Below are 72,089 nucleotides of genomic sequence, written 5' to 3'. Positions count from 1 at the left end.
GACAACATCAACAATAGTGACTGCCAACCCTTTGTTATAGATGACGGGTGGGGCAGTCAACGTATGTAGTGAGAACAACAGGTCTGAAAATAACAGTGAGAATATAACAGATATAAACACAGACAACGGTATAGATAATGTGTTACACACCACAGAATGAAACGATGGTAACGATGTGATTGCATCAGTTGAAGAGAGGGTACAAACCCTTCCCTCCGCTCCTCCCCTCCCCCGTCTCCATCATTAAAACCTCCCACTGAGACTATATATCACATATACGCAAATGTGACCATTTCCAACCAACCTACATTTGCTGAAGTTGCAAACTAGTAAGCCAACACCGCCACCCCCACCCCCACCTCTGGCCACTGCACCTTCTATTGTTACAACGCACGATACGTTTTTGTCGCCAGTTCGCATAGGTGAATCACCCAGTATTTTACCGCTGGACTCAGTTTCAAACTCACAGTCATCAGTTGTTACACTAGATATTTACATCACCCCAAATGACCCAGAAAACAAAACCCGAGACATAGAAGACGATGAGATCAGTGAAGATGTAAGTTGTTTCTGTCGTTTCTAGTCTCGGAGATATCAAATGAGACAATTAGACAGTTTTTGGCAGCTTCACCACATTCCAGAAAATTCATTGTAATGTGCTTCGATTTTTGCCCAAATCTCAAAACACCGGAAACTTTTACAAAAACTTGTATAACCCCCTGATGAAAATTATCAAGACACCATCCTTGATGACTTACCACAGCTTAGCAAAAGTGACCGTGATGAACTAGATGACGTCATTACTTGAGGAAATTAAGAAAACGGTAAAACTTCTCGGCTGATCTGCACTGGCTCGGAAGATGAATTCTGATTGGCTAAAAAAACAAAAAAACTTGTGGCGTTGAATGCACGTTCATTGTCAGTATTGTTATGCAAATTCAAACTAGCTAATCATTTACAACCTTCCGAGCCAGTGCAGATTAGCCCAAACTCCTCGCTGCTGGGCGTACCCCTGGTATTGATGGAATACCATATAAACTCTATCAGAAATTGTGGAATGTCATTGATCAAGGTCTGTTTGATGTTATGTTCGCTTCTGTTCGGGACAGTATTTTGCCCCTATCATGCACGAAGGCGGCTGTTACTTCACTTCCCAAGAAAGGAGACAATACATTACTAACAAATGGCGCCTAGTGCTCTGTAGTAACTACATACTACTCACTAAACATTGTCATTACGTCTTTGCTCTCTGTTATTGGTTCAATTATACATACTCATCAAAGTTGCAGCATTCCAAACCGTCCCATTCATGACAATAACAACTTACTCCGTGATTGCATTGATTATTCCAACATAAATAACTCTCCCCTAGGTATGTATTGTCGCCATAGACCAGGAACAAAACTTTTGATAGGATTCATCATGAATACATTTTCAACACTTTAAAAGCTTTTGGGTTTGCTTCTTGTTTCATCACTTATATCCGTCTCATATATTATATTGCACAATCATTAATCAGAATAAACAGCGCCCTCACAACCCCTGATTCACTTTCTCGGGGCATAAGTCAGGGCTGTTCATTATCATTACTTTTTTGTGTCATTTCTATCGAGCCATTACTTGATGAAATCAGAAAATAAAAAGTCATCAAAGGTATCAAAATCCCAAATAGTAATGGTCGTCACTGCAAATTGACAGCTTATGCAGACGACGTTGATTTGTCATCACTCGCCGCCGAGATTTTGAGAAATTAGAAAAATGGCTCCATATATATGAATGTTCCTTAAATGCTAAAATCAACTGTGTAAAATCAGAAGGGTTATGGGTTGGATCTTGGCGAAATAACACCTCGTCACTGGGCATTAAATGGAACAGCACTGGATTGAAAATTTTGCGGGTGTACTTGGGTAACATCAAGCTTTTCACTGACAGGAACTGGACAGAGCTTGTACAAAAGCTCAAAAATAAAATCGAGTTTTGGTCGCATTTTGCACCCAGCATTTCCCGCTCGCTGGTCATTAACAATGTGTTATCTTCACAGCTACTATACAAAATGCACAGCTTATCCCCTCCACGTGACATCATTACTTCCCTCCAAAAAAACATTTGTTAAATTTGTGTGGCAAGGGCGCCATTGGATCCCGGCCGAAACATTTACTTTTAGAAAAAGGTGGGCAGAATGTTACTAACCTACCTACACGCATTCACACCATGCCTATTGAATACATTCAAATATATCTTTATTCAGATAACTACCAATCTTAATATGTCATTTCTTCATCTCCCACCATTTTATTCAGATTTACTACATTGTTGGAACTCATTAGACAAAAGACTTAATATTGATCTTAATGCGACTAGTTTACTGGCTGAACCACTTTTTCATAACCCGTTTACACGTAATCCCGTGCGAAACGAACCTTTTCTTTTAAAGCATTTTGTTGATGCGGAAGTTTTAAGAGAAAATGTCTGTAAGGATCAAACAATGGTGGCAGGAGTCAAACAATAGATTTGGCTCATATTTTGCACAGTATAGTACTTGGTCCACAACCCCTCAAAATAGCTTTCTTTTAGATCAAAACTCTTGTTGCCATGTTGACGGGGAACACATTTTCTTGTCATTTTCCCCAATTTTTGCATCTCAAAAACACGGAAATTAGCATATTTTACGGCACTGTCTCGATAACACCTTTAAACCTATCATAAAAACAAAACAAGATCTGAATAGACCAACATTTTGGATTTTTAAAAACTGTTGTGAAATTTCCAATCTTTCGATGTTTCACGCTTCAAAAAAAAAATAATTTTGAGCCCAACTTTGTAACGCTATAAGTGCCGCTCTGGTATTTTTGTTGACTTGAAACTTGTACCATATATGGATCATCAGAATATCTATCAAATGCATTGTTGCAACATTTGGTACCTTATTTGGTTGTCACGTGACTGTCCCTTAAATTAGGCCACTTTTTGTGTTTGGCGAAAATTTTTCAAAGTAGCTACATGATGAAGTAAAATTTCTAATTCAACTTATTATCAAAGGTGAATCTATGTATTGCCTATCAAATGAATGCTTGCAGAGTTTCGGGTCGTGACGTTCGGTCACTTAGTTGTCCCTGAAAATAGTCCATTTTTTGCATTTGACAAAAATTGTAAATTTTAGCTTTGTTCAACGTACGCAACGTGACAAAGTGAACAATAATTCTAATTCAACTTCCGGTCAAATGCACATCTATGTATTCTCTATCAAATAAATGCTTGCAGAGTTTCGGGTCATGACGTTCGTTCACGTGGTTGTCCATGAAAGTAGGTAATTTTTTGCATTTGACGAAACTTGTGAATTTTAGCTTTATTCAACGTACGCAACGTGACGAAGTGAACAATAGTTCTAATTCAACTTCCGGTCAAATGTACATATATGTATTCTCCATCAAATGAATGCTTGCAGAGTTTCGGATCATGACGTTCGTTCACGTGGTTGTCCATGAAAGTAGGTCATTTTTTGCATTTGACGAAACTTGTGAATTTTAGCTTTGTTCAACGTACGCTATATGACGAAGTAAACAATAATTCTAATTCAACTTCCGGTCAAATATACATCTATGTATTGTGTATCAAATAAATGCTTGTAGAGTTTCGGGTCATGACGTTCAGTTACTTGGTTGTCCCTGAAAATAGGCCATTTTTTGCATTTGACGAAAATTGTGAATTTTAGCTTTGTTCATCGTACGCTACGTGACGAAGCGAATAATAATTCTCATTCAACTTCCGGTCCAATGTACATCTATGTATTGTCTATCAAATAAATGCTTGTAGAGTTTAGGGTCATTACATTCAGTCACTTGGTTGTCCCTGAAAATCGTCCAGTTTTTGCATTTGACGAAAATTGTGAATTTTAATTTTGTTCAACGTCCGCAACGTGACGAATACAAATAGGTAACAAGTCAAAAGGTCCCTATTTTGGATATTCTAGATGTTACAAAAATTCTAAAAATATATTTGAAATTCGATGAACTAAAATTTAGTATATTGGCAAATCCAATTTTACGAAATTCGGCGACAGTAATCCCACAAAAATAATGAATGCGCGATTTGAAGTATGAACACTTTTCTATTACTACGTGATTGAACGAAATCCAATACTGCTTTTCCTAAAATAACAAGTTATCATCTGTATTTTCTCACAAATAACTTCTGAATATCAATATTGTCTCATCGGTTTTGCTGCAATAAAACGATGACACATTAGTAAATTACACAATTAACAAATAAATATCAACAGCTAATTTACCTTTATCAGATTGGCCAAGGAAATTGACAATAGAAACAACGTCTTATTAATGTTGACTTGAAGCACATAGCTAATTTAGGTTAACTGGTTGACAACGTATGTGAACAGACATGGATGCCTTAAATCTAAGCATTTATAAACATTGAGTGATAAGCATATAGAAAAACAGTGACCCCCACAAGGTCTGCTTATTGCTATTGAGAGAGGCACCCACAGAACTCACTGGGCTCATTCAATGTTAGAATGGGGTAGACAAGAAAACTTTTGGCTTTAATACATCTCAAAATAATTACAAGAAACAAAGCACAGAATACAATGACTAAATTCACTAAAATATGGGATTGCCTAGGGAAGTGTGCATTGGTGATGAATGTGAAAATTGATGACAGTCAATGGCTTCTGCTACACAATGTCAAAGATGTCAATGTCTTGCATGCAGAGAAATGCTATTATTCCGCAGGACACTGCTGATAGCAGGAGATCACAGAGCAGTTCATACAAATCTCACAGAACGATGATTGAAACAAGTATCATTTGTCTCACAGTATCGCAGCAGCAACACCTAGGGTACTCAGCTGAAATGATGGACCACAACTGTCCCCAGTCTAGCCTATTCATAGACATAAATGGCCCAGATTCAGGTACACCACCTGGGTTTCCACGTGAGTCAATCAGAATGTGATCTTGCTAGCAGATATCTCGCATAGGCAAGTCAGTTGATCGTACACATTCTTTGTTATTTAAATCACACGCACACCTGGTAGATTCCAATTGTTCTTCCAGAGTTGTAAACACCCCTTGTTATGTAAATCACAAACACAACTGGTTGATTCCAATTGTCCTTCCAGAGTTGTGAACAAGTAAGACCTGTCAATCACCTTCATGACAGTTATCACATGGCAATGGACACAGTGTCTTCCCATGATTCCATGCACACTTCTATTTGCAGGGTTAGACATAATATGACAAAAACATAGAGGTGCTAACAAGGACATCAAGCGCTGTTATATTGGCTTAGGGGACATCAACCCTTGTCACATACGCTTAGGGGAAATCAACCCGTCAGTTTTGTCAATTGGCTTAGGGACATCAACCCTTGACATAATGGCTTAGAGGACATCAACCCTTGTCACATTAGCTTAGAGAGCGTCAACGCTTGTCACATTGGCTTAGAGAATCTAAGCCCTTTCTATATTGGTTTAGATGACCCGAGAACATCCCACATTGGCTTAGTTATAATTTCATTGCATATTAATGACCTCCACAACAGCTCTCAATTCCAAAGTGGCCAGGCTGACGGTTATAATGTTGATAATTACGCTATTGTCACAAGCTTCGTGATGGTATACCTGTGGGTTAAATTTAGGGTTTGGCCAAAAGGTATATTTTAATACAGCCAGAGGTAGGATTATTTCAGAGCCGAGCTAGTAGACTTTGAAACACTTACACACCCCAAAAAACATTCATAAAGAGACGCGTGCCATACATGTGCCGGCTATTGTTCAGTTGCCATAACAATGATTCCAGGTGGGGGACGTTATAAAAGGTCAAGGTAGACGCAGCCGCGGGAGAGAACATTAAGAACTGAGGCAGCGACAGCAACCAGAGCCAGCCTTGTGTTGTGAGTGAACGGGGAGAGTTAGTTCATCCCCACGTGGTGTGCAAGCTACTCGCCTAGTCGACGGACGTTGTGTAGATACAGTGGAAGACTGGACTCCTTTTCTACGTGCTGTTCCATGGAACTTTTGTGTTCGACACGAATCCTACAAGGTATCCTACGAGAAACCAGGCCTGAGTATCGAACTGAATCTACATGTAGCAACGTTTCTACTATAACCCGACAGAAGCCGGTAATTATCACGCTCATTACACGCACATTAGGCTAGGGACCATTGGCTGTGTTTTGAATGTATTTTGGTAACTATTTGGCTAATTTAGTGGTTAAATTATTGTATTCTTATTTGAAATTGTAACAGTATTAGTTTAATTGTATTTTGTGACAGCCCGTTTCCTGCTTCAACGTTTCGCGCGCCCGTCGGCGCAGTTAAGTAGCGGCGTCGTTCCATACGTAAAAGGTGCATTGCCTATTGTGAATCAACCCGGTTTCGGGTTGAGTAAACTGGTTATTCACGGGACGCCACTGCTTTATCCTGCCCTGACATGCGTGTTAATTTTTCCTATTGTACAGCTACTTATATCTTTGTTACGTTGATTCATATCAGCGAATTCTGTGTATCATAACCGGTTGTACAATTAAACCATCCTTTACGATATTACTGAGCATTTCATTGTGTGCGAGTGGGACTGGTATAATAAGTTGTACAGGGGACAATCCAGGCATCAGCTGGCTTATTTTCGATATTTCAATCAGTAGGGTATCAAAGAACCCACAACACGAGGTGAAGGCGTGCCTCTTATCACTTTGTGGTCGGATGCTAGCCTACCCCGTGACAGCTGTCAATGATAATTATATCAATGATTACGATGTCAATGATAATGATAACAATGATTTCAATATCGATGATAATTATGTCGATTATTCCAATGTTGATGATTATGATGTTAATGAAAATGTCAATGATAACGATGTCGATAATGATGTGAATGATTACGATGTTATAACACCGAGGATTATGATGTCGATGATTAGGATATCGATGATGATGAAGTCAATGATTACGTATTGATGATGATTACAATGTCGATTACTACGATGTCAAGGATTACCATGTCGATGACACACGTTATGGATTACCCGAATAAAAAAGTTAAAAATAAAACATAAAAAAACAGCTCAGTGCATTTGATGTTTACAATATTAGTGTTTCTATGTTATCGTTGTTTACCATTTACATTGTTGTCTACATCATTGCGAACTTGTGCCATTACATTCTGAAATCAGTGCCTATCTGATAAAAAATGTCCACTGTCTGTATTTTAATGCATGTCTTCTTTGAATAGTTATTGAAGTATTCAAAAGTTGAAAACGATCTTATGTGGAGGATGTTCAGATCTTCGGGCGTTTGCCATCAGATAATTACCAATAAGATAAAATCACTCACCACAAAAAGGAATAAGTGAAATAAAAAAAGTGAAAATGCATGGTACATACTAAGCATATAATGAAAAGACTTATATTTAAGGAATTAATCTACTGATATGAACATTTTTTCACAAAGTAATCACAATTCCTTGTCTTTTGGCTGATGCATATAATGCCAATATAGTAGAAACAACTTGATGACTGTGCTCCAATGGAACGGGTGTTGGTTTCCCGTCTAATATCGAAGATTCAAATGCTGCAATTTCTGCCAGGAATGCATCAATTTTTGGCACAGTGATAGTTTTCATTGGCTGGCCTTCAATGCAAAGATCAAACAAGTTGTCAACGCCGTAAGCATCAGGGTGATAAGCCGAATTTGTATGAATTCGTATTCTGCCCTTGCTACCATTAATTTCAAAATGGCTATCACTCGACGACGTAATACTAGATGTAATACATCCATGGATACCATTGTTGAACTGCAGAATTCCGTACAATGAACCATCCACACCCCTGAAAGATACATGTTTTTAAAGTGAATAGATATGTATAAATTGGTGGGCGTTACACAGAATAGTACTTGTTCAAGCATTATTATTGTTATATTTATGTTTGGTTTGTGTTGTTTGAAATTCAGCTTGTCAAGTTTACATCTAGTCATTGGAGACGTGTTCACCAAGCAATGTCGATCTGACATTTTTTGGTTCGATAGTATGGTTGACACAAATTAAAACCATGTTGATAGCTATGAATTATTTCTTAAACATTACAATTATTATATCTATATATGTTTGTTTCTTATTTTAACAACACCAACCTTTCCGTTTTGCACTCCATGGCTGTTACTCTGCGTGGTTTTTCGTTCAGGAGGCCTATCATCATACTGACAGGGTAACAACCCAGTAGCCACAACGACCCATCTGTTCTTTTAGAAACTCCTCCGACATATGAACCAGTCATAAACTGAACATCACCAATAACCCCTAATGGTTAATGGTTACAATAAACATACGATTACAGTAGATTGCAATTGACTTGCATAGTGATTACCAAAAAAAACACAAAGAATCCTCTGAATAAAACTACTGAGGAATTTTACCTGTGATGACGTAATATGTTACAAATGATCTGAGTCAATAACATTAAAATATCTAAAACCTAAAAAACGAATGAATAAACATAAATGAATAAAATACCTGATTTTATTGTCTCTTGAATAGCTTTAAACTGTGGATGACATAAATGTACAAAACCTTCAACAATCAAAACCTTGTTTTCCATGGCAACTCTCTGCATTCTCTCAACATCAGATATCTATGAAAAAATTATATTTAATAGAATAAAACCAGTTATTAATATTGTGTCATTTTGAACAGGCCAAAACATGCCGCTAGAAATCTTTTATTTAAAAACAAATATGTAATTTTATTCCAGGATGTTATTTTCATTTACACAATACCTTTGTTGCTATAGGTTTCTCCACCATACAGTGTTTTCCACTCTCTGCCGCCCTAACTGCCCACTCAGCATGTAATGCATGTGGTAGGGGAACATACACAACATTTATTTCACTATCAGTCAACAATTCTTCATAACTACCATATGCTTTTGGTATGCCCCACTCTTTGGCCACGCTTTCAGCCTTCTCGATGCTTCGACTTGCTATTGCGGTGACTTGACTTCTCGGCGATTTTAACAGTCTAGGTATAAATCTTTTAGTGATATTGGCTGATGATAAAATTCCCCACTTCAACATTTTGCTGAATGTTATTTTTCCTAAAAAAGCAATGTTGATATATTTGAATATATTATCTATGTGCTTGTAAATTTATGACAGACGTAATTTTGGAAGATTTAGAACCTTAACATTTGCCAAAAATAGCCTAAATAACTAACAGAAAGTAAAATCACATGAAACAACATATTTGCCGTTTTATTTCTACCACCCCTTATTCATAGCTTTACGTAATCTAGTCTCATTATCAACAATTTATTTGCCGTTTTATTTCTACCACCCCTTATTACATAGCATTACGTAATCTAGTCTCATTATCAACAATTTATTTGCCGTTTTATTTCTACCACCCCTTATTACATAGCTTTACGTAATCTAGTCTCATTATCAACAATTTATTTGCCGTTTTATTTCTACCACCCCTTATTACATAGCATTACGTAATCTAGTCTCATTATCAACAATTAATTTGCCGTTTTATTTCTACCACCCCTTATTACATAGCTTTACGTAATCTAGTCTCATTATCAACAATTTATTTGCCGTTTTATTTCTACCACCCCTTATTACATAGCTTTACGTAATCTAGTCTCATTATCAACAATTTATTTGCCGTTTTATTTCTACCACCCCTTATTACATAGCTTTACGTAATCTAGTCTCATTATCAACAATTTATTTGCCGTTTTATTTCTACCACCCCTTATTACATAGCATTACGTAATCTAGTCTCATTATCAACAATTTATTTGCCGTTTTATTTCTACCACCCCTTATTACATAGCTTTACGTAATCTAGTCTCATTATCAACAATTTATTTGCCGTTTTATTTCTACCACCACTTATTACATAGCTTTACGTAATCTAGTCTCATTATCAACAATTTATTTGCCGTTTTATTTCTACCACCCCTTATTACATAGCTTTATGTAATCTAGTCTCATTATCAACAATTAATTTGCCGTTTTATTTCTACCACCCCTTATTACATAGCTTTACGTAATCTAGTCTCATTATCAACAATTCATTTGCCGTTTTATTTCTACCACCCCTTATTCATAGCTTTACGTAATCTAGTCTCATTATCAACAACTTATTTGCCGTTTTATTTCTATCACCCCTTATTCATAGTTTTATGTAATCTAGTCTCATTATCAACAATTTATTTACCGTTTTATTTCTACCACCCCTTATTACATAGCTTTACGTAATCTAGTCTCATTATCAACAATTTATTTGCCGTTTTATTTCTACCACCCCTTATTACATAGCTTTACGTAATCTAGTCTCATTATCAACAATTTATTTGCCGTTTTATTTCTACCACCCCTTATTACATAGCTTTACGTAATCTAGTCTCATTATCAACAATTTATTTGCCGTTTTATTTCTACCACCCCTTATTACATAGCTTTACGTAATCTAGTCTCATTATCAACAATTAATTTGCCGTTTTATTTCTACCACCCCTTATTACATAGCTTTACGTAATCTAGTCTCATTATCAACAATTAATTTGCCGTTTTATTTCTACCACCCCTTATTACATAGCTTTACGTAATCTAGTCTCATTATCAACAATTTATTTGCCGTTTTATTTCTACCACCCCTTATTACATAGCTTTACGTAATCTAGTCTCATTATCAACAATTAATTTGCCGTTTTATTTCTACCACCCCTTATTACATAGCTTTATGTAATCTAGTCTCATTATCAACAATTAATTTGCCGTTTTATTTCTACCACCCCTTATTACATAGCTTTACGTAATCTAGTCTCATTATCAACAATTAATTTGCCGTTTTATTTCTACCACCCCTTATTACATAGCTTTACGTAATCTAGTCTCATTATCAACAATTAATTTGCCGTTTTATTTCTACCACCCCTTATTACATAGCTTTACGTAATCTAGTCTCATTATCAACAATTAATTTGCCGTTTTAATTCTACCACCCCTTATTACATAGCTTTATGTAATCTAGTCTCATTATCAACAATTAATTTGCCGTTTTATTTCTGCCACCCCTTATTACATAGCTTTACGTAATCTAGTCTCATTATCAACAATTAATTTGCCGTTTTATTTCTACCACCCCTTATTACATAGCTTTACGTAATCTAGTCTCATTATCAACAATTAATTTGCCGTTTTATTTCTACCACCCCTTATTACATAGCTTTACGTAATCTAGTCTCATTATCAACAATTTATTTGCCATTTTATTTCTACCACCCCTTATTACATAGCTTTACGTAATCTAGTCTCATTATCAACAATTTATTTGCCGTTTTATTTCTACCACCCCTTATTACATAGCTTTACGTAATCTAGTCTCATTATCAACAATTAATTTGCCGTTTTATTTCTACCACCCCTTATTACATAGCTTTACGTAATCTAGTCTCATTATCAACAATTAATTTGCCGTTTTATTTCTACCACCCCTTATTACATAGCTTTACGTAATCTAGTCTCATTATCAACAATTTATTTGCCATTTTATTTCTACCACCCCTTATTACATAGCTTTACGTAATCTAGTCTCATTATCAACAATTTATTTGCCGTTTTATTTCTACCACCCCTTATTACATAGCTTTACGTAATCTAGTCTCATTATCAACAATTTATTTGCCGTTTTATTTCTACCACCCCTTATTACATAGCTTTACGTAATCTAGTCTCATTATCAACAATTTATTTGCCGTTTTATTTCTACCACCCCTTATTACATAGCTTTACGTAATCTAGTCTCATTATCAACAATTAATTTGCCGTTTTATTTCTACCACCCCTTATTACATAGCTTTACGTAATCTAGTCTCATTGTCAACAATTTATTTGCCGTTTTATTTCTACCACCCCTTATTACATAGCTTTACGTAATCTAGACTCATTATCAACAACTTATTTGCCGTTTTATTTCTACCACCCCTTATTACATAGATTTACGTAATCTAGTCTCATTATCAACAACTTATTTGCCGTTTATAATTTGTAATCTTTGATCGTTAATGACACAAGGGTTTAAACTTCCACTATCTTCTTACTAACTTGGCCCATTCAAAGACAGAAATAGAATCACGCATATTTGCAATTTTAGACCAACAGAAAAAGCAGGAAGTAGGTACTAGGCTCTAGGGAGTATCACATTCAAATGCGTGTACATCAACATACAATAGCCATAAAACATACAAAAGTCATAAAGAGCAACATTGCTGTACAAGTATATGCATTTTATTGCAAAATGATCTCTGGCACTGAAAGATATTTTAGATAAATCTACTTGGGCTTAATACAGAATAAATAATTGTGTACATACAATCATACCTCATCATACTAGCCAAGTAAGATCACCTACGGTGATTTGCTTGAACATTATAAAAACAAGCACAAGTAGTACTCAATATGTATTTATACCACAACCATGTAACAGGCAATTCAAAAATCATCGTACATTTTTTTCTCCCATTTTTTTCTTGGATGATTAATAAATTGTTTATGTATAGGACACTTTTTATGCAGTCTACTTTTACAGTATGCATGCCATAATGCTTATTACGGACTGTATACAACGTATTTATTAGAAAAAATTCTCGAACATTTTACACGATGAATATGTTGATTTTAGTATTTTCAATATTAAACATGCACGATGCTCAAGTTAGTAAATTGAATGACGCAGCACTGGACAGACATTATTTCTTTCTGATCTAATCGTTTTTTTCTTATTTGTATAAAGTTATACTATAATTATTGATATTGAAAAATTATTTAAAACAGCAAATCGCATGCCAGTGATGTCATCACCGTAATTACTAATTGATGATTATACACACACCTACACACACACACACACTAGGACAGAAACAGAGATAGGGACCTGGACAGAGGCAGACATGGACATAGTCAAGGTCAAAACGTTATTTGTGATAATAAAAAAAGGAAAGAATTAACAATTTATAGTGTTTCAAAATATTTATTCCCCATTTAAAAAAAAAATTTATTGTTTAGTGATTGTTCAACAATATTATTTTCTCTTTCAATGAATAAATAAAATATAGTTATTTATAGGTGGTTCTATTTTCGTCGTATTTAACACAGTTTAAATTAAATTCGATCAATACAAAATGAGTAAGATTGATAGCATGCCACGCAGACCAAAAAGTAAAATAGATATACCAATACTATTCTACACTTTTTTCAGTATTGGTTCATTTTAGGAAAATTGCTAGTTTCCTTTAAATAAGTAACAATTAAGTATTCTTATTGTGGATATTTCAGAATCAGAAATATATATGTAACAATCGATAGTTTGAAAATTTAATAACTTAGCAAACCAGATATATCAGTGTATATCTATGGCAATAATGAGTGCGCGCTCTGAAGTACAAGGGCTTTTCTCAATAACACACATTATCGCCGATGTTAATCACGGATACCCTCTAAAATATTCATATGATCTCATCGTATGTTGGCGGGAATAAAATTATGACACAATAATGAATGACAGAACCAATAAATAATTGTAATTGTGAAATAATTAGTGAAATAATAAGTAATTAGTGCTAATTACCTGTATACGATGTGCTGGGGAAATGGATACTAGGAATAAACGGCGTCTCATTAATGATAAAACACTGCTGGTTGACAACGTTTGTGAACACATATGGCTGCTTTAAATCCAAGCATGTATAACCAATCAGTGATCAGTATATATAAACAGCAGTGACCCGACAATAAAGAGCCAATCAAATGAAAAATGTGTGTTGTATGTTTCAGTGGCTAACGTCAATAGCCTACACTGTAAAATAGTTATGTTTCGCAAATTCAACTCGATGCGTCAATGAAAGAAACTAAATGCAACATTTCATTGTGTGAATAATTATTGACTGAAAGTACGTATGACATAGTTGACCAAAAACGAATAAACATTCAATAATATTTTAGTTAACTTACTTGTATAATACTTGATGTAATCAAAATCAACTCTATAGAATAACAGAATAAATAAAAAGATAACAAATAATTTGAAATTCAAACAGTAAACCAGAATAAGCAGAATATAGCTATTTCAGTAAATCTCTGAACATTGAATGGTTCTATGTTTGTACAGCACTTCAGATTATAACCGATTACCATGTTCCCAGATATAGGTCTATTGAATATAGTAGTACCCGTTGAATCATTGTCGGCAAAAAAGGCATATGCAGCTGAATGGTTAAACTTGGCTTACCATATGAGCAATTGTATCATCTGTTTCTCATTTTTTAAATCTAGGTCAGTATTATAATGCGGTATACATTCCACGCCACGCTATACATGTGATGAAGGTGGTTAGTTTTAAATAGATTTCATGAACTCGTTGTCTACAAAAAACCAACTCTTTTTTTGTGCCAGGCGACAGTTCTGGACATTGAATGTCACCGTTGTCTCTCCTGACTTTTTTTGTATGTGCAAATTGCAAGTGCTAGTGCTGACACATAGTGCATTTTGCCACAGAAGTCATATTCATGTTTGGGACTACATGACAGGGTTGTATGGCCATCTCTCTGACAAATGGCAATTTTAATGCGCTATCCTGGCGTCAACCAGGCTCGGTCGAACACAAGCACCTGCGGACCTTAACAAGGTTCCCCCAAAGTCGCATTCGTTAGTAAATGAATCTCGGCCAGTGGAATTGGCCTTCCCATTTAGTCTGTGGCACACTCACCCAGGGTAGGGGTTGACCCTTTGATGTTCAGCCTAAGGTAGGATTTGAACTTGGGTCTACCGATCATGAGTCTGGAGCGACAACCACTATGCTACCAGTGACCAACTCAAGGCATCAAACTTTATAACGGGCCAGTCAGACTGACTTCCATTGAGCGCTGACCTGGGCTACATGGGCATTCCGTAGTGACAAGCAATGTGGAACTAGTTACAAAGTAATGTGACATTGTCAATTTCTTTATTTTAACAATAGCGTTTGTCTGAAATGCATAATTGTCGTATCATATCCACTTGCCACCCTCGTATCGTTGAACTTCGATGCCACGGCGATGACCACGATGGGCGTATGCTTAGGACGCTGTCCAGCTCGCTACGGTCACCAATAAACAAAATATTCACTGCACGGCGTTCACATTTTCACCCGCATGAATGCTGCTACTGTACGTAGCAATAGTAAAGATAATAAATTTGAGACGATGCATCACTGCGTGCCAACCAGTGTACATTTCGGTTAGAAAGGAGGCCGGTTAGACAGGAAAATAATTTTAGAGAAAACAGAAATTGTCACTATTTAGCTACGAATCAGTGCGTGGGCACGCAGTTACGGCATTAATTTGCCATTTTTTTAAACAACTGTAAAAAAATCCACGAGGAAGTCAGTCATTTAACATTGTTGGTCCGTCATCCGAATATCTCAGTAGAGATAGTCTAGTCCGAACCTCATTCTTGTTCCATGTGCCGTTATAAGCTGCGCTATTTCCGGAATACTCTCTTTATCAACAGTAACAGTAAAAAATACTAACCACAATATGCATTTAATTAAAACACGGCTAGGGCTCGTACTTTCTGTGGCAACTAATTAAATTGGCGAACACGATTTTCATTGTTTTCGTTGAATCCGCTATGCGATGATTAGAAATTCATTAGGAACTGTGTAAATGTTTTTGGAGATTCAATGACGCAACCTGTTTCAGCGGACCAACGTCGCGTGTTAATTATTCAAGCTTAGTAGCAGAACGCCTTTTCTGGGTCGTGTTTTTGACGTTTATCCGACAAAACGCAACTCTTACACTATGTATTATCATAAATACTATATGCCACGAGGTTGATTCAAATATTTTGATAAATTATACAAATGCCTAAATGTCTGGTTCCAAATATCACTCGTGTTGCGGGGTTCTTTTACCCGTACCAAATGAATTATTTATACCTCTAAATGTATAGAGTGGTTGTGACCAGTTCAGCAATATGTTTGGGAATACGAACATATCAACACAGCATACTAGAGAAGAGAACTAATCAGTAACAAGTAAAGGAATTTAATTAATCACGGAAAACAAATGCATTACAAATAACATTAACCGCTCCCTAAACAAGGTAGGGAAATAAATATATACGGTTCGCTCCTTAAACAAGGGAAATAAATATATACAGCTCGCTCGGGGTTATGCGCACCAGCGCATGTGATGGAATAATGCCCCAGAGCTGACAAACACGAACGAGTAACTTATGATAGAATACATGATAGATTAAAAATAAATAGACTTATTGATGTAGCTACACAACTTTCAAACTAAATACGGCATTCCCCGTTTCCATTGTTGCCTAAATTATTTGGTTCGTGCACGTAGAATAGAATAGTCATAAAACATACAAAATACGTTTTACAAAAATTAAATTAATAATTAAACACTTGACAGCTAGTGTCCCAGACTAATGGAAGGTGTGGGTGTGGGACGCATGCGACTCTCATTTATGTCCGTACGACTTGCAGTTATGCTCGTGATGGAAGTCGGCGCTCGTTGTACGAAGAACGGATAGCAGAATTGGAACGATAATACACGTTGAGACCATTCGCTCGCAGAAACCCAGCGCTGGTTAGTCTTCAGGAAATGTTCAAACAGCCATGTGCGTCACCACAACTTTTAGAATCTGGGACCAAATTTGTCAAAGGTCAAAGGAAGTTGAAATGATTGCAACATTAATGTTCCGTATGTAAATAATGAAAATCTATCTATCTCCTACCTCGCTGTCATATAGGGGTCTTATCCTTAACTGATGACCACAGTGAATATATTTTAATACAGACCTTGTGACACTATATATAATCACCGCTGTGATATTCATAGTCACATACATTCACTTTGGCACGACATAATTGACCTGTAAGTTCGAGAAAACCCGTTTTTACCGGAGCTTGGCTGGAGCTGTTTACTACATCGTGACTTTCAAGGAAATAATCCCTGGGCCTTTAAGATAGAGAGTTTGTAACCTTTGTTTGTAAGAGAGATGGAGAGAAATGGGTGAATAAAGCTGGATTATATGTAATGAATTAATGTATTTTCCTTTCGGTCAAATCTGGTATCTCCACGTGTAATCGCCAACAGTCAAGTGAGACTGTGGACTAAACTTGTTGCCATGCCCTTGCTGAGGTTACACAAGCAAACTACAAGTTTGGGGAAAATTATGCAAACATCAACCAATATAGGTATTCTGACACAAAGATCCAGGTGCATTTAGTTTACAGATAACTTATGCAAATAAGAGCATATGACTTTAATAAATTTACTCATTAAGAATGTGACCAATCAACTCGCCACGTCCAAATTTGAATCGTATAGCAAATGTTCTAGAGTCCATTTTTTAGCAACGTGGATAACACAGGCAGAGGTAGCTGGAATATAAATGTAATTAATAACAAATATCCACTAGAAGTGTTTGATTGTTTTAGCTTTTTAAAGCGGGAGTGCTGGTATAATTAGGGCTAAACAATTCAGCAAAATAAGGAAGGATGTGTAGTCACGATTTCTAGTATTTAACTAATCTTATCGATTTGATTAGGACAATTTGTTGTAGTTTATGATAAACAAGTTAACAATAACGTCTTGGAAAAAAAATCTTAATTTAAATTTGGTTATTGCCAAGTTTCTTCTAGTATATCGTTGTGCAGCACATAGTAGTGCAACTGGTAGAATTCCGGGGAATTCTTTTCACAGAGACATGTAGTGCAAAATTAATGTCATCAGAAACGACACCATGGTTAACGTGTAAAATTCAGAAAATTTGATGTGATTGAATTTGTTTTTGTGAGAAATTTTCGAAAAGTGTATGAATGGATATATAATAATTCTACATATTAAACAAATAATAGTGGCAAACCAAATTACTTTAAAATTTAAAATTAATTTGAAATTGAAAAGAAAAAAATATTATATGTATAGTTTGCTACAGAGGAATGTGAAGTATACTTATTTATGTTGGGCTAGGTAGTATTGTATTGAAGCATTTAGGGGATTCTCAATTGTGTGGCAGGGCAGTTTTGAAAATAAAATAGGCTTGACTACATGGCATGTGTAAAAATTTAAACCACATACAACTATACAATGCCATAAAGTCACCCAAGATAGATAAATCAATGTATGTTCTGGGATTTATAGCTGAAACAAATGAAAACTGTGAAATCTACGAGATCGGACATCCACATCATTTGGTCACATATGAACGTTCAGATAAGGCTCTATGAAAGTCCATCTTTGACAAGAATGAAATCGACACTGTATGTTTATCATTTACTTACAGCCAAACACAGCATTGCATATGTATTGCCATAAACCCGGAACTCAAAACACCGCCCTTTGACATGCAACACAAACATGATTTAATGATTAATGTTTGTGACCAGGAACATTAATAATCAGAATCAAATATATGCATTGTGATCACAATGAAAGCAACTCAAAGACGTTGCAAAATGTAAAAGAACACCTCCTTCGAAAGAACAAATTCAAAAATGAATTGTACTTTTGAAGTGTATGGAGATACAAGCGAAAACTCTTCACTGGCATCACAGAGAAATATTATTACCCTGTCAACCGTTATACTAAATTAAGATTCCAATTGCCTTGTCAATGGTTCAGCGCACATGCGCACATGTTAATTGTATAGATAACATGTGATGCCACAGTGAGCAAGGTCGCTTGTCTGACTCTTGTTAAATAAAGAAGCCTGAGCGATCCTGAAAGATCTTGTTGATTGAGGTGAGAAGTGATCAACACATTCACAAGTTTTCCCAGGTAACGCCGTGTACGGCATCTACGTTCAATCCAAAATAATGTCACAGCCTGAAGATATACTTATTTGTTGTTGATTCAGACCCAAATACAAACACTGGGCTGCAATGTTTACACGGAAATTGTACTTATTCATCGTGTATGCTACCTACCTTCAATCTAAAATTAGCTCACAGCCTGAGGACATAAGAATTTGCTGATGATTCAAACATTGGGCTACAATGTTAACACAGACAATGTAGTTATTCATCGAGTGTGTCAGCTACGTTCAAATAAAAAATGTGTCACAGTCATATTTATTTTGCTGTTGATTTTTGTTGAGCCGACAGTATTTGCTCACTAATCACCTAGTGTTAATAAAAATGTGCATACTAATTATCTAATTAGCAAAATAATTAGTATTTTTTTGGCTTTTTCACTTTTATCTCAAGACTCATAATCATATTTCAATGAAAATTTGATTTTCTAGGACACTGCAGAAGCCTTATTATTTTACATTAAAATATTCGTATATTAATTACCCGATTTGCATAATAATAACTCAGTTTTCAGCTTGTCCATCAATATCTCACGTACTTATCTTATTTAAATGAGTCTTTGTTCATAAATACAAATTGCAACAATATCATGTAATATAACGTTTTGGGTTTATAGTTAATTTCTTAAATTGCATAATTATTAGCCAAATTTAAGCATTTTCACTTATTTTTGTATGTACTATTCATCAGAATTCAATAATGAAACGTTTGGAGCCTACTTTTGAACACAGACAACCGTGGTATATCGAGTATTTTAGACCGACTTGCATAAATTGAAAATAACTTTCATCTAATCATAATTCTGCACATTGGTGAAATATTTGTTTTGAATTATTAAATGGCCCATTTATATAAGATTTTCTTTTATCAATCACGCCACGGCTGTCCACTCATCTTTGCAAATAGAAGACTTAATCTGCATCTACACTCACAGTGTAGTTGTCGTAAAACATTACCTCATGATGACTGATATTACCTGTACGATTAATTAGCTAAAGATAATGTCTGAATACGAGAATGAATCTGGCAAACCAATGTATTATGACATGAAATTTATGTATTATCGCTGGAAAATGTTGTACGATTTCACCAAAAATATTAATATATGTTCATGTACATAGATGGTAGGTGATGAATCTTCATCAGGAAGATAAACGTAACCCTAATAAGTACATATAAATATACATTTTTGGCACTATTCATTATTGCACACTGAAAGTACAAGTGAAATGTATACAGTGGGTGCAAAAGGAAAACGTGCTGCTTTGTTATCTGTTGTGTCTAGTTGTTATGTCATTACTTGAGCGCACATGTTAATTGTATTATCAACTGTGCAACCCCAGCCTGGCCGTTGTCAAAGACAGAAGTCAGAACGAAAGTTAAGAAGTGATAATGAACACATCAACCGAACATGTTTTTCCCAATTATCAGGTCGTGGTGCTGTGTTTTCTATTGTTGGTGCAATATTGCGTGTTTACTATATTGTACGCATCTTTACAATATGCCATGAGCCAATGGGGTTGGGCGGTACCATCCGAGGGGAATAATGCTCATAGTGTTTTTTGGTAAGCTATCCATCTGTACAGTTAGAAAAAATGTGATAGCACTGCATCAGTGGCAGCTTTATGTGTGTTATCACCCTTTATATATCCTAACTTAAAACAGGCGTTTTTGGAAAATAAAGTGAAAATCGTTTTGTTTTCTTATACGCAAACGCTTATATTTTATGAAGAGTTATTACAAATTTAGGAATATATTTGAACACAATAATGTGTTGCCCCTTTATTGGGGAATTGAGATGAATATTTTATGTAACTTGTATATTTAAAATATCATTGTTGTATGTATTACCCCTCCTCCGGTTTCAAATCAACAAAAGAAATGCTATATTTTATATTTTCTCAAGTTTAATTTACTCAGTGTACTGTTATTTCCTTTCTTTCAAATCAATAATATCTGTGTACAAGCTAAACACCTGTTAACCAATATTTCTTTTTAATATTATTTCTAAAATTGTTATTGTTACTTGGAAAACATGATTTACAGTCTACAAATAGTATTTTGTCCTGAAATGTACTTTGAGTTTTAGTAATGTGAGTAATGTTATGTTTCAGTACAGTAGAGTAATGGATTTCATAAATATTTATCAAAGCTAATTGTTTCATTAATAACATATATTACAGTTTCTATTTAAGGTATATTCTGGTGGTGGTGATAGTATTAAGTATAACGTACTTGTCTGACTAAAATCAGATCTAATTGGCTTGTTTAAATTTCTTTATTTTTATATTAATTTTTTTTTAAATTTCTTTATTTTCGTATTTTTAGTATTCTTTTTAATTCTTTTTGTTTAATTTTTACTTTAAAGTATAATTATTTTTTTAGTCCGATCATCAAAGTCCATAAATAAAGAAATTAAAAAACAAATTAATAACAAATGAATATATAAATTTAAACAAGCCCAATTAGATCTTATTTTATTCAGATTGGGAAAATATAAGATAATAGTTCAAACAGACATATAGACAGGTGCAGAAACGCATCCAACACTGAAATAGGACATTCACAGGGATGTCATTTATAGCAGTACAACTAGTGCATGTGTGTGTGTTTTTTGGTGGGTTATTATCACATTTTTGTTGCATCTTCCAAAATATATTCCTTACAAATAATTGATAACCATGTCCAGGAAGCCAAGGATGCTGCAGAAATTGCTCGCAACAAAAACCTGGTATGGATCCTTGCAAGGCAAAAGGATTCAAGCAATTCCAAGCTGGACTGGATTTAATATCAAAACCAGGGACCAAGAACACATCTTAGAAGACATTGTTGGCTACCTTCCAACCATCAATGCACCAGCTACAGAATTGACCACAGTGTTTGAAATTATCAACCAGTCAGAGCAAATCAGAATGGAATTACTTCTGGATACGATTGTGGTTGTGACTGATCAAGCTCTCTTTGCTAAAGCCACTGAAATTACCTGGAAGCACAAAGAGCGTTTTTCCAACATTCTTCTTAGAATGGGAACATTCCACATTATCTGCAATTTTCTAGCTATCCTAGGTAAACGATTCCGGGATGCTGGTTTAAAGGACATTTGTATAGAAGCCAAGATAGTTGCTGATGGTTCTATCAATGGAGTCCTAGAAGGGAAACACTACAATCGCGCTGTAAGAGTCCACAAGTACGTCTATGAAGCCCTGATGAGACTTGTATGGTCAGAGTTTATTATGTGGACAGAGGACAACATTCAGGAAAGGAGTGATATGATTAAGTCATTTGTAGATCAGGTGAGCAGCATGGCCAGCGAATTGAACCAACATAATTTTGACAATCTTCTACAAAGTCTACTATTACCAGAGGTAATGACCCTCTGGAAAGACTTCCTGGAACACCTACGTCATAACAATGGAGAGCTTTCGACATACTGGATGTCCTACATAGACATGGTGGAGAATGTATTACTTGGACTTTTGCGTGCTTCTCGTGAGGGAAACTGGGATTTGCACCTAAATGCCAAAAGATCAATGATACCATGGTGCTTTGCATATGATAAGATCAACTATGCCAGGTATCTGTCTCCTTATTATGCACAGATGACTAATCTTCCAGAGACACATCCCAATACATCCCAATACATATGCAGCATTCAAGATTTTCAGTGCAGATGTCTAGCAACAACCCTTTTGGGCGTATTCCTGTGGACCAGACCACTGAGGTCACAGTTAATAAAGACACACAAACTCCTGGAGGGACAAATCGGTTCAGCCTGAAGGCTGGGGCTATCAAGCGGTACTATATAACAGCGGAGCACCGCAGTGCATTCCTGGGACAGTTAAGAGATATGGTGCACAATCCTAAATCTGAACTCCACCATGCAGAGGTACAGCATCCAAGAATGAAAACTGACGAGGCAGCTGTGTCAGCAGTTGTTGGGCTCATCCAAGGGTGGATCAACCCATTTGCTCAGAAGCATGATCTCATTAGTATCTCTACAGCAAAGGCAGTCCCTAGACACATCACTTCTGACCTCATGAAGGCATATCAGATTGGGGAGAAAAACTATGCCACTTTCAAGAATGAAAGTCTAGAGAATGATCCGCCAGTAAAGCCATTCCACGATTAAAACTAACAAGCTGAAGACATTCAGTAACATGTGTAAGAAAAAGGAAGTGAAAGCAAGTGGGAGAGCAATTATCTTGAAAGCAGACAGATCTTTGTTTGGTCGCATCATAGCAATTTCAGATACAGAAATCAAAATGGCTGCTGGTCATGTGATCACAGGAAGTTCATGACAGTTTGGTAGCTGCCAGTAAAGGAATGATATTTCATCCAAATCCATTGAGATTGAGTTTTTCTGGAGTTATATTTGTGCGTAATTTTTCACAAACCCAAGATGGTAACCCAATGATGTGGTCCGGTGACTAACAGAGAGGTGCATGCATCAGTTCAGCCATACCTATATATACCATAGACGATTCGGAAGTGTTTGTGCAGTGGTTGCCGTAATCAACCTTATGAAAATACAGCGGAAGAAGGAAGAAAGAAGAACTACTGCTCCGAAAACAATAGGGCTTTCAGCCTGAAGCTGAAAAACTTAAGTATGCAAACTACATTTTTTTTGGATTCCTCATCAAATTTTCTACAAATTAATATCCTATTAGTAGCTGATTGTAGTAATTGTTCTAAAATGAATGACAGATAAGTTCCCTTTTCAAGAAAACCAAGTTCATTCATAACTGTATTTTTCAGAAACTGTTATTTTCAGTGGGTCTTAATAAATGGTAATCACCAAGCAAAAACTGCCAGTGCTGCACTACTATCACGTATTTTCTGACTGTTGGGATACATACCCTGCCAAAAATCACTATGAGCATTATTCCCCTTAAATGGTACTGATTGCCAAAATTTGCGGGCCTGGCTCATGGCCTATTGTAAAACGTTGGTATCGATTTTGTTTTTAGACTTGTTTTAATCAAATCCGACTGCCAGTCATGAACGCCAAGGATGTGATATCATTTTCTTCATACAGAACGCGTTTTGTTTACATCTCAGCAGACGACATATTACAGAAGCTGGATTTTCAAGAGTCGGATACTTTACTAGACGTGTGCTGTGGAACAGGAGACAAAACTGGTGACTGAAAATTCCAGGATAAAGTCTACTACAGGTTAGAGACGATCAAGTACATTGGATGCAAGACTAATGTAAATACTGGCAACGTTTATATTCATTCCTAAAATGAAATAAACATTACTATTTCAAGTAAATTGTATTGACATAAATCTATTATAACCTATAAAACTATTAACATTTTGACAGAGATAGTACTGTCTAGATTTAGTATTTGATATACCAGTAATTTGTTGAATCAACCACCACCTTAAACTAATCTGTTTACCACTTTCCGTGGAAGACAATTGATATTACCAAGTCTTTATGTCAAAAGAGACAATGATATGATCTAAATCAAAAAGCTTTACATGACCAAATGCAGTATATTTATGTCCTTCTGTTATTTTTGACGACAATTTGAATATTGCAAATAATTCTCAATCTGAAATAGACCCAGTGCAATTGCAATGTACATATAGAGTGCGATGTATTTATAGGTTGTGTCATTTGACCTGTCAAGTGTTCGTTTGTTTCACTTTGTCTTTATTGTTCGCATTTTAGCAATTGACATCAATCCGACAATGATAGATATCGCAAAATCTACATACAACGCTGACAATATTGCATATCTTGTTGGTGATGCTGGAACTGCTGAAACATTCAAACCAGAATGGAAAAACTCATTCGATAAAGTTTTGGCCTGTTATGCTCTGCATTGGATTACTAACTGGTATGATACCTTAAGATATCTCCACGAATGCTTAAAACCATGCGGGGAGGGCTATATAAATATGTGTGTGGACAAACCATCAATGTTTGTCAATGTAATACAAGAAACTATCTCTGAGTTACCAAGATGGCAACAGTTTCTGAAGGTTTGTAAATTTTACAGTAAGATGTTTTGTGATATGGCAATGGGTAATCATCTGACAGTGACGTACATGACATATGGCTAGTTTTATTAGGTGTAATAATGGTGTAAGCTTGGATGCATATTACATTTACACAATCATTTAAATCTCAATAAAAATTTACACATCTAAATAGCTTAGTGTTTGATTCGAACTGTTTGTATTTTTTGCATTTATTACGATTGCATCAGCTTTGGTTGCATTACCTTTTTTATTGTTTAGCTTTGTTTTTCCTTTGGATTTTTTGGTCATAGGGACGTCGCCTGTTCATCCTTCAATGTCGGCTATTCTTATCATTGCAAAGTAGAATTTTCCAAGCTTAGGATTAGAAAAAGGTTAGTTATTTTGTGCCCAACAATTCATATATTTCTTTTGGCACTTTCAGACCTACTGACTCACTGTCTTTAATGTTAGTTTTCTTCTGCTTTTAACATGAAACTTCGAGTTTCTTAATTCTGCAGGCGAGAGTAAAAATTATGTTTTAATTACTTGAAAAAACTAGTGTAAACTTCGTCGTATTTCTGATCAATCACTGCTGATTGAAATAGTGACACCGATTCTGCATATTATGGACCACTGTTTATACAAACTTTTCTGTCTCTCACAGTGTGAAACCAATCTCCGGGGTAGATGTATGTTTTTGTGCTCCTCGAACCTTCTACCACATGTGTCTGTGTGTAGCTGTGAACGCATTTATACGATTACCATGTTAAATACATCATCTCCAATCTATGTCTACGTAGGGCAAAAACCGTTTTGGCGTTTTTATATTTTGAACTTTGTGTGTCATAAGCAGCCATGATCCCGCATATAGCAACCAGCCTACATGCTTATTATTTTCAGTGGTTCTAATCATGTTGCTTGATATAATTCAAAATTCGTCAAATTGTTTGTGGGAAAAAAAGAACATTTCTGAAATAAGATTTAAGCGAACACTAACAATAGTTTTACCTTAGTTTTTAATTGGTGTAAATGATAATATATCTTAGATGCAAATAACCTCGTGACGTGTTGCTTCTCAAATACTGTATAATTCTCATGATTTGGGTGATATGACGGAAGATGGAACATTATTTGAAGAACATAAACTAGTTGCTTTCAATCTCTCTCTCCCATTACCTGTTTTTAATAAGCATTTTGTTAATCACATCAACCCATATTACGATACTCTTTCCAACTATGTTTAACACCACATGGATTCCAGTATAAAATGTATGCACTACAAGGGAATGCGGAAGATTCTGCTGCAATTCTCAGAAAAGCTGGTTTTGTTGATGTCAAAGTAGAAGTGGATAACACGTTAAAGTTCTACACATTTGATAATGATTTGCAAACAAAAAGTAAGTTTAACTTACATAGCAAAGTATAATGTTAGTGAGGGTCAGTGAAGTGAAAAATACGATCTAGGAAAAATATTTCAACTAAAACTAGATGTTTGTCAAATATCTATCTCAGACAACTTTTATCAGACTTGTGTGTGTATAAGCATTTTTCACCTATGCATAATATTTGTATATAATTATCAGAAAGTGTCTATCCAGTGAAAGTACCAACATGCTTGCACAGATCGGTTTTAGACTCGATTAGTTCTACAAAAATAATTTTGAGAATAAGAAGATATGATCGCATCATTCCCGGTCTAAATAGCCTTTTATTTACTTCATGTAAACTACAAGTTTGATTTTAGAATTACATCAAGATGCTGGAGACTATTGATTAAATATTTAAAACTCGTATTCTACATATTACTACTTGATTCATATGTCAATTTCACAATTAGTGACTTGTGATGATTCTACCTCAGTCTGTGGGACACATTTTGTATCTGCACACACGGACATCTCATTATGGTCAATTTTAAGGCAACACTGAAAATATTTGTTGAAAAACACTTGATCAAGTGTTATACAATAATGTAAATAGTGTTTATTTTGTTTTGCTAATTAATGGATATTTTTTATTTATTGCGTCATGAGCTGCCAATCAGTATTTTAGAAAGCACAATAGAAGTTTTAGTTTTGTACACTAACATATACATTTATATTCATTGCACCATTAATCGCACGAAAGCAGACTCATGGTCATCTGTTTTCAAGGAACAGTGTTTCTATATACAAATTCAATAAGATATGATAATTTATTGGAACGCAAATTAATGATTCTGATTAATAGCCTGTCGATGAAATAGTTGTAAGAGATATGGGAATATATAAAATATCTATATTTAAACCCAATTCTATTAACAACCTTGATAACATGACCCTTCACAAAAATATAACACCTCAACTATATATATGTTCACATTACTAGTATGTCGCCTCTGTTCCATTTCTAGGTTTTATTAAAACCTTTCTCTTTCACCTGGAGTGTATACCCGACGACCTCAAAGAAGATTTTTTAGAAGATATTTTTCTTCATTCTGATTCGAAAAATGAGAAGACTGAAGATGGAAAAGCAATATGGAAGATCCCTGTTTTAACTGCTATAGTCAGAAAAAAGTAAACTAAATTCATTGCACGTTATGCCATGGCTTACATTCAGATTAACCTTTCTATTTTACATTTAATTTGCGTTGTGTCTTACTGATTTTCTCTATAGAGATTACTGTTTATTTTGAAAAGATCTGTGATTAGATTCAACATTCCTTACTATATAATCCATACAACCGTTAGCATGTTGTGTAGGGAAACCTGAGTCAAAACACAACTAAAGGACTTGGCGTATATGCTAGGCCAATCATCAGTTAGGTTCCCGTTCTTCTGGTCCACCATTACACGTTATGCCATGAAAATGTAATCATTATTGTAAGATTCTAGGCCCATTGGCCCCTGCCCCCATGGAATTATGTCCCCCAGTCAGTTGACCCCCGACCTGCTGTCCGGTTCATTTGCCCCCTCTGTATATTTCCCTTCCGTTTTGAATATAAAATTAAATAAATATTTCAAAATACTAAAATATTATTTGAAGTTTTATTAAAGTAGTAACTCCGAGTCTGAGTGTCGATCAGTAAATTAAGAGCTTTACTCTGGGCATAGTAATAGTGACCTAAGCATGACCTAAACAGATGTGAGTATATTTTAGTGTTTGTACAAGTTGCAGAGATTTATATTTATTACTAGAAATAAAATATCTCAAATTACAATGAATTGGCACCGGACCGAGGGGCAACGGGCCTGCTCCCGGATATTGTATTCTTCTTACATAATACCTGTAATACTTTAAACGCGTTTATACATCCCGGTCATGATTTTCTTTTAGTAGCTATTTGTTTGTAAAAAAAATAATTGTATGTACTCTTATAAGTTGTGCGAGTGCACATCGTATGAATACAGCTTAATAAATACAAATGGCAAAAGATCTCGTTTGATAGTAACACATCTCTTTAAAGTGTGGTTTCACTAAAACCCACAACGCAGAAATTTACAAAAATCAATTATAGTAATCGAAGTTAAGAAAACTCGCAAACGGTGAACGTGAATTAAAATGAAATGATGTCGTAATATTTGTCTTGAAGTCTGAAACAATATTTCCGAAGACGGAAAAATAGTGGAAGTAGCAAAATGTTAATGAAAGTTCGAGAAGATGAAGAAGATTACGAACTTACGAAATTACGAAAATTTGAAATGTTGACTCCCAAGATGAATAAAAAAGTATTGGACGTTGTAAAATTTTTCTTTATGCCCTAAATCAGAAAACTGCTTAAGATGACAGGGAACTGTTAAGAATGTCTGCAAAGCGGTCTCGAAAGCCAAATTGTATTGAAAGTCGAATTTAGCAGATATCGGACAAGTTATACCGATTGTTGTTAAATCGTGTTTAAGGTCGATAAAAGTGTTCTGAAGATGGAAAGGGTCTTGATGTTGTAGAAGCTGTCCCGAATGTCACACTAATAGATATATTCATTTACATATTTGTCGTTTTAATATATTGTATTATATAAACTGTGATAATCATTCCTGAGTATAAAGCATTGATGCAGACTGTAAATAGCAAACAAGAACATATATATGAACCTTTTTACTTGCTTGACAGATAAAACTTACACATACATATAAATATGTATGACGACTGGTTTCAAGAACTGTTTTCTCGGACTGAAACTCTTGGTAATCTTTGCATCTAATCAACATCAAAGTGATTATCAACAACGATATGTTTATTTGTGTACACCGATGCAGATGAGTTCATCAATCAACAGATAAAGGAAAAAAACCTGGTATTCCACTAAAGCAATTGTGAACCAGCTACATGAATGGGCAATGGTAGCCTGTTCTGACAAGATTCGATATATATATATATACTATAAATATATACTATTACGCGAGGAGATAATCGGGAGATCAACATTAAAATCCTTATTTCACGCTATTTGACTCAACATTACGAAAAACACCATATCTTAGTTTTTCTGGTGTAGCCAAGATTTTAGGATAAAGAATCGAGGTATTGTACCAGCCAGTTAGTATATTTTTGTTTTGTCACGCTCATTATATTCACGTTTCACGCGAAGTTAAGTGCCACTGGCTGTCACATTACCAACCTTGTGGATAACACGTAAATAATTGTAAGTGAAGTTGGGAAGCAGGAGTTGGAAGTTGAGGTCACCGTACCTTTGTGTCCGGCTGGCTAGTGATAGGTGGCTTTTCAGTGATTACTTTAAGTATGTTTCTTTAGGTAAAACCTAATATTTGTACAGTGTAAGTGTTATCTTCCAAGCGAGTCGAAGCATATGTTCTTGTTTGCCATCTACAGTCTGCATCATTGCTTTTTATTCAGAAATCATTACCACAGTATAAATAATAATATATTTTAAAGACAACTATTTAAATGAATCTATCTACTAGTGTGACTTTCTAATATAAATGATCGGAAGAGAAAGTGTTTTTTGAACGCTCCTACTCTTCGCCAACTGGCGAGTCTTTTTTACCTTTGCAAGCACAGTGCTTATTTTTAACGTTTCTACTTGTTGTATATAGTGTTACCGGTTGTCTGTGAGTATTTATTTTTCAATTTTGTTGGTCAGTTTGTCGTTTTTGGTGTGGTTTTTTGTTTGGTTGTGAGTCGGAGCTAAGGCCGGTCAAGATGGCGGCCGCTCAATCAAAGGCTTCGACCACACCTGCTATTATTCTATTATTCGTTGTGAAAGTGTTGACGGAATTCCCGTCCAAACATATGTCGAAGCAGTGCCACTTCCAGAATGAACAAATCTGTTGTGATTTTCATGTCGTTGGTTGCATGTGTTGACAAGGTCTGTGCTAATGTGATCATTATTGAGGATTTTACTCTCTCTGTTGAACCACTTGTGCGACCATCCACCGAAGTGGTTTTATCGAATGTACCGCCATTCTTACGAAATACATGTATAACTCGGACCCTTGCTTCATATGGACGAGTTATGAGCGGTATCCGTATTATCTCGCTTGGTTGCAAACGACCTACTCTAAAACATGTACAATCATTTCATAGGCAGGTGTATGTACACCTTAAAGATACCAACATTAATGGCCTATTGCCAATCGTATATGATAACCAGACGTATCATAGATGATTTTACTTCTTCATGCCATCAGGAAGGCTATACACGAAAACAATGTCCAAATAAAGAGCCTATTGATATGCAAAACAAAAGCAAAGAACACAATGACAACAAAATGCAAATTGTGACGTGTGTAACTGAAACAAATACAGCAGACAACATCAACAATAGTGACTGCCAACCCTTTGTTATAGATGACGGGTGGGGCAGTGAACGTATGTAGTGAGAACAACAGGTCTGAAAATAACAGTGAGAATATAACAGATATAAACACAGACAACGGTATAGATAATGTGTTACACACCACAGAATGAAACGATGGTAACGATGTGATTGCATCAGTTGAAGAGAGGGTACAAACCCCTCCCCCCGCTCCTCCCCTCCCCCGTCTCCATCATTAAAACCTCCCACTGAGACTATATATCACATATACGCAAATGTGACCATTTCCAACCAACCTACATTTGCTGAAGTTGCAAACTAGTAAGCCAACACCGCCACCCCCACCCCCACCTCTGGCCACTGCACCTTCTATTGTTACAACGCACGATACGTTTTTGTCGCCAGTTCGCATAAGTGAATCACCCAGTATTTTACCGCTGGACTCAGTTTCAAACTCACAGTCATCAGTTGTTACACTAGATATTTACATCACCCCAAATGACCCAGAAAACAAAACCCGAGACATAGAAGACGATGAGATCAGTGAAGATGTAAGTTGTTTCTGTCGTTTCTAGTCTCGGAGATATCAAATGAGACAATTAGACAGTTTTTGACAGCTTCACCACATTCCAGAAAATTCATTGTAATGTGCTTCGATTTTTGCCCAAATCTCAAAACACCGGAAACTTTTACAAAAACTTGTATAACCCCCTGATGAAAATTATCAAGACACCATCCTTGATGACTTACCACAGCTTAGCAAAAGTGACCGTGATGAACTAGATGACGTCATTACTTGAGGAAATTAAGAAAACGGTAAAACTTCTCGGCTGATCTGCACTGGCTCGGAAGATGAATTCTGATTGGCTAAAAAAACAAAAAAACTTGTGGCGTTGAATGCACGTTCATTGTCAGTATTGTTATGCAAATTCAAACTAGCTAATCATTTACAACCTTCCGAGCCAGTGCAGATTAGCCCAAACTCCTCGCTGCTGGGCGTACCCCTGGTATTGATGGAATACCATATAAACTCTATCAGAAGTTGTGGAATGTCATTGATCAAGGTCTGTTTGATGTTATGTTCGCTTCTGTTCGGGACAGTATTTTGCCCCTATCATGCACGAAGGCGGCTGTTACTTCACTTCCCAAGAAAGGAGACAATACATTACTAACAAATGGCGCCTAGTGCTCTGTAGTGACTACATACTACTCACTAAACATTGTCATTACGTCTTTGCTCTCTGTAATTGGTTCAATTATACATACTCATCAAAGTTGCAGCATTCCAAACCGTCCCATTCATGACAATAACAACTTACTCCGTGATTGCATTGATTATTCCAACATAAATAACTCTCCCCTAGGTATGTATTGTCGCCCTAGACCAGGAACAAAACTTTTGATAGGATTCATCATGAATACATTTTCAACACTTTAAAAGCTTTTGGGTTTGCTTCTTGTTTCATCACTTATATCCGTCTCATATATTATATTGCACAATCATTAATCAGAATAAACAGCGCCCTCACAACCCCTGATTCACTTTCTCGGGGCATAAGTCAGGGCTGTTCATTATCATTACTTTTTTGTGTCATTTCTATCGAGCCATTACTTGATGAAATCAGAAAATAAAAAGTCATCAAAGGTATCAAAATCCCAAATAGTAATGGTCGTCACTGCAAATTGACAGCTTATGCAGACGACGTTGATTTGTCATCACTCGCCGCCGAGATTTTGAGAAATTAGAAAAATGGCTCCATATATATGAATGTTCCTTAAATGCTAAAATCAACTGTGTAAAATCAGAAGGGTTATGGGTTGGATCTTGGCGAAATAACACCTCGTCACTGGGCATTAAATGGAACAGAACTGGATTGAAAATTTTGCGGGTGTACTTGGGTAACATCAAGCTTTTCACTGACAGGAACTGGACAGAGCTTGTACAAAAGCTCAAAAATAAAATCGAGTTTTGGTCGCATTTTGCACCCAGCATTTCCCGCTCGCTGGTCATTAACAATGTGTTATCTTCACAGCTACTATACAAAGTGCACAGCTTATCCCCTCCACGTGACATCATTACTTCCCTCCAAAAAAACATTTGTTAAATTTGTGTGGCAAGGGCGCCATTGGATCCCGGCCGAAACATTTACTTTTAGAAAAAGGTGGGCAGAATGTTACTAACCTACCTACACGCATTCACACCATGCCTATTGAATACATTCAAATATATCTTTATTCAGATAACTACCAATCTTAATATGTCATTTCTTCATCTCCCACCATTTTATTCAGATTTACTACATTGTTGGAACTCATTAGACAAAAGACTTAATATTGATCTTAATGCGACTAGTTTACTGGCTGAACCACTTTTTCATAACCCGTTTACACGTAATCCCGTGCGAAACGAACCTTTTCTTTTAAAGCATTTTGTTGATGCGGAAGTTTTAAGAGCAAATGTCTGTAAGGATCAAACAATGGTGGCAGGAGTCAAACAATAGATTTGGCTCATATTTTGCACAGTATAGTACTTGGTCCACAACCCCTCAAAATAGCTTTCTTTTAGATCAAAACTCTTGTTGCCATGGTGACGGGGAACACATTTGCTTGTCATTTTCCCCAATTTTTGCATCTCAAAAACACGGAAATTAGCATATTTTACGGCACTGTCTCGATAACACCTTTAAACCTATCATAAAAACAAAACAAGATCTGAATAGACCAACATTTTGGATTTTTAAAAACTGTTGTGAAATTTACAATCTTTCGATGTTTCAAGCTTCAAAAAAAAATAATTTTGAGCCCAACTTTGTAACGCTATAAGTGCCGCTCTGGTATTTTTGTTGACTTGAAACTTGTACCATATATGGATCATCAGAATATCTATCAAATGCATTGTTGCAACATTTGGTACCTTATTTGGTTGTCACGTGACTGTCCCTTAAATTAGGCCACTTTTTGTGTTTGGCGAAAATTGTTCAAAGTAGCTACATGATGAAGTAAAATTTCTAATTCAACTTATTATCAAAGGTGAATCTATGTATTGCCTATCAAATGAATGCTTGCAGAGTTTCGGGTCGTGACGTTCGGTCACTTAGTTGTCCCTGAAAATAGTCCATTTTTTGCATTTGACAAAAATTGTAAATTTTAGCTTTGTTCAACGTACGCAACGTGACAAAGTGAACAATGATTCTAATTCAACTTCCGGTCAAATGCACATCTATGTATTCTCTATCAAATGAATGCTTGCAGAGTTTCGGGTCATGACGTTCGTTCACGTGGTTGTCCATGAAAGTAGGTCATTTTTTGCATTTGACGAAACTTGTGAATTTTAGCTTTGTTCAACGTACGCTATATGACGAAGTAAACAATAATTCTAATTCAACTTCCGGTCAAATATACATCTATGTATTGTGTATCAAATAAATGCTTGTAGAGTTTCGGGTCATGACGTTCAGTTACTTGGTTGTCCCTGAAAATAGGCCATTTTTTGCATTTGACGAAAATTGTGAATTTTAGCTTTGTTCAACGTACGCTACGTGACGAAGCGAATAATAATTCTCATTCAACTTCCGGTCCAATGTACATCTATGTATTGTCTATCAAATAAATGCTTGTAGAGTTTCGGGTCATTACATTCAGTCACTTGGTTGTCCCTGAAAATCGTCCAGTTTTTGCATTTGACGAAAATTGTGAATTTTAATTTTGTTCAACGTCCGCAACGTGACGAATACAAATAGGTAACAAGTCAAAAGGTCCCTATTTTGGATATTCTAGATGTTACAAAAATTCTAAAAATATATTTGAAATTCGATGAACTAAAATTTAGTATATTGGCAAATCCAATTTTACGAAATTCGGCGACAGTAATCCCACAAAAATAATGAATGCGCGATTTGAAGTATGAACACTTTTCTATTACTACGTGATTGAACGAAATCCAATACTGCTTTTCCTAAAATAACAAGTTATCATCTGTATTTTCTCACAAATAACTTCTGAATATCAATATTGTCTCATCGGTTTTGCTGCAATAAAACGATGACACATTAGTAAATTACACAATTAACAAATAAATATCAACAGCTAATTTACCTTTATCAGATTTGCCAAGGAAATTGACAATAGAAACAACGTCTTATTAATGTTGACTTGAAGCACATAGCTAATTTAGGTTAACTGGTTGACAACGTATGTGAACAGACATGGATGCCTTAAATCTAAGCATTTATAAACATTGAGTGATAAGCATATAGAAAAACAGTGACCCCCACAAGGTCTGCTTATTGCTATTGAGAGAGGCACCCACAGAACTCACTGGGCTCATTCAATGTTAGAATGGGGTAGACAAGAACACTTTTGGCTTTAATACATCTCAAAATAATTACAAGAAACAAAGCACAGAATACAATGACTAAATTCACTAAAATATGGGATTGCCTAGGGAAGTGTGCATTGGTGATGAATGTGAAAATTGATGACAGTCAATGGCTTCTGCTACACAATGTCAAAGATGTCAATGTCTTGCATGCAGAGAAATGCTATTATTCCGCAGGACACTGCTGATAGCAGGAGATCACAGAGCAGTTCATACAAATCTCACAGAACGATGATTGAAACAAGTATCACTTGTCTCACAGTATCGCAGCAGCAACACCTAGGGTACTCAGCTGAAATGATGGACCACAACTGTCCCCAGTCTAGCCTATTCATAGACATAAATGGCCCAGATTCAGGTACACCACCTGGGTTTCCACGTGAGTCAATCAGAATGTGATCTTGCTAGCAGATATTTCGCATAGGCAAGTCAGTTGATCGTACACATTCTTTGTTATTTAAATCACACGCACACCTGGTAGATTCCAATTGTTCTTCCAGAGTTGTAAACACCCCTTGTTATGTAAATCACAAACACAACTGGTTGATTCCAATTGTCCTTCCAGAGTTGTGAACAAGTAAGACCTGTCAATCACCTTCATGACAGTTATCACATGGCAATGGACACAGTGTCTTCCCATGATTCCATGCACTCTTCTATTTGCAGGGTTTGACATAATATGACAAAAACATAGAGGTGCTAACAAGGACATCAAGCGCTGTTATATTGGCTTAGGGGACATCAACCCTTGTCACATACGCTTAGGGGAAATCAACCCTTCAGTTTTGTCAATTGGCTTAGGGACATCAACCCTTGACATAATGGCTTAGAGGACATCAACCCTTGTCACATTAGCTTAGAGAGCGTCAACGCTTGTCACATTGGCTTAGAGAATCTAAGCCCTTCCTATATTGGTTTAGATGACCCAAGAACATCCCACATTGGCTTAGTTATAATTTCATTGCATATTAATGACCTCCACAACAGCTCTCAATTCCAAAGTGGCCAGGCTGACGGTTATAATGTTGATAATTACGCTATTGTCACAAGGTTCATGATGGTATACCTGTCGGGTTAAATTTAGGGTTTGGCCAAAAGGTATATTTTAATACAGCCAGAGGTAGGATTACTTAACAGCCGAGCTAGTAGACTTTGAAACACTTACACACCTCAAAAAACATTCATAAAGAGACGCGTGCCATACATGTGCCGGCTATTGTTCAGTTGCCATAACAATGATTCCAGGTGGGGGACGTTATAAAAGGTCAAGGTAGACGCAGCCGCGGGAGAGAACATTAAGAACTGAGGCAGCGACAGCAACCAGAGCCAGCCTTGTGTTGTGAGTGAACGGGGAGAGTTAGTTCATCCCCACGTGGTGTGCAAGCTACTCGCCTAGTCGACGGACGTTGTGTAGATACAGTGGAAGACTGGACTCCTTTTCTACGTGCTGTTCCATGGAACTTTTGTGTTCGACACGAATCCTACAAGGTATCCTACGAGAAACCAGGCCTGAGTATCGAACTGAATCTACATGTAGCAACGTTTCTACTATAACCCGACAGAAGCCGGTAATTATTACGCTCATTACACGCACATTAGGCTAGGGACCATTGGCTGTGTTTTGAATGTATTTTGGTAACTATTTGGCTAATTTAGTGGTTAAATTATTGTATTCTTATTTGAAATTGTAACAGTATTAGTTTAATTGTATTTTGTGACAGCCCGTTTCCTGCTTCAACGTTTCGCGCGCCCGTCGGCGCAGTTAAGTAGCGGCGTCGTTCCATACGTAAAAGGTGCATTGCCTATTGTGAATCAACCCGGTTTCGGGTTGAGTAAACTGGTTATTCACGGGACGCCACTGCTTTATCCTGCCCTGACATGCGTGTTAATTTTTCCTATTGTACAGCGACTTATATCTTTGTTACGTTGATTCATATCAGCGAATTCTGTGTATCATAACCGGTTGTACAATTAAACCATCCTTTACGATATTACTGAGCATTTCATTGTGTGCGAGTGGGACTGGTATAATAAGGTGTACAGGGGACAATCCAGGCATCAGCTGGCTTATTTTCGATATTTCAATCAGTAGGGTGTCAAAGAACCCACAACACGAGGTGAAGGCGTGCCTCTTATCACTTTGTGGTCGGATGCTAGCCTACCCCGTGACAGCTGTCAATGATAATTATATCAATGATTACGATGTCAATGATAATGATAACAATGATTTCAATATCGATGATAATTATGTCGATTATTCCAATGTTGATGATTATGATGTTAATGATAATGTCAATGATAACGATGTCGATAATGATGTGAATGATTACGATGTTATAACACCGAGGATTATGATGTCGATGATTAGGATATCGATGATGATGAAGTCAATGATTACGTATTGATGATAATGATTACAATGTCGATTACTACGATGTCAAGGATTACCATGTCGATGACACACGTTATGGATTACCCGAATAAAAAAGTTAAAAATAAAACATAAAAAAACAGCTCAGTGCATTTGATGTTTACAATATTAGTGTTTCTATGTTATCGTTGTTTGCCATTTACATTGTTTTCTACATTATTGCGAACTTGTGCCATTACATTCTGAAATCAGTGCCTATCTGATAAAAAATGTCCACTGTCTGTATTTTAATGCATGTCTTCTTTGAATAGTTATTGAAGTATTCAAAAGTTGAAAACGATCTTATGTGGAGGATGTTCAGATCTTCGGGCGTTTGCCATCAGATAATTGCCAATAAGATAAAATCACTCACCACAAAAAGGAATAAGTGAAATAAAAAAAGTGGAAATGCATGGTACATACTAAGCATATAATGATAAGACTTATATTTAAGGAATTAATCTACTGATATGAACATTTTTTCACAAAGTAATCACAATTCATTGTCGTTTGGCTGATGCATATAATGCCAATATAGTAGAAACAACTAGATGACTGTGCTCCAATGGAACGGGTGTTGGTTTCCCGTCTAATATCGAAGATTCAAATGCTGCAATTTCTGCCAGGAATGCATCAATTTTTGGCACAGTGATAGTTTTCATTGGCTGGCCTTCAATGCAAAGATCAAAAAAGTTGTCAACGCCGTAAGCATCAGGGTGATAAGCCGAATTTGTATAAATTCGTATTCTGCCCTTGCTACCATTAATTTCAAAATGGCTATCACTCGACGAAGTAATACTAGATGTAATACATCCATGGATACCATTGTTGAACTGCAGAATTCCGTACAATGAACCATCCACACCCCTGAAAGATACATGTTTTTAAAGTGAATAGATATGTATAAATTGGTGGGCGTTACACAGAATAGTACTTGTTCAAGCATTATTATTGTTATATTTATGTTTGGTTTGTGTTGTTTGAAATTCAGCTTGTCAAGTTTGCATCTAGTCATTGGAGACGTGTTCACCAAGCAATGTCGATCTGACATTTTTTGGTACGATAGTACGGTTGACACAAATTAAAACCATGTTGATAGCTATGAATTATTTCTTAAACATTACAATTATTATATCTATATATGTTTGTTTCTTATTTTAACAACACCAACCTTTCCGTTTTGCACTCCATGGCTGTTACTCTGCGTGGTTTTTCGTTCAGGAGGCCTATCATCATACTGACAGGGTAACAACCCAGTAGCCACAACGACCCATCTGTTCTTTTAGAAACTCCTCCGACATATGAACCAGTCATAAACTGAACATCACCAATAATCCCTAATGGTTAATGGTTACAATAAACATATGATTACAGTAGATTGCAATTGACTTGCATAGTGATTACCAAAAAAAACACACAAAGAATCCTCTGAATAAAACTACTGAGGAATTTTACCTGTGATGACGTAATATGTTACAAATGATCTGAGTCAATAACATTAAAATATCTAAAACCTAAAAAAACGAATGAATAAACATAAATGAATAAAATACCTGATTTTATTGTCTCTTGAATAGCTTTAAACTGTGGATGACATAAATGTACAAAACCTTCAACAATCAAAACCTTGTTTTCCATGGCAACTCTCTGCATTCTCTCAACATCAGATATCTATGAAAAAATTATATTTAATAGAATAAAACCAGTTATTAATATTGTGTCATTTTGAACAGGCCAAAACATGCCGCTAGAAATCTTTTATTTAAAAACAAATATGTAATTTTATTCCAGGATGTTATTTTCATTTACGCAATACCTTTGTTGCTATAGGTTTCTCCACCATACAGTGTTTTCCACTCTCTGCCGCTCTAACTGCCCACTCAGCATGTAATGCATGTGGTAGGGGAACATACACAACATTTATTTCACTATCAGTCAACAATTTTTCATAACTACCATATGCTTTTGGTATGCCCCACTCTTTGGCCACGCTTTCAGCCTTCTCGATGCTTCGACTTGCTATTGCGGTGACTTGACTTCTCGGCGATTTTAACAGTCTAGGTATAAATCTTTTAGTGATATTGGCTGATGATAAAATTCCCCACTTCAACATTTTGCTGAATGTTATTTTTCCTAAAAAAGCAATGTTGATATATTTGAATATATTATCTATGTGCTTGTAAATTTATGACAGACGTAATTTTGGAAGATTTAGAACCTTAACATTTGCCAAAATTAGCCTAAATAACTAACAGAAAGTAAAATCACATGAAACAACATATTTGCCGTTTTATTTCTACCACCCCTTATTACATAGCATTACGTAATCTAGTCTCATTATCAACAATTTATTTGCCGTTTTATTTCTACCACCCCTTATTACATAGCTTTACGTAATCTAGTCTCATTATCAACAATTTATTTGCCGTTTTATTTCTACCACCCCTTATTACATAGCTTTACGTAATCTAGTCTCATTATCAACAATTTATTTGCCGTTTTATTTCTACCACCCCTTATTACATAGCTTTACGTAATCTAGTCTCATTATCAACATTTAATTTGCCGTTTTATTTCTACCACCCCTTATTACATAGCTTTACGTAATCTAGTCTCATTATCAACAATTTATTTGCCGTTTTATTTCTACCACCCCTTATTACATAGCTTTACGTAATCTAGTCTCATTATCAACAATTTATTTGCCGTTTTATTTCTACCACCCCTTATTACATAGCTTTACGTAATCTAGTCTCATTATCAACAATTTATTTGCCGTTTTATTTCTACCACCCCTTATTACATAGCTTTACGTAATCTAGTCTCATTATCAACAATTAATTTGCCGTTTTATTTCTACCACCCCTTATTACATAGCTTTACGTAATCTAGTCTCATTATCAACAATTTATTTGCCGTTTTATTTCTACCACCCCTTATTCATAGCTTTATGTAATCTAGTCTCATTATCAACAATTTATTTGCCGTTTTATTTCTACCACCCCTTATTGCATAGCTTTTCGTAATCTAGTCTCATTATTAACAATTTATTTGCCGTTTTATTTCTACCACCCCTTATTACATAGCTTTACGTAATCTAGTCTCATTATCAACAATTTATTTGCCGTTTTATTTCTACCACCCCTTATTACATAGCTTTACGTAATCTAGTCTCATTATCAACAATTTATTTGCCGTTTTATTTCTACCACCCCTTATTACATAGCTTTACGTAATCTAGTCTCATTATCAACAATTAATTTGCCGTTTTATTTCTACCACCCCTTATTACATAGCTTTACGTAATCTAGTCTCATTATCAACAATTTATTTGCCGTTTTATTTCTACCACCCCTTATTTATAGCTTTACGTAATCTAGTCTCATTATCAACAATTAATTTGCCGTTTTATTTCTACCACCCCTTTTTACATAGCTTTACGTAATCTAGTCTCATTATCAACAATTTATTTGCCGTTTTATTTCTACCACCCCTTATTACATAGCTTTACGTAATCTAGTCTCATTATCAACAATTTATTTGCCGTTTTATTTCTACCACCCCTTATTACATAGCATTACGTAATCTAGTCTCATTATCAACAATTTATTTGCCGTTTTATTTCTACCACCCCTTATTACATAGCTTTACGTAATCTAGTCTCATTATCAACAATTTATTTGCCGTTTTATTTCTACCACCCCTTATTACATAGCTTTACGTAATCTAGTCTCATTATCAACAATTTATTTGCCGTTTTATTTCTACCACCCCTTATTACATAGCTTTACGTAATCTAGTCTCATTATCAACAATTTATTTGCCGTTTTATTTCTACCACCCCTTATTACATAGCTTTACGTAAATTAGTCTCATTACCAACAATTTATTTGCCGTTTTATTTCTACCACCCCTTATTACATAGCTTTACGTAATCTAGTCTCATTATCAACAATTTATTTGCCGTTTTATTTCTACCACCCTTTATTACATAGCTTTATGTAATCTAGTCTCATTATCAACAATTTATTTGCCGTTTTATTTCTACCACCCCTTATTACATAGCTTTACGTAATCTAGTCTCATTATCAACAATTAATTTGCCGTTTTATTTCTACCACCCCTTATTACATAGCTTTACGTAATCTAGTCTCATTATCAACAATTTATTTGCCGTTTTATTTCTACCACCCCTTATTCATAGCTTTACGTAATCTAGTCTCATTATCAACAATTTATTTGCCGTTTTATTTCTACCACCCCTTATTCATAGCTTTACGTAATCTAGTCTCATTATCAACAATTTATTTGCCGTTTTATTTCTACCACCCCTTATTCATAGCTTTACGTAACCTAGTCTCATTATCAACAATTTATTTGCCGTTTTATTTCTACCACCCCTTATTACATAGCTTTGCGTAATCTAGTCTCATTATCAACAATTTATTTGCCGTTTTATTTCTTCCACCCCATATTACATAGCTTTACGTAATCTAGTCTCATTATCAACAATTTATTTGCCGTTTTATTTCTACCACCCCTTATTACATAGCATTACGTAATCTAGTCTCATTATCAACAATTTATTTGCCGTTTTATTTCTACCACCCCTTATTACATAGCTTTACGTAATCTAGTCTCATTATCAACAATTTATTTGCCGTTTTATTTCTACCACCCTTTATTACATAGCTTTACGTAATCTAGTCTCATTATCAACAAATTATTTGCCGTTTTATTTCTACCACCCCTTATTACATGGCTTTACGTAATCTAGTCTCATTATCAACAATTAATTTGCCGTTTTATTTCTACCACCCCTTATTACATAGCATTACGTAATCTAGTCTCATTATCAACAATTTATTTGCCGTTTTATTTCTACCACCCCTTATTACATAGCTTTACGTAATCTAGTCTCATTATCAACAATTTATTTGCCGTTTTATTTCTACCACCCCTTATTACATAGCTTTACGTAATCTAGTCTCATTATCAACAATTTATTTGCCGTTTTATTTCTACCACCCCTTATTACATAGCATTACGTAATCTAGTCTCATTATCAACAATTTATTTGCCGTTTTATTTCTACCACCCCTTATTACATAGCTTTACGTAATCTAGTCTCATTATCAACAATTTATTTGCCGTTTTATTTCTACCACCCCTTATTACATAGCTTTACGTAATCTAGTCTCATTATCAACAATTTATTTGCCGTTTTATTTCTACCACCCCTTATTACATAGCTTTACGTAATCTAGTCTCATTATCAACAAGTTATTTGCCGTTTTATTTCTACCACCCCTTATTACATAGCTTTACGTAATCTAGTCTCATTATCAACAATTTATTTGCCGTTTTATTTCTACCACCCCTTATTACATAGCTTTACGTAATCTAGTCTCATTATCAACAATTTATTTGCCGTTTTATTTCTACCACCCTTTATTACATAGCTTTATGTAATCTAGTCTCATTATCAACAATTTATTTGCCGTTTTATTTCTACCACCCCTTATTACATAGCTTTACGTAATCTAGTCTCATTATCAACAATTAATTTGCCGTTTTATTTCTACCACCCCTTATTACATAGCTTTACGTAATCTAGTCTCATTATCAACAATTTATTTGCCGTTTTATTTCTACCACCCCTTATTCATAGCTTTACGTAATCTAGTCTCATTATCAACAATTTATTTGCCGTTTTATTTCTACCACCCCTTATTCATAGCTTTACGTAATCTAGTCTCATTATCAACAATTTATTTGCCGTTTTATTTCTACCACCCCTTATTCATAGCTTTACGTAACCTAGTCTCATTATCAACAATTTATTTGCCGTTTTATTTCTACCACCCCTTATTACATAGCTTTGCGTAATCTAGTCTCATTATCAACAATTTATTTGCCGTTTTATTTCTTCCACCCCATATTACATAGCTTTACGTAATCTAGTCTCATTATCAACAATTTATTTGCCGTTTTATTTCTACCACCCCTTATTACATAGCTTTACGTAATCTAGTCTCATTATCAACAATTTATTTGCCGTTTTATTTCTACCACCCCTTATTACATAGCATTACGTAATCTAGTCTCATTATCAACAATTTATTTGCCGTTTTATTTCTACCACCCCTTATTACATAGCTTTACGTAATCTAGTCTCATTATCAACAATTTATTTGCCGTTTTATTTCTATCACTCCTTATTACATAGCATTACGTAATCTAGTCTCATTATCAACAATTAATTTGCCGTTTTATTTCTACCACCCCTTATTACATAGCTTTACGTAATCTAGTCTCATTATCAACAATTTATTTGCCGTTTTATTTCTACCACCCCTTATTACATAGCTTTACGTAATCTAGTCTCATTATCAACAATTTATTTGCCGTTTTATTTCTACCACCCCTTATTACATAGCTTTACGTAATCTAGTCTCATTATCAACAATTTATTTGCCGTTTTATTTCTACCACCCTTTATTACATAGCTTTATGTAATCTAGTCTCATTATCAACAATTTATTTGCCGTTTTATTTCTACCACCCCTTATTACATAGCTTTACGTAATCTAGTCTCATTATCAACAATTAATTTGCCGTTTTATTTCTACCACCCCTTATTACATAGCTTTACGTAATCTAGTCTCATTATCAACAATTTATTTGCCGTTTTATTTCTACCATCCCTTATTCATAGCTTTACGTAATCTAGTCTCATTATCAACAATTTATTTGCCGTTTTATTTCTACCACCCCTTATTCATAGCTTTACGTAATCTAGTCTCATTATCAACAATTTATTTGCCGTTTTATTTCTACCACCGCTTATTCATAGCTTTACGTAACCTAGTCTCATTATCAACAATGTATTTGCCGTTTTATTTCTACCACCCCTTATTACATAGCTTTGCGTAATCTAGTCTCATTATCAACAATTTATTTGCCGTTTTATTTCTTCCACCCCATATTACATAGCTTTATGTAATCTAGTCTCATTATCAACAATTTATTTGCCGTTTTATTTCTACCACCCCTTATTACATAGCTTTACGTAATCTAGTCTCATTATCAACAATTTATTTGCCGTTTTATTTCTACCACCCCTTATTACATAGCATTACGTAATCTAGTCTCATTATCAACAATTTATTTGCCGTTTTATTTCTACCACCCCTTATTACATAGCTTTACGTAATCTAGTCTCATTATCAACAATTTATTTGCCGTTTTATTTCTACCACCCCTTATTACATAGCTTTACGTAATCTAGTCTCATTATCAACAATTTATTTGCCGTTTTATTTCTACCACCCCTTATTACATAGCATTACGTAATCTAGTCTCATTATCAACAATTTATTTGCCGTTTTATTTCTACCACCCCTTATTACATAGCTTTACGTAATCTAGTCTCATTATCAACAATTTATTTGCCGTTTTATTTCTACCACCCCTTATTACATAGCTTTACGTAATCTAGTCTCATTATCAACAATTTATTTGCCGTTTTATTTCTACCACCCCTTATTACATAGCTTTACGTAATCTAGTCTCATTATCAACAATTTATTTGCCGTTTTATTTCTACCACCACTTATTACATAGCTTTACGTAATCTAGTCTCATTATCAACAATTTATTTGCCGTTTTATTTCTACCACCCCTTATTACATAGCTTTACGTAATCTAGTCTCATTATCAACAATTTATTTGCCGTTTTATTTCTACCACCCCTTATTACATAGCTTTACGTAATCTAGTCTCATTATCAACAATTTATTTGCCGTTTTATTTCTACCACCCCTTATTACATAGCTTTACGTAATCTAGTCTCATTATCAACAATTTATTTGCCGTTTTATTTCTACCACCCCTTATTACATAGCTTTACGTAATCTAGTCTCATTATCAACAATTTATTTGCCGTTTTATTTCTACCACCCCTTATTACATAGCTTTACGTAATCTAGTCTCATTATCAACAATTTATTTGCCGTTTTATTTCTACCACCCCTTATTACATAGCTTTACGTAATCTAGTCTCATTATCAACAATTTATTTGCCGTTTTATTTCTACCACCCCTTATTACATAGCTTTACGTAATCTAGTCTCATTATCAACAATTTATTTGCCGTTTTATTTCTACCACCCTTTATTACATAGCTTTACGTAATCTAGTCTCATTATCAACAATTTATTTGCCGTTTTATTTCTACCACCCCTTATTACATAGCATTACGTAATCTAGTCTCATTATCAACAATTTATTTGCCGTTTTATTTCTACCACCCCTTATTACATAGCTTTACGTAATCTAGTCTCATTATCAACAATTTATTTGCCGTTTTATTTCTACCACCCCTTATTACATAGCTTTACGTAATCTAGTCTCATTATCAACAACTTATTTGCCGTTTATAATTTGTAATCTTTGATCGTTAATGACACAAGGGTTTAAACTTCCACTATCTTCTTACTAACTTGGCCCATTCAAAGACAGAAATAGAATCACGCATATTTGCAATTTTAGACCAACAGAAAAAGCAGGAAGTAGGTACTAGGCTCTAGGGAGTTTCACATTCAAATGCGTGTACATCAACATACAATAGCCATAAAACATACAATAGCCATAAAACATACAATAGCCATAAAACATACAATAGCCATAAAACATACAATAGCCATAAAACATACAATAGCCATAAAACATACAATAGCCATAAAACATACAATAGCCATAAAACATACAAAAGTCATAAAACATACAATAGCCATAAAACATACAATAGCCATAAAACATACAATAGCCATAAAACATACAATAGCCATAAAACATACAAAAGTCATAAAGAGCAACATTGCTGTACAAGTATATGCATTTTATTGCAAAATGATCTCTGGCACTGAAAGATATTTTAGGTAAATCTACTTGGGCTTAATACAGAATAAATAATTGTGTACATATAATCATACCTCATCATACTAGCCAAGTATGATCACCTACGGTGATTTGCTTGAACATTATAAAAACAAGCACAAGTAGTACTCAATATGTATTTATACCACAACCATGTAACACGCAATTCAAAAAACATCGTACATTTTTTTTCTTCCATTTTTTTCTTGGATGATTAATAAATTGTTTATGTACAGGACACTTTGTATGCAGTCTACTTTTACAGTATGCATGCCATAATGCTTATTACCGACTTTATACAACATATTTATTAGAAAAAATTCCCGAACATTTTACACGATGAATATGTTGATTTTAGTATTTTCAATATTAAACATGCACGATGCTCAAGTTAGTAAATTGAATGACGCAGCACTGGACAGACATTATTTCTTTCTGATCTAATCGTTTTTTCTTATTTGTATAAAGTTATACTATAATTATTGATATTGAAAAATTATTTAAAACAGCAAATCGCATGCCAGTGATGTCATCACAGTAATTACTAATTGATGATTATACACACACCTACACACACACACACACTAGGACAGAAACAGAGATAGGGACCTGGACAGAGGCAGTCATGGACATAGTCAAGGTCAAAACGTTATTTGTGATAATAAAAAAGGAAAGAATTAACAATTTATAGTGTTTCAAAATATTTATTCCCCATTTAAAAAAAAAGAATTTATTGTTTTGTGATTGTTCAACAATATTATTTTTTCTTTCAATGAATAAATAAAATATAGTTATTTATAGGTGGTTCTATTGTCGTCGTACTTAACACAGTTTAAATTAAATTAGATCAATACAAAATGAGTAAGATTGATAGCATGCCACGCAGACCAAAAAGTAAAATAGATATACCAATACTATTCTACAATTTTTTTCAGTATTGGTTCATTTTAGGAAAATTGCTAGTTTCCTTTAAATAAGTAACAATTAAGTATTCTTATTGTGGATATTTCAGAATCAGAAATATATATGTAACAATCGATAGTTTGAAAATTTAATAACTTAGCAAACCAGATATATCAGTGTATATCTATGGCAATAATGAGTGCGCACTCTGAAGTACAAGGGCTTTTCTCAATAACACACATTATCGCCGATGTTAATCACGGATACCCTCTAAAATATTCATATGATCTCATCGTATGTTGGCGGGAATAAAATTATGACAATAATGAATGACAGAACCAATAAATAATTGTAATTGTGAAATAATTAGTGAAATAATAAGTAATTAGTGCTAATTACCTGTATACGATGTGCTGGGGAAATGGATACTAGGAATAAACGGCGTCTCATTAATGATAAAACACTGCTGGTTGACAACGTTTGTGAACAAATATGGCTGCTTTAAATCCAAGCATGTATAACCAATCAGTGATCAGTATATATAAACAGCAGTGACCCGACAATAAAGAGCCAATAAAATGAAAAATGTGTGTTGTATGTTTCAGTGGCTAACGTCAATAGCCTACACTGTGAAATAGTTATGTTTCGCAAATTCAACTCGATGCGTCAATGAAAGAAACTAAATGCAACATTTCATTGTGTGAATAATTATTGACTGAAAGTACGTATGACATAGTTGACCAAAAACGAATAAACATTCAATAATATTTTAGTTAACTTACTTGTATAATACTTGATGTAATCAAAATCAACTCTATAGAATAACAGAATAAATAAAAAGATAACAAATAATTTGAAATTCAAACAGTAAATCAGAATAAGCAGAATATAGCTATTTCGGTAAATCTCTGAACATTGAATGGTTCTATGTTCGTACAGCACTTCAGATTATAACCGATTACCATGTTCCCAGATATAGATCTATTGAATATAGTAGTACCCGTTGAATCATTGTCGGCAAAAAAGGCATATGCAACTGAATGGTTAAAATTGGAGGCTTACCATATGAGCAATTGTATCATCTGTTTCTCATTTTTTAAATCTAGTTTAGTAATATAATGCGGTATACAATTCACGCCACGCTATATATGTGATGAAGGTGGTTAGTTATAAATACATTTCATGAACTCGTTGTCTCCAAAAAACCAACTAAAGGCATCAAAGTATATAACGGGCCAGTCAGACTGACTTCCAATGAGCGCAGACCCGGGCTACATGGGCATTCTGTAGTGACAAGCTAATATGGAACGTGTTACAAAGTAATGTGACATTGTCAATTTCTTTATTTCAACAATAGCGTTTGTCTGAAATGCATAATTGACGTGTCATATCCACTTGCCACCCTCGTATCGTTGAACTACGATGCCACGGCGATGATCATGATGGACGTATGCTTAGGATGCTGTCCAGCTCGCTACGGTCACCAATAAACAAAATATTCACTACACGGCGTTCACACTTTCACTCGCATCAATACTGCTACTGTACGTGGCAATAGTAAAGATAATAAATTTGAGACGATGCATCACTGCGTGCAAAAACCTGATGACTGACCACAACCACATGTAACGCAAAATATATAGTGCTTTATGCCAACCAGTGTACATTTCGGTTAGACAGGAGGCCGGTTAGACAGGAAAATAATTTTAGAGAAAACAGAAATTGTCACGATTTAGCTATGGGCCAGCGCATGGGCACGCAGTTACGGCATTAATTTGCCATTTTCTTAAACAACTGTAAAAAAATCCACGAAGAAGTCAGTCAGGGGCCCAACGTCGCGTGTTAATTATTCAAGCTTAGTAGCAGAACCCCTTTTCTGGTTCGTGTTTTTGACATTTATCCGACAAAATCTGAACCCTTACACTGTTTATTGTCATAAATACTATATGTCACGAGGTTGATTTAAATATTTGGATAAATTATACAAATTCCTAAATGTCGGGTTCCAAATATCACTCGTGTTTCGGTTCTTTTTACCCGTACCAAATTAATTGTTTATACCTCTAAATGTATAGAGTGGTTGTGGCCAGTTCAGCAATATGTTTGGGAATACGAACATACAAACACAGCATACTAGATAAGACAAACTAATCAGTAACAAGTAAAGGAATTTAATTAATCACGGAAAACAAATGCATTACAAATAACATTAACCGCTCCCTAAACAAGGGAAATAAATATATACGGTTCGCTCGGGATTATGAGCACCAGCGCATGTGTTGGAATAATGCCCCAGAGCTCACGAACACGAGCGGGCAACTTATAATAGAATAAATGATAGATTAATAATAAATAGACTTAATGGTGTAGCTACACAACTTTCAAACAAAATACGGCATTCCCCGTTTCAATTGTTGTCGTGCACGTAAAATAGAATAGTCATAAAACATACAAAATGAGTTTTACAAAAATAGAATAATTAAACACTTGACAGCTAGTGCGCCAGACTAATGGAAAGTGCGGGTTTGGGGTGCATGCGACTCACAGTTATGTCCGTACTGGAAGTCGGCGCTCGTTGTACGAAGAACGGAGTGTAGTCACCACAAGGATAGCAGAATTGGCGAAGGAACGATGTTACACGTTGAGACCATTCGCTCGCAGAAACCCAGTGCTGGTTAGTCTTCAGGAAATGTTCAAACAGCCATGTGCGTCACCACAACTTTCAGAATCTGGGACAAACTTTGTCAAAGGTCCTCCTTCACCGTGATGTCTGAAGAAGCAACCCCGATGACGTGGCATTCACGCATTATATAGTCGTACACCTGGGATTAACATCACAATACACTGGAACTTAACGGCGGAACCATTCAATGCACAGGGATAATTGACATCACTCAATTACCCAATGTAGTGTCAAAAGGATTGCTGTGTAGAATAGAATGCATTTAGCATTTCTCCGGTTCAGACTGCCACCTCGGTAGCTTTACAGTTATTTCCGACGATCCCTGAAACAGGGTTCCAAAGTCACTGTGACGCGATTTCCATCACGTGCAGGTCACGAGTCTTGACTGTACTGTTAACGATCTTTCTGAACCGAGGAAGTTGAAATAATCGCGACATTAATGTCCCGTATGTAAATAATAAAAATCTACCTATCTCAGCTGTCATATCCTACCTCGGTGTCATATAGTGGGTCTTATCTTTAACTGACTACAGTGAATGTATTTTAATACATACCTTGTGACACCCCCAACCAAGATAAAACCACAATTATTTTCTTTTAATTGCTGGTTATATACAAAACCACAAGGTATGTTCACTATAATTAAAAAAATGCACAATCAACATCAAATTTCCACGAATTACTTTTAGTAAAACGATTACATATCTGATTACCTAAGTTGTGCTTCTACTCAGGTAGTCAGCTCCAATATTATGTATGCCCTTAATGGATATAATTCTATAATTAAATGATTGCAGGTAAAGCGCCCATCGCATTAATCGGCCGTTATTCATTCTGGCCTTATTCAAATAGAGTAATGGTTGGTGGTCAGTTTCAATCCAGAATTCTTTTGCATAAAGATACTGCTGAAATTTACGCATGCTCCATACCAAAGCGAGGAATTCTTTTTCAATCACCGAATAATTTGATTCTGCTTTAGACACTTTCCTGCTAGTAAATGCTACAGGGAAAGCTATCTCATCATTGTACTGGATTAGAACTGCCCCCAATCCTATATCTGAGGCATCAGTATGTAGAACGAATATCTTTTGAAATAGGGCAACTTTAGTATTAGTTTACTACCGAGTGAATGTTTCAGTTGATCAAATGCTAACTGGTGTGGTTTTTCCCAAGTAACCTTCTTTGGTTGGCCCTTTCTGGTAAGGTCATGCAATGGGGCAGCAATGGCTGCACAATTCGGAACGAATTTGCGATAATATGAGGCCAATCCCATGAATGTACGAACTTGAGTGACATTTGTCGGCTGTGGCGTATCCAACAGATTTTGTATTTTACCTGCCACTGTACTAAGTGACCGCCCACCTACAATATGGCCGATAAACTCCATCTGGGAATATCCCACAAAACATTTGAAAGGTTTTGCCGTCAGGCCAGCCCGTTTTATTTTACTTAATACATCAAACAAAGCATCAAGATGGTCTTCCCATGATTTAGTATATATTAAAATATCGTCGACCAAATTGACAACTCTTCCATATGTGCCCCTCAGAACTGTTCTCATAATTCTGGAAAATGTCGCTGGACTATTAATGAGACCAAAAGGCATAACTTTATACTGGTACAGACCAAGAGGGCTAAGAATGCAGTTTTATTCTTTGCATTCGCGGTCAACGGGATTTGCCAAAAACCTCTAGTAAGGTCAATCTTTGTATCGGCCCTCTCCTAGTTGTGAGAACAGATCTTCAGGGTTCGGCATTGGCTCCGCATCAAACAATGTAATGCGATACAATTTTCTAAAACCTGTACAAAATCGAAACTTGCCGTCTTGCTTTTTAACCAACACTATGGGAGAGGCATATGGGGACTCTGAAGGTTCTATAATGTCCATCATATCCTGGACCTCTTTTATAATTAACTCCCGTGTAGCAAAGGGAGTGGGATATGGCTTTGACTTAATAGGTTGATCTGATGTCAACTTAATATCATGCTGACCCACCTTTGACCTTCCAGGAGTATATGTCAATGTAGTCGAAAATTGTGTCAAAATATGTTTTACCACCTTAACTTGATCTTTGGACAGCTCAGAACAAATATGAACATCGTCACTTGTTTCTTTACCTTCTATTGGAACAAAATCTAATAATTCGGAAAATGGTTGATCTAACCATCTACCCCATGGTCATCCGGTTGGCTATTAATTAAACCCATTCCAATACATTGTAACAACCCTTTCACATCCGTTTTTGTTTTTTCCAATGACTGTTTTCTATCTCTCCTTACTTCATACTTCTTTAACATATTTGCATGGTATAATTTTAATTTTCCATCTTTTTCAATGCGATAGTCAGCTACACCCACTCTTTCCCTCACGGTGTATGGACCCTGCCACTGTAATCTTAACTTATCATTCGCTGTAGGTAAAAGTAAAAGAACCTGATCACCTTCAACAAACTTCCTAGATTTGACCCGTTTGCCAAAGTGTTGTCTGTATTTGTCAGAAGACTTACTTAACACTCCTGCATTGCCAAATTGCAGGTATTTTCAAGCCTCTCTCGTTGGTCTAGTACATATTCATACGTACTCCTCACCTCTGAGTTGTTCACTTCAGCAGTCCAGAGTATGGTCATGGGCCCTCTCACAGTGCGCCCATATAGGAGCTCAAATGGGGAAAATCCCAAGCTTCCTTGAGGAGCCTCACGATATGCAAAGAGCAGTGGTGCAATGTAACGGTCCCAATCTTTAGGACATTCGTTGCACATACGCTTTAACATCGACTTAAGGGTACCATTAAATCTTTCCACAAGTCCATTGCATTGTGGGTGATACTGAGTTGTAGTTAGTTGTTTGATAGATAGTAAGCGACTCACCTCCCTCATCACATCTGCTACAAATTGTGTACCAAGATCACTAAAAACTTGCTCAGGTACACCTAAGCGGCAGTACATGTTAAATAGCTCCTCAGCCACCACTTCAGAAGTTATACGTTTCAGTGGACTGGCTTCAGGATACCGTGTTGCGTAATCTACAAGAGTTAATATGTATTGGTTGCCCTGACTGGTAATTGGATGAATGGGGCCCACCAGGTCTACTGCTACCCTTCTAAATGGAACATCTATTAGTGGCATAGAACATAAAGGTACTTTTCCAGCCCTACCTTTTGGAGTTGTCTGCTGGCATATGTCACATGACTGACAATAACCTTTCACGTCTCCATGTATTGATGGCCAGTAAAACTGAGTCATGGCCCAATGCCATAACATCCAAACGAAAGTCTGCTGGCACCACAAGCTGACTTACTTTAATTTTCTCCCCATTTCATATCTAGGAGAACGAAAGTGTCGATACAACAGCCCCTTTTTAAAATAGAAGCTAACTACATTAGAGTGACCTGTGGCAATTTTTTTGCCACTTTCTGCCAAATGACGAGCTCTATTTAAAGTAGGATCATTTCTTTGTGCTAGCTCTAAGGCTGAAGTCGTAATTTCTAATTTGTTTTGTTTAAGTTTAGGAACAATAAGTGGGCGGACTGGTTTTGCACTAGCTTTAACCTGTGCTCTGGGTTCTACCCCTTGTACTAACTCTAACTCACTGTGAGAAGAGCTGCCCTCACTAGGGATGGGCACGAGGTTTACACATTCAAGTCTCACCTCCCCCGGTCCCATGGAGCGAGCACTCTCACCACACACCCTCTCTGGGACTTCAGATGGGGAAGATGCACTTTTTTTGCCATCCCCCTACTCCCAAGAGTACCACCATCCGTTTCCCCTAAACGCCTGACATCTGAACATTGATATGTTTCTCTGTCCCCCGTTCTTCAGTAACTGACATTTTAAAGGGACTCAACCGTAGGTTCAACATTTCCTTGGACACCTGACGCCTGAACAATATGTTTCTCCGCCCCCTGCCTCTCAGGAAGTGATAGTTTCATAGTTATAGGATTTGCGCCTTCAATATTAATCTTCTGGGCTGTGGAGTTAACATCTGGCCCCTCACCCAGGACATTTACCATTTGATTTTCACAAAAACTCTGATCGGGTCCACTAGGGTTTCTAGCCCCACTAATGTTACCGATCACTAAGTCGTACATTGGTGAAGGAAAGCATGCAGCTTTTACTCTTCCCGTATAATACGGTGTTTTTACATCTACCTGGGCCACTTTAGAATGTATACATGACCCATCTAGCAAAATGCATGTGCGTTGTTCATCAAAAAGTTGTGTAGGCGCTACAAGACTGGACCGTACTCCAGCTCCACTGCAGCCTGTATATCTGAGAACAGATACAACATGACCATTAAGAACTCCCTTAACCACAGGCATAACAGAGCAGTCAATCAAATTATTAGTGTCCACACTCATCATACTGGGAAGGGTGACGGCTGGACCCCTTTGATTGCATGCTCCCCTCGCTATTGGTTGTTCCACACGGTCATGTGTACGTTTTGGTTTACAGGAGTAACTGTATTGGACGCATGCTGCAGCGAATAATGAATTTCCAGCCACATCACTCTTAGCGTGACAATCCTTTTTCTTATGGCCTTTCCTACTGCACCAGTGGCATATTATCGAGTTAGATGGCTTACCAGATGTCTGAGATTTGTTGACTGACTGACCAGTTTGTTTACTGGTTTGTTTCTGATTATTGCTAGACCTGACTGGCAAGGCATGGTAATTGCAACAGTACGTAGATAAGCACGTTGAGCTAATTCGTATATAGATTTACAAGGCTGTTCACGTAAATACATAGCTAACTCTGCACTACATGTGTCCAAATATTGTTCTCTCAAAATCAAGTCTATCAAGGCCTCTACAGTTTTATCAATCTCTGACAACTCGATCCATCTAACAAGATAATTCTTAAAGGAGAACTAATTAGAGCCTAATTTGGTGTTTGTATTTATCAGGTTATGTTGATTATAAATTTGAAAAAAAAAAAATGATTATCTTCAGAGTTATGATGATTTAAATATGAGAACCCATAAACCTGTGAAGGACTTCCGTTTGCGCCATCTAGCCATAAAAAAATGCCCTCATGAGGTATAAACAGGAAAGGTAACAAAGCATGAGAGACAGACATTTTTTTGTCTAACTGTCTAATAAATGCTGTTTCCAGTACTGCACTGTGCGTGCAAATTATTTCAAAGTCTGGATGTATGCAATCTTGAGTTTGTAGGGTAGTGGTGGAAACACTTTCGTCCATGTATTCACGGGGCTGCACTGGCAAATCATGAGACAATTGTCACAGGAACACCAAGCAGATTGTTCACAGACTTCCGTGTAATTTGAAATAAAACTATCATCCGAACAAGGGGCATCGTTGACGATATACTCTCATCACTCACACTGGACTGATCTGAATCTTCACAGTATACCGTACTTCACTGATCATAAGCCCGGAGGCATGAACACGTAGGGGAAAAGTAAGGGATGAGCTTATACTCGAGGATCAACTCAGAAAAGATTATTTTGTTTTGGGGTTAAACACTGTAACCATCTTGCCAACAACGAAAAATTATTTAAAAAATGTATTCGTTCACCACGCCGGGCTCGGAAAAATAATACTTATTTTTGAAAAAAAATGCGTCATTGATTTCCACGACACTTACAATGAAGAAACAAACATGTTCAAAAAAATCGCACACATTTTATTACAATACGATTTACATACCGTCTGAAATTACGGTGAAATAATGGGTAGGGTCTGTGGGGAAACAGTTGAAGGCATTTATCATTATCTTGGTATATTTTCGATCGTACGCAAACTCTCGACGCAATGCAATTTTTCACCAGCACGATTTGACCTGAAAAAAATTTCCTTTGACCTAACAGGTCATGTCTTTCATTAACCAATCAAAATGGTGTGTCGTAATGATGAAATTTTCCGATTATTGACGATGATTTTATAACGCAATGCGGAAGTGAATTACCGCAATGTTAAAATGCGTTCTGTAGCACTGATTGCAACGAAAAAACGATGATTCGTTTCCCTAAAAACTGGCGATTCGCAATTTCCGACGGTAAACGACTGTTAATAGTAACCGTGGGTAAACAGAGTGTGGAGGAAACATTTAAACATCTTTCACGGTCGCCAAGATGTCACATCGTTCAAACTCTAGGCCTTTCATGATAGTCTCAAAGTAAACGGGGGCTGAGTAAACCATGCCCTGCCCAATAACCAGGTACACGACTTAACGATCACATTTTTGGCTTTTCGAAAGCTACTACTCAAAGAAATATGGATTACTCCGGTATTGCAACATCGGGGTTCATCCTGAATAAATAACAGAATAGAAAGGATGCGAACCATGTTGTGTACGTTCGCCATGCACTCTGAAATTAATGCGAGTTTTCTCATAAAAGCACGAACCAAACTACCATGCCAATCACGATTATTATGAAATGAAACACTTTTTACACGCATATTTTAAATAATATCGTCGAAGCCCAGTAAAAACACTCTGGGCTTATAATCGTGAATGCCCTCAACTCGATAAATACCTAGTAAAAATAGAGGGATGGGCTTCATACTTGGGAGGGGCTTACGATCGGGGAAGTACGGTACTTTAACGCAATTGGGCTTCCAATCTCAGAATACTGTGGTTCAAACGCATAATGCTCTAACCCAAGTTCTAAAAAGCACATTGTGCTTATAAAAGTTGAGTTTATACTAGTAGTACACAATGCTTGGCAGCATGAACGGCTATGTACAATGGCGTACATGAATGCGATCAGATACTGAAACGTCATAGCTTTGAAAAGTACCCGGATGTTCGTTCGTTATTTATTCCCCTCCATGAATGGCTTCCATGGTGTTTAATTGCAAGCACTTCAAAAGCCTATCCAAGCTACAGTTATAATTAAAACAATTAAACCACTGCAATATTATTTCGAATACAGTTTAGAATATACACAACTATAAATTAAGGCCGCATTTAGGTTCGCTTTAAGTCTTACCACAAACTGAGTTGCTGTCTCGTCTTTGTATGGTTTACTCTGTTTGAACTTATTGCGGTAACCATCCTCCGTCAAACAATATGCTGTCAAAATAGTACGTCTCACAGTGCCCCAGTCATTTGTCTGTTGCTTTTCCAGTGAGAAGGGCACTAAATGCGGTTCCCCAAATACTTACAGGCCATTTATTATTAGTGGCGAACACTTCAAAGCGCTTCACAAAAGCATCCATGTCCCCCCTTCTTTGAAATCGGGTAACTTTGGGAGTTTAATGGTCTCATTATTGCTCTCGTCAGATCTAAGGAGTTTGCCACTTTTCTCTAGAGCTAGAGTTCGAACCGTTACCTATATTTTTCAGCTTCCTGGGCTAGTTTTTGTGATTCTATTTTCTCTTTACTTTCAATCTCTTGTCTTTTCATATCTGCCTCTCGTTTTAAAGCTCTTTGCTTTATTTGGATTTCTAAAACCTGTTCTCTAACGTACTGTTCTAATTCAACATTTTCATAGCCAATCACTTATCCCAATGCCCTTATGGCACCCACATCAATGCCCGCCTGTTGAGCCATATTAATGTGGTAGTATAAATGGTGACTAAAGGTTATATTAAATTAGGTAACCCAGTATAAATATATCTCACTAAAAAGCTATGTTATACAAGTGATCAGTATTCTCCACGCCGGGAAGGTAGATTGGTACCCCAACACACAAATGCTTGGTCACAACTTTATAATTTTATGGATGTATTTATATATAAATTAAACACATCCCGCCGCTGCCACCATTGCCATGAGGTTGATTTAAATATTTGGATAAATTATACAAATGCCTAAATGTCGGGTTCCAAATATCACTCGTGTTTCGGGGTTCTTTTACCCATACAAAATTAATTGTTTATACCTCTAAATGTATAGAGTGGTTGTGAACAGTTCAGCAATATGTTTGGGAATACGAACATACAAACACAGCATACTAGATAAGACAAACTAATCAGTAACAAGTAAAGGAATTTAATTAATCACGGAAAACAAATGCATTACAAATAACATTAACCGCTCCCTAAACAAGGGAAATAAATATATACGGTTCGCTCGGGGTTATGAGCACCAGCGCATGTGTTGGAATAATGCCCCAGAGCTCACGAACACGAGCGGGCAACTTATAATAGAATAAATGATAGATTAATAATAAATAGACGTAATGGTGTAGCTACACAACTTTCAAACAAAATACGGCATTCCCCGTTTCAATTGTTGTCTAAATTAATCGGTTCGTGCACGTAAAATAGAATAGTCATAAAACATACAAAATTCGTTTCACAAAAAAACAATAATTAAACACTTGACAGCTAGTGCCCTAGACTAATGGAAAGTGTGGGTGTGGGGTGCATGCGACTCACAGTTATGTCCGTACGACCTGTGGTTATGTCCGTGATGGAAGTCGGCGCTCGTTGTACGAAGAACGGAGTGCAGTCACCACCAGGATAGCAGAATTGGGGAAGGAACGATGTTACACGTTGAGACCATTCGCTCGCAGAAACCCAGCGCTGGTTAGTCTTCAGGAAATGTTCAAGCAGCCATGTGCGTCACCACAACTTTCAGAATCTGGGACCAACTTTGTCAAAAGTCCTCCTCCACCGCGATGTCTGAAGAAGCAACCCCGATGACGTGGCATTCAGCATTATATATTCGTACACCTGGGATTAACATCACAATACACTGGAACTTAGCTGCGGAACCATTCGATGCACAGGGATAATTGACATCACTCAATTACCCAATGTAGTGTCACGTTCCACACATTCGCAGTAAACGACTGGAAGTCAATTCAAAAGGATTGCTGTGTAGAATAGAATGCATTTAGCATTTCTCCGGTTCAGACTGCCACCTCGGTAGCTTCACAGTTATTTCCTACGGTCCCTGAAACAGGATTCCAAAGTCACTGTGACGTGATTTCCATCACGTGCAGGTCACGAGTCCCGTATGTAAATAATAAACATCGACCTATCTCAGCTGTCATATCCTACCTTGCTGTCATATAGTGACGTGATTTCCATCACGTGCAGGTCACGAGTCTTGACTGTACTGTTAACTATCTTTCTGAACCGAGGAAGTTGAAATAATCGCGACATTAATGTCCCGTATGTAAATAATAAAAATCTACCTATCTCAGCTGTCACATTCTACCTCGCTGTCATATAGTGGGTCTTATCCTTAACTGCCTACAGTAAATGTATTTTAATACATACCTTGTGACACTGTATATAATCACCGCTGTGATATTCATAGTCACATACATCCACTTTGGCACGACATAATTGACCTGTAAGTTCGAGAAAACTCGTTTTTACCGGAGCTTGGCTGGAGCTGTTTACTACTTCGTGACTTTCAAGGAAATAATCCCTATTGTTTAGAAGCATGTGTATAGTGTACCTGGGCCTTTAAGATAGAGAGTTTGTAACCTTCTGTAAGAGATAAGGAGAGAAATGGGTGAATTAAGCTGGACTATATGTAATGAATTAATGTATATTCCTTTGGGTCGAATCTGGTATCTCTACGTGTGAGTGCTAACAGTCAAGTGAGACTGTGGACCAAACTTGTCGCCACGCCCTTGCTGAGGTTACACAAAAAAATATAAAAGTTTTGAGAAAATTATGCAAGCATCAACCAATATAGGTAATCTGACACAAAGATTCAGGTGCATTTAGTTTACTTTTGATAACTAATGCAAATTAGAGCATATGAATGACTTTATTAAATTTACTCATTAAGAATGTGACCAATCAACGCGCCACGTTCAAATTTGAATCGTATAGCAAATGTTCTAGAGTCCAATTTTTAGCAACGTGGAGAACACAGGCAGAGGTTGCTGGAATATAAATTTAATTAATATCAAATATCCACTAGAACTGTTTGATTCTTTTACCATATTAAAGGGGAAATGCTGGTATGAATTAGGGCTAAACAATTCAGCAAAATAAGGAGGGATGTGCAGTCATGATTTCTAGTATTTAACTAATCTTATCGATTTGATTAGGAAAATTTGTTGTAGTTCATGATAAACAAGTTAACAATAATGAATATTGAAATATGAATAAAAGGGCCAGAGCATGTTATACTTACTTCACAAGAGTTTAGTAATTTCACACAGGTTAATGGTATTAGGCATACATTTGCTGCTCTTTCAACCAGTGGTGAAATATGACGTCTTGGAAAAGGAACACTGATAATTTAAATTTGGTTATTGCCAAGTTTCTTCTAGAATATCGTTGTGCAGCACATGGTAGTGCAACTGGTAGAAGTCCGGGGAATTCTATTCACAGAGACATGTAATGCAACATCAATGTCATCAGAAACGACACCATGGTTAACGTGCACAATTCAGAAAATTTGATGTGGTTTAATCTGTTTTTGTGAGAAATTTTCGAAAAGCGTATGAATGCATATATAATAATAATATATAATTCTACATAATAACAAACTAATAGTGGCAAACCTAATTACTTTAAAATTTAAAATTATTTTGAAATTAAAAAGAAAAAATATTATATGTACAGTTTGCTACAGGGGAATATAGAGTATACTTATTTATGCTGGGCTAGGTAGTATTGTATTGAAGCATTTAGGGAGTTTTCAATTGTGTGGCAGGGCAGTTTTGAAAATAAAATAAGCTTGACTACATGGCATGTGTAAAAATGTAAACCACATACAACTATATCATGCCATAAAGTCACCTAAGATAGGTAAATCAATGTATGTTCTGGGATTTATAGCTGAAACAAATGAAAACTGTGAAATCTACGAGATCAGACATCCACATCATTTGGTCACATATGAACGTTCAGATAAGGTTCTATGAAAGTTCGTTTCTGACAAGAAATCGACACTGTATTTTTATCATTTACCTACAGCCAAACACAACATTGCATATGTATTGCCATAAACCACGAACTCAAAACACCGCCCTTTGACATGCAATAAAAACATGATTTAATGATTAACGTTCATGACCAGGAACATTAATAATCTGAATCAAATATATGCATTGTGATCACAATGAAAGCAACTCAAAGACGTTGCAAAATGTAGAAAAACACCTCCTTCGAAAAACAAATTCAAAAATGAACTTGTACTCTGGAAGTGTATGGCGATACAAGCGAAAACTCTTCACTGGCATCACAGAGAAATATTGTGGCCCTGTTAACCGTTATGCTAAATTAAGATTCCAATTGCCTTGTCAATGGTTCAGTGCACATGCGCACATGTTAATTGTATAGATAACCTGTGCTGCCACAGTGAGTAAGGTCACTTGTCTGACTCTTGTTAAATAAAGAAGCCTGAGCGATCCTGAAAGACTTTGTCGATTGAGGTGAGAAGTGATCAACACATTCATCAGTTTTCCCAGGTAACGCCGTGTATGGCATCTACGTTCAATCCAAAATAATGTCACGGCCTGAAGACATACTTATTGTTGTTGATTTAGACCCGAATACAAACATTGGGCTGCAATGTTTACACGGAAATTGTACTTATTCATCGTGTATGCTAGCTACATTCAATCTATAATTAGGTCACAGCCTGAGGACAGTTTGCTACAGGGGAATATAGAGTATACTTATTTATGCTGGGCTAGGTAGTATTGTATTGAAGCATTTAGGGAGTTTTCAATTGTGTGGCAGGGCAGTTTTGAAAATAAAATAAGCTTGACTACATGGCATGTGTAAAAATATAAACCTCATACAACTATATCATGCCATAAAGTCACCTAAGATAGGTAAATCAATGTATGTTCTGGGATTTATAGCTGAAACAAATGAAAACTGTGAAATCTACGAGATCAGACATCCACATCATTTGGTCACATATGAACGTTCAGATAAGGTTCTATGAAAGTTCGTTTCAGACAAGAAATCGACACTGTATGTTTATCATTTACCTACAGCCAAACACAACATTGCATATGTATTGCCATAAACCACGAACTCAAAACACCGCCCTTTGACATGCAATAAAAACATGATTTAATGATTAACGTTCATGACCAGGAACATTATTAATCTGAATCAAATATATGCACAATGATCACAATGAAAGCAACTCAAAGACGTTGCAAAATGTAGAAAAACACCTCCTTCGAAAAACAAATTCAAAAATGAACTTGTACTCTGGAAGTGTATGGCGATACAAGCGAAAACTCTTCACTGGCATCACAGAGAAATATTGTTGCCCTGTTAACCGTTATACTAAATTAAGATTCCAATTGCCTTGTCAATGGTTCAGTGCACATGCGCACATGTTAATTGTATAGATAACCTGTGCTGCCACAGAGAGTAAGGTCACTTGTCTGACTCTTGTTAAATAAAGAAGCCTGAGCGATCCTGAAAGACTTTGTCGATTGAGGTGAGAAGTGATCAACACATTCATCAGTTTTCCCAGGTAACACCGTGTATGGCATCTACGTTCAATCCAAAATAATGTCACAGCCTGAAGACATACTTATTTGTTGTTGATTTAGACCCGAATACAAACATTGGGCTGCAATGTTTACACGGAAATTGTACTTATTCATCGTGTGTGCTAGCTACATTCAATCTATAATTAGGTCACAGCCTGATGACATAAGAGTTTGCTTATGATTCAGAAGCGAAATCAAACATTGGGCTACAATGTTAATATAGACAACTACGTCAGCTACGTTCAAATAAAAAATGTGTCACAGTCATATTTATTTTGCTGTTGATTTTTGTTGAGCCGACAATCTTTGCTCACTAATCATCTAGTTTTAATAAGAAATTGTGCATATTAATTATCTAATTATCTAATCGTATTTTTGGCTTTTCTACCTAATATCTCAAGGACCCATGATCAGATTTCAATGAAAATGTGTACATTTGATTTTCTAAGACACTGCACAAGCCTTATTATTTTACATTAAAATATTTGTATATTAATTACCCGATTTGCATAATAATAACTCGGTTTTCAGCTTGTCCATCAATATCTCAAGTACTTATCTTATTTAAATGAGTCTTTGTTCATAAATACAAATTGCAACAATATAATGTGATATAATGTTTTGGGTTTTTAGTTAATTTCTTAAATTGCATAATTATTAGCCAAATTTAAGCATTTTCACTTGTTTTTGTATGTACTATTCATCATAATTCAATGATGAAACGTTTTGGGACCTACTTCTGAACACAGAAAACCGTGGTATATCGAGTATTTTAGACCGACTGTCATAAATTGAAAATAACTGTCATCAAATCATAATTCTGGACATTGGTGAAATATTTGTTTTGAATTATTAAATGGCCCATCTATATAACGATTTTCTTTTATCAATCACGCCACGGCTGTCCACTCATCTATGCAAATAGAAGACTTAATCTTGCATCTACACTCACAGTGTAGTTGTCGTAAAACATTACCTCATGATGACTGATATCACCTGTACGATTAATTAGCTAAATATAATGTCTCAATAAGAGAATGAATCTGGCAAAGCAATGCATTATGACATGAAATTTATGTAGTATGTCTGTAAAATGTTGTACGATTTCACCAAAAATATTAATATATGTTCAGGTACATAGATGGTAGGTGATGAATCTTCGTCAGGTAGATGAACATATAAATATACATTTTTGGCACTATTCATTATCGCACACTGAAAGTAAAAGTGAAATATATACAGTGGATGCAAAGAGAAAACGTGCTGCTCTGTTATCTGTTATGTCTAGTTGTTATGTCATTACTTGAGCGCACATGCTAATTGTATTATCAACTGTGCAACCACAGCCTGACGGTTGTCAAAGACAGAAACCAGAACGAGAAGTGATAATGAACACATTAACCGAACATTTATTTTCCAATTATCAGGTCGTGGTGCTGTGTTTTCTATTGTTGGTCACATGTTGGCGCAACATTGCCTGTTTACTATATTGTACGCATCTTTACAATATTGTAAAACGATGGTATCGATTTTGTTTTTAGACTTGTTTTAATCAAATCCGACTGCCAGTTATGAACGCCAAAGAAGTGATATCATTTTCTTCATGCAGAACGCGTTTTGTTCACATCTCAGCAGACGACATAATACAGAGGTTAGATTTTCATGAGTCGGATTCTTTACTGGACGTGTGCTGTGGAACAGGGGAGTTAACAAAACTGGTGACTGAAAATGCCAGGATAAAGTCTACTACAGGTTAGAGACGATCAAGTTCAGGGGATGCAGGACTAAAAAAACTGGCAATGTTTACATTCATTCCTAAAATGAATTAAACATTACTATTTCAAGTAAATTGTATTGACATAAATCTATTATAACCTATAAAACTATTAACATTTTGACAGAGATAGTACTGTCTAGACTTAGTGTTTGATATACCAGTAATTTGTTGAATCAACCACCACCTTAAACTAATTTGTTTAACACTTTACGTGGAAGTCCATTGATATTTTATCAAGTCTTTATGTCAAAAGAGACAATGATATGATCTAAATCAAAAAGCTTTACGCTTTAACAAATGCAGTATATTTATGTCCTTATTTTTGCCGGCAATTTGAATATTGCAAATATTTCTCAATCTGAAATAGACCCAGTGCAATTGCAATGTATATATAGAGTGCGATGTATATATAGGTTGTGTCATTTGACCTGCCAAGTGTTCGTTTGTGTCACTTTGTCTTTATTTTTCACATTTTAGCAATTGACATCAATCCGACAATGATAGATATCGCAAAATCTACATACAACGCTGACAATATTGCATATCTTGTTGGTGATGCTGGAACTGCTGAAACATTCAAGTCAGAATGGAAAAACTCGTTCGATAAAGTTTTGGCCTATTATGCTCTGCATTGGATTTCTAACTGGTATGATACCTTAAGATATCTCCACGAATGCTTGAAACCAGGCGGGGTGGGCTATATAAATATGTGTGTCGACGAACCATCAATGTTTACCAATGTAATACAAGAAACTATCTCCGAGTTACCAAGATGGCAAAAATTTGTGAAGGTTTGTAAATTTACAGTAAAATGTTTGGTGATATGGCAATGGGTAATCCTCTAACAGTGACGTATATGACATATTGCTAGGTTTATTAGGTGTAATAATGGTGTAAGCTTGGATGCCTAATACATTTACACAATCATTTAAATCTCAATCAAAATTTACACATCTAAATTGCTTAGTGTTTGATTCGAACTGTTTGTATTTTTTGCATTTATTACGATTACATCAGCTTTAGTTGCATACCTTTTTTATTGTTTAGCTTTGTTTTTCAATAGAGTTGTACCTGTTTTTTTTAAAACAAATAATGATGCATTTGTTGCTCTTATGGGAGCTTCTCTAGAAGGATTTTGTTTGTTGTTCCTTTGGATTTTTTTGGTCATAGCGACGTCGCATGTTCATCCTTCGATGTCGGCTATTCTTATCATTGCAAAGTAGAATTTTCTAAGCTTTGGATTGTTCACCCATGAACAGGCAACGTGGGTTTAGACCGTAGCGAGAAAGGTTAGTTATTTTGTGCCCAACATTTCAGTGCATATGTTTCTTTTGGCACTTTCAAACCTACTGGCTCACTGTCTTTAATGTTCGTTTTCTTCTGCTTTTAACATGTAACTTCGAATTTCTTAATTCTGCAGGCGAGAGTATAAATTATGTTAGAAAAACTAGTTTAAACCTCGTCGTATTTCTGATCAATCACTGCTGATTGGAATAGTGATACCGATTCTACATATTATGGACCACTGTTTATACAAACTTTTCTGTCTGTAAACTTTCTCGGGTATGTGTATGTTTTGTGCTCCGCGAACTTCCTACCACATGTGTCTGTGTGTAGCTGTGAACCCATTTATACGATTACCATGTAAAATACGTCATCTCCAAGCTATGTCTACGTAGGGCAAAAGCACGTTTTGGCGTTTTTATATTTTGAACTTTGGTAGGGTGTGTCATATGCAGCCATGATCCCACATATAGCAACCAGCTTAGATGCTTAATATTTTCAGTAGTTCCAATCATGTTGCTTGATATTGTCTATGGAAAAAAAGAAAATTTCTGTCTCATGATAATGTAATGTAATGCATTAAAATCAGATTTAAGCGAACACTAACAATAGTTTTACCTTAGTTTTTAATTGGTGTAAATGATAATATATCTTAGATGCAAATAACCTCGTGACGTTTTGCTTCTCAAATACTGTATAATTCTCATGCATTGGGTGCTATGACGGAAGATGGAACATTATTTGAAACAAAAACTAATCCAGTTGCTTACAATCTCTCTCTCCCATTACCTGCTTTTAGTAAGCATTTTGTTAATCCCATCAACCCATATTACGATACTCTTGCCAACTATGTTTAACACCACAGGGATTCCAGTATAAAATGTATGCACTACAAGGGAATGCGGAAGATTTTGCTGCAATTCTCAGAAAAGCTGGTTTTGTTGATGTCAAAGTAGAAGTGGATAACAGGTTAAAGTTCTATCAATTTGATAACGATTTGCAAACGAAAAGTAAGTATAACTTACGTGGCACAGTATGATGTCAGTGAGGGGCAGTGAAGTGAAAATAGGATCTAGGAAAATATTTCAACTAAAACTAGATTTTTGTCAAATATCTATCTCAGACAACTCATATCAGACTTGTATGTATATAAGCATTTTTCATCCATGCATAATATTTATATATAATTATCAGAAAGTGTCTATCCGGTGAAAGTACCAACATTCTTGCCCAGATCGGTTTTAGACTCGATTACTCAAACAGTTTATTCTATTGTACTCATGAGTGCTAAAAGAATAATTTTGAGAATAAGAAGATATGAACACATCATTCCTGGTCAAAATAGCCTTTTATTTCCTTCATGTAAATTACAAGTTTGATTTTAGAATTACATCAAGGCGCTGAAGTCTATTGATTGAATATTGAAAACTCGTATTCTACATATTACTATTTTTTGTACGTGATTGATTCAGGTGTCAATTTCACAATTAGTGACTTGTGACGATTCTACCTCTGTGGGACACATTTTTTATCTGCACACACACGGACATCTCATTATGGTAAATTTTAAGGCAACACTGAAAAAATTGAAAAAAACTTGATCAAGGGTTATACAATAATGTAAATAGTGTTTATTTTGTTTTGCCTATTGATGGATATTTTGTATTTATTGCGTCATGAGCTGCCAATTAGTATTTTAGAAAACACAATAAAAGTTTCAGTTTTGTACACTAACATACATTTTTATTCATTGCACCATTAATCACACGAAAGCAGACTAATGGTAATCTGTTTTCAAGGAACAGTGTTTCTATATACAAATTCAATAAGATATAATAATTTATTGGAACGCAAATTAATGATTCTGATTATAAGCCTGTCGATGAAATAGTTGTAAGAGATATGGGAAAATATAAAATATCTATATTTAAACTCAATTATATTAACAACCTTGAAGACATGACGTGTCCCTTCACAAAAATATAACACCTCAACTATATATATGTTCACATTACTAGTATGTCGCCTCTGTTCCATTTCTAGGTTTTATTAAAACCTTTCTCCCTCACCTGGAGTGTATTCCTGACGACCTCAAAGAAGATTTTTTAGAAGATATTTTTCGTCATTCTGATTCGAAAAATGAGAAGACTGAAGATGGAAAAGCAATATGGAAGGTCCCTATTTTAACTGCTATAGTCAGAAAAAAGTAAACTAAATTCATTACACGTTATGCCATGGCTTACATTCAGATTTATTGGCGTTTTGTTGAAATGACAAAATGAGAACTATTAACATTTCTATTTTACATTTAATTTGCGTTGTGTCTTACTGATTTTCTTTATAGAGATTACTGTTTATTTTGAAAAGATCTGTGATTAGATTCAACATTCCTTACTATGTAATCCATATAATCGTTAGCATGTTGTGTAAGGAAGCCTGAGTCAAAACACAACTAAAGGCGTAGGCGATGAGCAATTCATCAGTTAGGTTCCCGTTCTTCTGGTCCGCCATTACACGGTATGCCATGAAAAATGTAAGATTCTAGGCCCATTGGCCCCTGCCCCCCCCCCCGGAATTTTGACCCCCCCCCCCCCAGTCAGTTGACCCCCCGACCTGTTGTCCGGTTCATTTAGCCCCCTCTGTATATTTCCCTCCCGTTCTTCTGGTCCGCCATTACACGGTATGCCATGCAAAATGTAAGATTCTAGGCCCATTGGCCCCTGCCCCCCCCCGGAATTTTGACACCCCCCCCAGTCAGTTGACCCCCCGACCTGTTGTCCGTTTCATTTAGCCCCTCTGTATATTTCCCTCCCGTTTTGTTAAGATTAATAAAATTAAATAAATATTTCAAAATACTAAAATATTATTGGAAGTTTTATTAAAGTAGTAACTCAGAGTCTGAGTGTCGATCAGTAAATTAAGAGCTTTACTCTGGGCATAGTAATAGTGACCTTAGCATGACCTAAACAGATGTGAGTATATTCTAGTGTTTGTTCAAGTTGCAGAGATTTATATTTATTACTAGAAATAAAATATCTCAAATTACAATGAATTGGCACCGGACCGGGGGCAACGGGCCTGCTCCCGGATATTGTATTCTTCTTACATAATCCCTCTAATATTTTAGACGCGTTTATAGGTCCCGGTCATGATTTTCATTTAGTAACTATTTGTTTTATAAAGTTTACAAAAAAAAGTTTGTAGAAAAAATAATTGTATGTACTCTTATAGGTTGTGCGAGTGCTCATCGTATGAATACAGCTTAAAAAATACAAATGGTAAAAGATCTCGTTTGATAGTCTGCGATTGGTTGAAATATGTCCATTATACAGTTAAGACCACCTCAATGGGTTTATTTTCTTTAACATTTCAACGTAAAACACCCGACTATAAATGATTCATTAAGAATTTATATACAGCACTCTTTTGTATGCATTAATATTAGAAACGAGGCTTATAAGTATACAGCACATTTATTAGAAAATTGAAAAAAAAAACTTCATAAATATTTCACAATAATATAGAATTGCCATAAATACAATAGAATAATAAACTAATTTATCTCTGTATTTTTTTGTGAACAATGGTGTTCACAATATACACTGTTATATGTTGTGTTTTAAAGTTTGTAATAGTGCTATCAGTTGAAACAGTTGTTAAAAAACAAATGTGTCAATTTATTTATTTATAAACGTGGAATGTCACACCACTGGAAGTGGTTTTCAAGCGTTGAAAGTGCGAATTCAGCTCACTAGACTCCCTGTAGGTAGTGATATAAAATAAGTGCACTAGTATTATTAAACGAACAGGGTTAAATAAAGTCAGAAACAGCTTATTTTGGGAAAGGTACTTCCCAGTATTCAAATAAATTAATCGGCAGTTTTAGCATGTTTTTTTTTTATTTTACAAAGGGCAAACTAAACATTCGGAAAATACCATTGGCAACCATAACTCCGGCGCATTGACACTCTCGAACTTGACAATATTAACTCTCAGACCACTAAGCAAATAGATGGAAATACCAGTAACATCACATGAAGACTGATGACCAGGATAGCTGTATTTAGTGTTCATTTCTATGCAATTGCAATTCTCAATTTCTATGTTTAAAATCAAATTGCCGGTGTGGACGGCGACATATTTTTTGGGTTTTTGTATATACCGCATTTTGTATATACCAGTCTGACACTGATAAGTAAACGGTCTGGGACATAGTCAACATGGGACTCAGAATAACAGGTAAGATCTGACGTAGGTTTCACCATACAGCGTTAAATTCACAATTTTATGTTTCCGAAAAATCAGATATTTATGCTGAAGAACAAAGTATACAAGGACTGGAAACTGTCATGTACATTGTGTAGTCAAATCAGTAAGCAGAATACACTTTGGATATTATGGATGCTTTGGTACATAGATACATGAAAATGTAAAACAAAATGAAAACCTGTAGCCCCTGTATGGCAAGTTGACAATGCCTAATATTACTAAACCGTTTGTTTTAAATCTCATTAAAATCTCAACTCTGATGAAAAAAAAACAAGTTTCTGCTACTCAACGCGAAAACCAATCATCGCGAAAGCCACTCACCACGAGGCTACTAGTCCTAATAACAGTATTGTGAAAAACATGTGACTAGTACTTTTTAGTGTTGTATTGTTTGAAATGCCTACATTGAACTTTGCACATCAAATTAACAACATCAAGAAGGATTCAAAAGGTCATTAGGTCCATGTCCCTGTGCTTCAGACAAACATATCAAACCCACCAGTAGCCCGAATTTGAAACTAAGCTCAAGTTTATCCTGTGTAAATACAAATAACATTTATGGCCAAACTATTACGGTTTTTATGGGATGGGGCCTCACTAAGACCAGGAAGTTTTGCTTGAAAGCCAGTGTTGGACAACTATGCTAAGTATTTCTAACAAAACTTCAAGTGGGCCTTTGCATCTAGTATGAATTATGCAATATATCTGTCTGTTTATGCGGTAAATTGCTTCAAGTAGTTGGACTAAAGACAGTTTCGTCGTCTATGTCATCACAGCCTTGTGTTTATAGGGCAAAGATCAACTTGGTCAAACACAGATTCTTGACCTGGTTTCCAGGCAAGTCTAATTTGTCTGTATTGATGATTATAGACAAACTGAAATACAAAATTGACAATCCATTGCATATGGCTTGGATCCTACACAGATTAAAGTTGCATATCAAACACACACTTTATAATTGGTCCAGTGAACCATGTACGAACCGTCGTCAATAGCAACATAGAGGTACAATGATCAAAGAAATTTCCGAAACTACTCGATCATTTTGACTTTAGAACTAAACGTGAACATTATTGACGCAATCAAAGACGTGCTGAACAGGAAGTCCATTTTGGGCTACTGACATTGTCAAATTCAGGAGAGTAGAGGAACATTTATACAGGAGATGTTCCAGTAGGAAACCATTAAAATTGATCGAATGGCATATCAAAATCCTTTACTGGAACAGATCATTTTCCACAATCACCAAAATAACAACGTAGCTATGTTTCTAGGCATACAATGAACTCTAAAAAAATCGAGTCTTATCGCCCTTGTATTTCCGAGCAATAAAAGGTCGAGGCCAAAACACAACTGAATTTCGCCCAATCTTTCTAGTGATTAGATAGACTACATGTATTTTATTAAGAGTTGTCCGGGAACCAAAATTTGGGATGTGAATCACTCCGGCAAAAAAAATTACCTATAAATTATAGGTACATGTAGATATTCTATCACTTTGGATTAGCAATTAATTTTGGTATTAAACCTGTAATTTGGTCGAATCTCGAAATTATCTGCTGCACATTTAGCGACCACCACCAGAGAGTGTCCAATGCACAACGCCCTCTCGCACTTGCAGTAGGTAAACTTTCAAATGTCCATCCATATTAATCGTCACCATTAAGCCAGACAATAACTCCCGGTGTAGGGCTTCCCCCTTTTAGGAGAACTGCAGTTGTCAGACAGGAAAGATGAAATGCATAAGCATGTTTTGTATAGCCAGTTTGTCGAATGTTGTTGCTTGTGTAATCTTTGCTTGTGTAATCTTTGCTTGGGTAATCCGGTCCATGACTGTTACTGTCACGATAAATCACGATTTGAAAGCCTAACAGTGTGACCTGAATAGTATTCCTCTCCTTCAGCTCCTGACCCTCATGGATAAATTTAATATATATAACTCAAAGCAATCGATATGATGATATAAAATGATTGAAACTGAAAAACAGTACAATATATCTATGATATTTAGAACTACAACATTATAGTAACCATAGTGTAAGCACCATTGAACACACAGTTCTCATCAATAGGCAGAAGTTAGAAGCAGACTGTCAACAACAACATGTTTTGTTTTTAATTTAAAGAGAAAGAAACTATAAGCTATGTAATTTGCTAAAGTTTCACAGATACATATTATATCAAATAATTACCGGAGCATAATGCTGCAAGCACACAGTATTTGATCTCAATATGGACAATCTACGTTGTTTCTGCGTACAATAGTGAACCATTTGTCATGGTGTTCAAGTTTCTAATTGTTGGCATGTCATTTACTTCAATATGCATAAACACGGCCACAGATCGTGACTATAGATTGATCTCGTCAATATAAACACTCTAGTTTCTTCACTGCAGCAGTGTAAAAAGGTAGCTTTAGCACGAGA

General features: G+C 35.8%; 1 protein-coding gene, 1 long non-coding RNA gene and 1 pseudogene across 3 annotated transcripts; 2 read left to right on the top strand and 1 right to left on the bottom strand.

Annotated features, from left to right (window-relative positions):
- Positions 1 to 26,160: 26,160 nt before the first annotated feature.
- LOC146735467 (uncharacterized) lies at positions 26,161 to 27,353 on the top strand. The gene is made up of 2 exons (XR_014931080.1): positions 26,161 to 26,261; positions 27,257 to 27,353. It is a non-coding gene; the product is annotated as an uncharacterized LOC146735467 (long non-coding RNA).
- A 10,536-nt stretch (positions 27,354 to 37,889) lies between these two features.
- LOC102807124 (uncharacterized) lies at positions 37,890 to 47,738 on the bottom strand (annotated as a pseudogene). The gene is made up of 5 exons (XR_014931079.1): positions 47,650 to 47,738; positions 39,224 to 39,540; positions 38,961 to 39,078; positions 38,579 to 38,744; positions 37,890 to 38,274 (listed from the first exon to the last, which is right to left on the bottom strand). The product of XR_014931079.1 is annotated as an uncharacterized LOC102807124 (transcript).
- Positions 47,739 to 63,904: 16,166 nt separating this feature from the next.
- On the top strand, positions 63,905 to 67,706 carry LOC144344429 (juvenile hormone acid O-methyltransferase-like). The gene is made up of 4 exons (XM_078006357.2): positions 63,905 to 64,085; positions 64,588 to 64,901; positions 66,260 to 66,404; positions 67,438 to 67,706. Exons 1-4 carry the CDS (start codon positions 63,905 to 63,907, stop codon positions 67,602 to 67,604), a joined length of 807 nt encoding a protein of 268 aa, XP_077862483.1. The 3' UTR covers positions 67,605 to 67,706.
- Positions 67,707 to 72,089: the final 4,383 nt, after the last annotated feature.

This window comes from Saccoglossus kowalevskii, chromosome 12 (genome assembly GCF_978046115.1).
Source record: "Saccoglossus kowalevskii chromosome 12, keSacKowa6.1, whole genome shotgun sequence".
In the NCBI taxonomy this organism is placed as follows: Eukaryota; Metazoa; Hemichordata; class Enteropneusta; family Harrimaniidae; genus Saccoglossus; species Saccoglossus kowalevskii.
This window is presented reverse-complemented; position numbering and strand designations above follow the sequence as displayed.

Coding starts and splice junctions, on each gene's coding strand:
- LOC144344429 (XM_078006357.2), top strand. CDS start 63,905: ATGAACGCCAAAGAAGTGATATCATTTTCTTCATGCAGAACGCGTTTT. Junction 64,902..66,259: donor GATGGCAAAAATTTGTGAAG/GTTTGTAAATTT, acceptor TTAACACCACAG/GGATTCCAGTATAAAATGTA. Junction 66,405..67,437: donor TAACGATTTGCAAACGAAAA/GTAAGTATAACT, acceptor TTCCATTTCTAG/GTTTTATTAAAACCTTTCTC.